Genomic DNA, 72,089 nt, shown 5'->3' with positions numbered 1-72,089 from the left:
ACATAGCATATTTATGGATGTTTATCACTAAATTTGTGGACTTTGGTGCTCTTAATCCGGTTATTTCATATTTTGTACTCAAGAGAGCACCAATAGTCAAAAGGAGCCAAAAAGGGACAAAACGGACCAAGTCGAGAAGATGACAAGGCCTAAGCCTTGCCACACGGGCTGTTCACACGCCCGTGTCGTTCAAGGGTGTCGACCAAGGCTTTTACGATTCACACGGCCTGGCGATTGACCCACACGGCAGTGTGTAATTTAACAGATCGAATACGGCCTGGCAATCACGTCACACGACCGTGGCACACGGGAGTGCCCCTTTTTCAAAGAGTTGTATTTTCACGGAAAATGATACTTAGGGAGGAAGAAAGCCAATCCAAAGCCTATATAAACACCCTAAGTATGACTTAGAAAGGGTGGCTCCCCTCTAGAACTTTTCTAGAGAACAAAACCACACGTCGGGAATTACTTGAAGGAAACCAGACGATCCATCCCAAAAGCCGAAGCTACTCCAAGACTAAAGATCTCTCTCAGAATTCTTTCAGGGTTTTAGAGTTTTCTTTATGTTTTGTTATTTTCATACTTTTGAGATGTACTCTTATTTAGTTATGAACTAAATCCCCTAAATACCTAAGGGGCATGAAACCTAAGACGAATCTTGTTATTATTTTCTGAATCGTATGATTAATATTTAACTTGTTCTTAATTATGTGTTCTTAATTCTTGTTTTGATATCCTAGGATACTGATTCAAGACATGCTCTTATTCAGAGGAGGAATAGACCCTGTCTAAGAGTACATTTGTCATAATTAAGCGGAGTTTATTACGCGCCTAGAAATAGGGTGACAAGATTTTATCGGATTAGGGTGAAACCTAATAAAATGATCCATAGATCGAGTTAATGCAACCCTAGAGTGTTAATTAGAGAAAATTCTCAGTTATTCAATCTAGGGATTAGACGTTATTAGTCTTGAATAGGGATAATAACATAACTTAGGGATCTCTACGGAACAAGTTGAATGAATAAATAGTCCGATTAGGAGCCAGAATAACAAGTAAAGTCTAGGTGGATTTTTCCTTAGGTATTGTCTCAAGTCAATCCATTTTCCCGAAAGTAATTCCCCAATCATTTTCTCTGTGCGTTCTTAGTTTAAATAATTTGTTAAATTAAAACAAACTCTTTTATTCCTAGGCTAGATAATAAAAAGATAGTTATTACTAGTACTTTTTGTTCCCTTGGGTACGATATCCCAGTCTTGCCATTACTATACTATTGTTCGATAAGTGCGCTTGCCTTTTCATCGTGATAATAGTTAGTCTAAGTCTGATCTTCATTATAAATCTTTATTACTTGTTACGAATTACGCGATCAAGTTTTTGGCGCCGTTGCTGGGGAACTAAAATATTAGGAACGCTAAATTTTTATTACTTTAGCCATTTAATTTTCTTGCAATTTAATTTTTTTATTATTATTATCTATTAATTTACTTATTCTTTCTCTTTGCAGGTTTTTATAGTTTATGACTAGAAGAAACCCGTCGGGACCATTACTTTTTGACGAAGAAATCGATCATACAGTTCGTAGAAATCAAAGAGAGATAAGGCGCGTCTTACGATACACGGAGAACGAGCAAGAAGACGATACTCAACCGCCAACCGAAGAGATGGCTGAAAACCAAGGCAATCAGCTACCTCCTGCAATTACGGCTAATCAAAATCCTGCTCCACGCACTATGTATGATTATGCTAAACCTTCTTTAACAGGAACTAAATCTAGTATAGTTAGACCTGCTGTAGCTGTAAATACTTTTGAATTAAAACCTAACACTATTCAGATGATACAGCAGTTTGTTCAGTTTGATGGTTTGCAGGATGAAGATCCCAACGCTCACTTAGCAAATTTCCTAGAATTTTGCGATACATTCAAAATCAATGGCATTTCTAATTATGCCATTCGTCTTCGGTTATTTCCCTTTTCACTGAGAAACAAAGCTAAACAGTGGGTGAACTTGTTACCACGAAGGTCTATCACTACTTGGGAACAAATAACCGAGAAATTTTTTACTAAAATATTTTTTGCCGGCTAAAACAGCTAAATTACGTAATGATATCTCTTCTTTTGTGCAGATGGATTTAGAAACACTTTAAAATGCATGGGAGAGACACAATACTTACTGAAAAGGTGCCCTCACCATGGGTTACCGCTTTGGCTTCAAGTACAAACATTCCACAATGGTCTGAATCCTTCGACTCGGCAAATGGTTGACGCAGCTTATGAAAAGGCTTATGAATTTATTGAAGAAATGTCACTGAATAACTATCAGTGGGAAGTCATAAGGATTAAGCCAACAAAAATAGCCGGCGTTTATAACGTTGACTCAGTTACTATGTTGTCAAATCAGGTAGAACTTCTCAATAAAAAGATTGATAGTTTTCTTGGTTTTACGCAGATACATCCAGTAATGAGGTGTAACTCAAGTGGAGGAGGTGTGCATACAGAATATCAATCCTTCAATCCCACAACCGAAGAGGAACAAGTCAACTATATGGGTAATAATAACTTTAGATCTCAAAATAACCCATACAGTAATACTTATAATACAGGTTGGAGGAACCACCCAAATTTCTCCTGGGGTGGTCAAGGAAATCAAAAGCCATAAAATCCTCAGGGTTTTCAACAGCCACCTTATCAACAAGAGAAGAAACCGAACCTTAAGGAGAGGCTCTTAAAATTCATATCAATGTCAGAAACCCATTTCCAAAATACCGAGATAGCACTTAAAAATCAACAAGCATCGATCCAATGACTCGAAACTCAAATAGGCCAGCTTTCCAAACTGATCTCTGAACGACCACAAGATAGTTTGCCAAGTAATACTGAACCTAACCCAAGGGAACAACTCAATGCAATTAATACTCAAGATGACGAATGAGTCATTGAGCCTGAACTAGAACCGAGGCAAGAAACTGTGGTAAGCAAAGGGAGAGATGAGGTAGGTCAAAATACAAACAAACCGGTGAATATCGAATATAAACCTTGTGTGCCATACCCTAACCGACAAGGAAAGACCGCTTAGACGAACAATTCGGTAAATTTCTCAAGCTTTTGAAAAAAATTACATATTAACTTACCGTTTATTGAGCTTTGTCGCAGATGCCAAATGCAATGAAATTTTTAAAAGAGCTTTTAGTAAATAAAAGGAAGTTGGACGAAGCATCGCATGTGGAGCTAAATACAGTCTGCTTAGCTATCCTACAGAATAAGCTACCCCACAAATTGAAAGATCCAAGGAGTTTTACAATTCCTTGCTTAATTGGTAGTTTTGATATACGTCATGCATTAGCTGATTTAGGGGCTAGTATTAATGTCATGCCTTACAAAATGTTTAAGCAACTAGGTCTTGGGAAACCTAAACAAACTAGGATGAGCATTAAATTGGCAGATAAAACTATAAGATTCCCTAGGGGTATTATTGAAGATGTACTCGTGAAAGTAGATAAGTTCATATTTCCCATTGATTTCGTTGTTCTAGACATAGAAGAGGATAATAACACCCCTTTGATTTTAGGGAGGCCCTTTTTAGCAACTGCTAAAACAATTATTGATGTTGGCACAGGTGAGCTTACACTTCGTGTGGGAGACGAAACGATCACCCTTCAAGCTCGTAATTCTGGCATCACATCAAACATTGAAGGTAATAGTCCACACCAATCTAATAAAACTGACAATATAACTTTGCAGAAAGTAAACTTCAAAGAAGTTCACGAGCCATGTTCCAAGGATGATAAAGGACACATTCATGAAGAACGAAGGCTATGGATAGAGGAGCTCGACGAATGGGGAGAACATAAACTGAGAACATATGATAAACTAAAACTATGCCTAAACAAGCCCGATACCTCTCCTAATCAACTTAAGGTTGGCGATAAAGTCTTACTAGATGCCGCAGATCCTCACATTGTCACTACCACACCGAATGAGGAAATCTCTCTTACGGTACTCAGTATTTTTCCATTCGGTACGGTGGAGGTGAGTCACCCCAAGTTTGGCACCTTTAAGGTAAACAACACCCGATTAAAACCCTATTTTGATGAGATTGATAGCAGGAATGAGGAGTATAAACTCCTCAAACCACCCTGACCATTCACTAAAAAGGTAAGTCGAGCTTAGACTATAAATAAGCGCTTCTCGGGAGGCAACCCGAGCACTAACATATTTTGATTTCTTTATTTTTTATTTTTTTACTTCTAACACTATAAATAATTGGATTTATCTTTGAATTGCAAAGTTTTTCAGCACACACGGCCAGGCACACGGGCGTGCCTAAAGCTATGGCCAAATAGGGGAAGAGACACGCCATGCGATATGGCCGTGTGAAAGCAGGACATGATTTCCCCAAAACACAGGATGCGATAAATCCCCACAGCCGTGCGACATGGCCGTGGTTGAACTTGATAGGTGAACACGGGCATGGGGATAGAAAAACACGGGTGTGTTAGGGGCAAGGCTCGATTCTGTTTCTTCGACACAAGCGTGGGAGAAGTGAACAAGGCTAGACACAGTCATGCGATATGGCCGTGTGCCACACACGCCCCAGACACACGGACGTGGGACAGTAGCTGGGCACGACCTAAATTGCAAAATTCAAAAAACACGGGCTCACCTTCAAAGTACACGGGCGTGGCCCTAGGCCGTGTGCTCCTCCCCTATATAAGCAAATTAGTGTTCATTTTCTTCTTCCTTTCAAAACCCTAGCTGAAATCTCCCCTTCCCCACTCTCTAATCCCTTTTTTGGCCACCATTCCCCAGATTCTCACTTCCCCAACCCCCAAACCACTCTCAAATCTACTCCCCCTGCATCAATCCTCACTTTCCCCTTTATTTTCCCTCCATTTTTCCTCCACACGGCTGTACACCCACGCTACACGCCCGTGCTCGCCACCAACACGCCTATGCGCTGCCCTACAGTAGTTTTTGGTTCACTTTCTCAACCTTGTTTTTTCCAATTTGTGTTGCTACATTAGTATTCTATATACCTTACAAAGATATTATTAATATTACCAATTTGTTCTAATTAAGTTAGGAATTTGCTTTAGTATTTTCTATATTAGCATATACTAGTTCTAGGATTCTTGCGTAACCGATGATGCATTTTTTATTTCAGTACATGTTTCTGAATAATCATATAAATTTCTCACCTCTCGCTTGATATCAGTAAATGTTAAAACATCTTGGAACTACTATATCAATGCTCATATATTTTCAGGTACATTATGTCATCATCGAGAGGTAAGAAGGCCGTGGTCCCATCCTCAAAAGACGTAAGGGACAGAGTTCTTCCTCGGTACGTGCTACAGCCGAATTTCGGCACCCGTTCCTTGAGTTTCAGTAAGCTTCGTAGGAGGAGCTATTTCAGATACTACGTGCACGACCCCTCACTACAGGTCGCTGCATCGACTGGGCTGCCGTAGAGCAAGTCCAGCTAGCTGATGCCATCCGTGCCCTCCTGTCCACAGACCTATGAGAACGGTTCTTCACTATTACTGAGCCCACTTATTTAGAGCTAACTTTAAAATTATGCTCTACTTTTGATTTACAGGTGGTGATGACGAATAATGACGACCCAGGCACCATTCACTTTCGATTAGGCGGTCTAGTTCGAGCGATGAGTGTCCCAGAATTTGGAGTCGCTCTGGGACATTACACCGATGAGTTTATGGAGGAGGAGGACATGAATGCACTACCACACAATATTCACATTTCGCCTTCCTCGTGCTGGAAAGCTTTGGCACCACTCTCTTCCATCTACGACCCCAGCCGCTCGAAGGCCTCAGCTCTCGCACCTTCCCTACGATATCTCCATGCCATATTGGCACACACCTTAACTGGAAGGAGAGAGAGCACCGGCGTTGTCAACACCCACGACACCTACTATTTATGGTGCATGGCGAATGCACACGTGACTGACTTGGCATACTTCATCGCTTTCGCCTTTCGCCATTCGCCATCAGACCGAGCGGCATCGGAAGGGAGTAATCTCTATCGGCCCCTACGTGACGCGCCTTGCCAAAGACTTCGGCCTCCTCAACACTGTGGCCCACTCATAAGCGCTTACACTGATAGGTCAGATGTCTCCATAGGGCATCATGACTATCTTACACATGAGGATGATTGAGCGCCGCCGTGGAACCGATCCTTCTCAGTACCATCTCACTCATGCCATTGACGAGGAGGATCTAGAGGACATTCCTGATGATGTCCCCCCACAGCACAAGGAGCTTTCTACCACGCCACCTAGGGAGCGACCAGTTCATGCGGCTGCTTCATTGGCACACCATTCCGACCGACTCGCTCACTTCGAGCAGTATTGCACTACACAGTTTGAGATGATTCACGAGCGAGATCGGCGACGTGACAGACAGATGGACGACATGCAGGCCATGATGCAGCAGCTGTGCCAGTACTTCTACATCGCCACTCCAGCGCCACCACCTGAAGGCCCCACTAACGAGGGTCATTGAATCCTCTTATCTTTTTATTTTTCTTTTTCTTTTTATTTCTATTTTTATTTCAATTTTATTATTTTCTTTTAAAAGACATATCTATATTAGTAAATTTTACTTTCTTCATTTTTCTAGTATCTCTAACAAGTAATCCCACTACACTCTCTTCCACACCAACTCTTAATAAGCTCTTCATGATTCTACAGACTTCTAAGCAAAGCTGCTAAGAATATTTTATGGAATGAGGAAACAAATGGGAAATAATACCTCATGAGTGCCATGTTTAACGACCCAATTTCTTCATCTAGCTAAGAACAGTGGCAGCTACTACTTTCCCCAGACACTCCAGCCTCAGAATCAAGCTCCACATCCATATAACAGGGAGTTTCACCTCCTTCCCTCTTATGATTTTCTTTATTTTGAATAATCTATCTTTGTACATTGAGGGCAATGTACATCTTAAGTGTAGGGGGTGAACATGAACATGATGCCTAACTTTTTGTATTATTCTCAAATCCCTAAATTTGATCTTGTGCTTAAGTGATTTTCTCATAAAATTGATCGAATGAATTCTGATTGATCTATAATTATTGTTGATATGTCATGAATTAGACCATGGGAATTATGCATGATTATTTGATTATAGGACATTAAAGAATCGAGCATGATAAATTGATATTTTGAGAACTAAAATTTTTAGATTATTTTCCTAAATTGAGGTATTATCTTGAAATCTTAAGTATATAGGATTGACATCAAAGACCCAATTTTTTGGTGAGATTTTTTAGCCTTTTGAGCATATAGCTTTCTTTCTTGCTCACTTCTTTTGTCGTTTAAGTGTGTCAACATTGAACTGTTATTCTAGAACTTGCTTCGATTATACATGTCGAGATCACACGTATGATTTGATATACTGAGATGATAAAGGCACTTAGGATTTAACCCACTTACTCAATAAAAAGCCTTCACACATAATTAAACCCTTAGTAAACCCCCTTGAGCCTACTAACCCTTTTTTATTAATTAACCCTCATCATTAACCCATTAACCCATTAACCCATTATTGTTGAAATCTTTTTACTTAATTTACCCTTTTTTTTATCGGGATTATTTTTAATATTGTTACCTCACTATGTTCACCATTTTTTGTTACTGAATCAGGAAGTATGATTTCTATACTGTATTGACTTGATTTGTTCTTAAAAAAAACTCATTATTATTATTGTAATTCTCAGCAGGCTAAAGTTGTCATGAGCTTATGTAATATAGTTTTAGATATTTGTTTGTGATTCAGTAATTAAGTTTTTAATAGAGGGGTAATATATTGAAATTATCTCGATTCTAACCTTTGTCTCTTCAGCTTGTATCCATACCCGTAACCTAAACCCCGTTACAACCATGCAAAGACCTTTTGATTTGTGTATCATATCATTTACAAGTGGTGGAGATTTGATTTTCATGCAAGCCTATGGTAATAACTTCTCATGTTAGACAATCGAGTACTTAATCTTGAACCTTAAACACTTTGAGTGATTTGAGTGAATCTTTAGTGAGGATGTCATCTCATGTATATTTAGGACTAAAGTTAATTACTTAGAGGAATGAGATTACCTATGATTTTATTGTCAAAACATGCGATTTAGATTGTTTAAGGCTTTTAATGCCCCTATAGTTAAATTCTCACTGTATGATTTTCTACAGAATAACTTGTAACATTATCAGTAATGATTATGTGATTGAGAGGAATGAATTCTAGCAGTAAATGAGAGTTTTGCTTGAGGACAAGCAAATGCTTAAGTATGGGGGTATTTGATAAACACCTAATTATACATATTTTTACCCCAAATACTTAGCATATTTATGGATGTTTATCACTAGATTTGTGGATTTTGGTGCTCTTAATCCGGTTATTTCATGTTTTGTACTCAAGAGAGCACCAAGAGTCAAAAGGAGCCAAAAAGGAGCCAAAAGGGACAAAATGGACCAAATTGAGAATATGACAATGCCTAAGCCTTGCCACACGGGTTGTTCACACGCCCGTGTCGTTCGAGGGTGTCGACCAAGGCTTTTATGATTCACACGGCCTGGCCATTGACCCACACGGCCGTGTGCAATTTAACGGATCGAACACGGCCTGGCAATCACGTCACATGGCCGTGGCACACGGGAGTGCCCCTTTTTCAAAGAGTTGTATTTTACACAGAAAAGGATACTTAGGGAGGAAGAAAGCCAATCCAAAGCCTATATAAACACCCTAAGTATGACTTAGAAAGGGTGGCTCCCCTCCAGAACTTTTCTGGAGAACAAAACCACACGTCGGGAATTACTTGAAGGAAATTAGACGATCCATCCCAAAAGCCGAAGCTACTCCAAGACTAAAGATCTCTCTCAGAATTCCTTCAGGGGTTTTAGAGTTTTCTTTATGTTTTGTTATTTTCATACTTTTGAGATGTACTCTTATTTAGTTATGAACTAAATCCCCTAAATACCTAAGGGGGATGAAACCTAAGACGAATCTTGTTATTATTTTCTGAATCGTATGATTAATATTTAACTTGTTCTTAATTATGTGTTCTTAATTCTTGTTTTGATATCCTAGGATACTGATTCAAGACATGCTCTTATTCAGAGGAGGAATAGACCCTGTCTAAGAGTACATTTGTCATAATTAAGCGGAGTTTATTGCGCGCCTAGAAATAGGGTGATAAGATTTTACCGGATTAGGGTGAAACCTAATAAAGGGATCCATAGATCGAGTTAATGCAACCCTAGAGTGTTAATTAGAGAAAATTCTCGGTTATTCAATCTAGGGATTAGACGTTATTAGTCTTGAATAGGGATAATAACATAACTTAGGGATCTCTACGGAACAAGTTGAATGAATAAATAGTTCGATTAGGAGCCAGAATAACAAGTAAAGTCTAGGTGGATTTTTTCTTAGGAATTGTCTCAAGTCAATCGATTTTCCCGAAAGCAATTCCCCAATCATTTTCTCTGTGTGTTTTTGGTAAAATGCCGTTAAAAAACAGAGCAATAGCGGCGTTTTTGCTCAAAACGCAGCAAAAAGTCATATAACCCCTAAAACCCTAAACCCCAAAAAATCATAAACACTAATCTATAACCCCTAAAATCCTTAAACCCTAAAAAACACTAAACATTAATCTATAACCCTTAAAACCCTAAACCCCAAAAAACATCATATGGATGTTGATATGTATATACATAGGTATTAATGTAAAAGCTTATGTTCATAATAAATTATGGAAGCAATACTTAATATTGATTAAATTTATTTTTGGGTTTAGGGTTTAATATTTAAGGTCTAAGGTCTAAGGTCTATGGTTTAGGGTTTTATGGTTTAAGGTTTAATGGCCATGGGTAGTATGTTAATCTCAAGTGAATCATATTCAATTAAATCCTAAACCCTATAATTAATATATATTTTGGGGCATAAGTAAGGGGTTGAAAGGGTCTTTGCCCCTCTAAAATGAAAAATTTTTCATTTCGGTTTTTTGAAATTTTTTAAAATTTTAAAGGTAAAATTGCACTTTATCCCTTTGAATAATGGAAATTTTTTTATTTAATCGTTTCAAAATTATAAAAATAAATTAAACTCTAGCCGTGTAAAGTTTAGATGATAGGGGGTAAGGGTTAGAGGTTAAGGGGTAGAAATTTAGGGTTTATGTTTTATGGTTTAGGGTTTAAGGGTTAAGGGTTAAGGGTTAGGGGTTAGGGTTTAGATTAATTAGTATTTTTTAATTTATATATTAAATATTTTATTATATAATTGTAAAAGAGATAATATTAAATTTAATATATTAAAATTATGAATATAGTTTAAATTATTTAAGAGAAAATAGATAAACTTTTATATATATAATAGATAAACTTGAGATTTGTTAAATGATAAAATTTTATACAATCAACCAACTAATGCTTTTATATTTAAAAATATTTAATCTAAACATATTTAAAATATTAGATTTAAAAAAATTGATAAACAAAAAAAGGCATTAAAATGTATTAAAATTTGTACAAACGGCACAGTATAGGAGAAAAAAATTTAGTGGCGCTTAGCCAGAAAACGCCGCAAATTCTATTTTTAGTCAACTAAAACGATGCAGTTTCAGTTTATAGTATTAAACATTTAGTTGCATTTCTAAAAAATGCCGCCAAATTGCATTACCATTTGGCTTAATGGACGACAATTAACAACAAGGGATAAAATTTGATTTGAACGGCGCCATTTCATTACAAACAAAATAAAGTTCTAACTTAAACATTTTCGTTTGTCGCCTTCGCCCCGTGCATCACAACCCATCCCCTCCATCACCTTCGCCCCGTGCATCGCAAACCATCTCCTCCATTGCCTTCACCCTGTGCATCGCAACCCATCTCCTCCATCGCCTTCGCTCTGTGCATCTGCTGCATAGCCGTCGAGTGTCCCCTCTGTTGCCCAAATATATTTGGTGAATTCAACGAGGTTGTCGATTCCTCTGAACAAGGCTGACTTCACTTTTAGGTTAGTAACTACATTCACCATGTTCATCTTATTTTACTGGAATATCATATTCTAGCTACCTCATTTTCTGCTACAACGGCTCGGTTATTTTGATAAACAATTAAATTTGCTGTGTCATTTTATATTTTTTTAATTTATCGATTTCATTTTATTTCTGTTAAATTTTCCTTTTGTATTTTATACGATAATTTAAAAATTATAAAAATCTTCAAAAAAAAATTAAAATTTAAAATTTAAAAAATTAAAAATTAAAAATTAAAAATTAAAAATTAAAATATAAAATATAAAATACTTAAATATTTAATATTTAATATTTTAATCCATATTTCAGTTAAAAAGTTTAATATTCAAAATTAAAAAAATTCCAAAAAATGGTAATCTCAGCACAAAAATTGTGAAAGAAAAAATAAAAAATATGTTAAAATGAAAAAAATTAAAATTACGCTATAGTGGCGTTTTTACTAAAAACGCCGCAAAAAATTTGAGTAATAGTGGCGTTTGTTTTGAAAACGCCGCAAAAGGCCATAATTTTACAAAAAAAAAGAGGCCATTATAGCTTATTGCTTACCAGCTCACTCCAAAAAAATCTCGCTCACTCCCAAACTCCCTCTTCTTCTCATCTATGTCGCTCGCCCTGAATCTCCCAAATAAAATTTAGCTACTATTTTTCTCTCATTACTCTTTTTCTCTCGGTCCTTCGTTTCTTTTCACTGTCTAGATATATCCGCCTCTCTTATCTTCGTAGGTGCTCTCACTTTGAATACTCCCATTTTCTTATTGATTTTGCAGATCGGTTCTCTAATCCTTTTTTTGGGTGTAACGTTTTTTATCCGTTTGGTTGTTGTTGAAGAAGTGCTACTACCATGGCTACAAAGAAGAGTGCTGGGGACTTGAAGGAAGCTGGTTTGAAGGGAAAGAAAGTGTTTGTTAGAGTTGATCTGAACGTTCCATTGGATGATAACTTCAACATAACTGATGACACAAGAATCCGTGCTGCTGTTTCCACCATCAAGTATTTGATGGGTCATGGCTCTAAAGTCATCCTCTCTAGTCATTTGGTACCTTTCTTTTATTCCTTTTCTTTAGATTTGATTTCTTTAATAAAAATTTTCTTTTGATCCCATACTGGGTTTTTGGGTTTTTGTTTGCCTTTTGATATATCTGCATGTTTTGATCTGGTGTTCATTGAGATCTTTATGGGTATTTGTGGTTTTGAGATTTATTTTTGATTGACTAAGCTAGATCTGTCTGAATCAGATGGAGGCAACATCATCTCTGTTTTTTGTTTAAATATTTTATGTTTGATCTCATTTTCTTTTTAATTCTAAAATCACCGCACAGAGATAGTATTTATTGATTTTTGATATATCTAACAAGCACGTTCTATGGCTGATATTTTCATAGTTGCTGTCTGTTTTTAGCTCGTAAATTGGTACACCTTTGTTTTCTCTTGATTCTGATTTTGAGCTTAGTTTATTATTTGCACAATTTTGGTAGCAATAGTTCATCTAAAACTATATAATTGCTTTGGCGAATGTTAAGGTAGAATGATTCTTCTCCTTATTCCATTAAATGATAGTCTAAGCTCTTAAAGAATATCTGGGGCACAGGATGAGTAGGTGTATGTTTTTGTTTTGTTTTGTTAAGATGAGTAACCAGAAGTACAAGGACCAGCAGTTTTGGTCTCAACTGAAAGAGGATCAACTATCAGTCCAATTGGTATTTCTCTGTGTGTGTGTGTGTGTGTGTTTTCTTATGATTTAAGGGTTTTTTCTTCATTGGATTTAGTTGAAAAATGGAATATATGTTCATTGCAGTACTTGGACTTAAGGTTTTAGAACTTTTATTTGCATGAAACTTTGACTTGCAGGTCTCTTTTTTTCTGTCTCTTACTTTGAAAATTGCTCCAAAATTTTACATATTAACTTGTTGATTGTAATTTGATAAGAAGTATAAAGGAAGGGTTTGTTATCTTGGCTATCAAATTTCTCCAGTTCTTCAATTCAAATATTGTCAGCCTTGTTTATTGGCATCTTCTTCAATGTGTTTGATATTCTAGGTAGCATTTATGTGGTTGATAATCCTTAATTCCCATACAAGTTATAATGACTACTGAAGGGCATCAACTCCTCAATGAATTAAAGATTTTTTTATTCTTTTTTGTCTTTCTTTTTAATCTTCTCTTTGACATGATGTTTGATAGACTAGTTCATTATTCTTCTTACTAATCTCTAAGATTTAGCCCGGTATTGAAGAATTAGTCAAGAAGCTGAAGGCAAGGAATACCGATGTTTATCTAATTTCTGAGGGCTTCCGCCAAATGATCAATGTATGCAACTATGCTACTAAATGCTTGAAAGACCATCTCTGTTTTACTTTATTCTGTTAAGGCATTCATGTGGTTTCATTTGCCCTTCTGATAAATGTAGATCTGAAATCACTTGCAATATTTTGATGAAATTGAAAATGGAAACTTGAATGTAGGAAACTGGAAAACACGAAATGGCAATCCTTACTTGACATTAGATATTACACATGCAGCAAATGGTGACTTCTAAAAAACCAATTAGATATAAAATTATGAAAGTGTGATATGGGTAATGTTGTCATCAGTAAGAGTCATTGTACAGCATGTAAGTTTGTTACTATTGAGAGAGCCATGTTATTGTATATTATTATAATCTTCCAATGGTTAACCATTGGCCAACTACTGCCAGAAAATAGTTAATTGAGAAGCATTTTTGTAGCATGTTGCATCAATCCTTGGAATTCCGCAAGAAAACATTTTTGCCAATCAGCTGCTCTTTGGAAGTTCTGGGGAGTTTTTGGGATTCGATGTTAATGAGCCCACTTGGAGGAGTGAAGGAAAAGTTACTGCTGTTCAACAAATAAGAAAGGTGAGTCTTGTGGCTTTTTTGTATTGGCCGGCTAAAAGTTCATTTTCCAAGTCTAACCAAAAAAAAATTCCAGGTTAAGGGATACAAGGCATTAGTCATGATTGGTGATGGTGCTACTGATCTTGAGGTTAGTAAATTCATCTTAACTTTCTTTAGATATAGTTAATCTTTAAGGTTACCATATAAAGTAATTTTTCCTTCAATGCATTGGGAATCAATATATTAATAGTTAATGATTGCATTTAATATAAGAATATTGGATAAAAGTATCATGGAGGCTTTTGTATTAAGAGCTAAATTGCATTTTGCCCTCTACTAAAAATGACTACTGAAGGGCATCAACTCCTCAATGAATTAACGATTTTTTATTATTGTTTGCCTTTCTTTTTAATCTTCTCTTTGATATGATGTTTGATAGCCTAGTTCATTATTCTTCTTACTGATCTCTAGGATTTCGTCCGGCATTGAAGAATTAGTCAAGAAGCTGAAGGTAAGGAATACCGATGTTTATGTAATTTCAGGGGCTTCCGCCAAATGATCAATGTATGCAACTATGCTACTAAATGCTTGAAAGACCATCTCTATTTTACTTTGTTCTGTTAAGGCATTCATGTGGTTTCATTTGCCCTTTTGATAAATGATGATATTGAAAATAGAAACTTGAATGTAGGAAACTCGAAAACACAAATTTAGAGAGAACTTGCCATTAAATTATGAACAATCTTTTTCTCATGAATTTGCAATAAGAAATTAGAGAACTTGTTTCTCAGTTTGGAGCTTGAAAGTATTAGTCAAGAAATTAACAACTCTTATTCCCAACTTCAAATTACTTGAGAGTAAAAAATCCCATTAAATAAATCTACAGGAGAGTTATACTTTCATGATTAGGAATCATGAATAGGTAAAAGATGTTGTCTATATCATATGATGTTAGTTCTAAAAAAATCAAAAGTGCTGCTGAAGCTTAATCTTGTTTAAGTTATTAGCTGATTAAGGATCGTAATATACCAGTTTATGGTGGAAAAACAGGTTAGCAATTTATTACCAGTTTATGCTAGTTTTAGTGTAAAGCAGTTTGATTTTAATTTGTTTCATTTCTTTTTTATGTGGTGTAGGGGGTATGTTGGAATTCACAGTTCGGGATTCAGAGACTTTCTGCTGAAACCAGAGCTGCTTCGATCTATTGTGGATTCTGGTTTTGAACATCCTTCCGAAGGCAAAGTTTTAAACTTATGTCTGATGTTAACATTCGTGAATTCCATGAATTAAGTCATTTCGTTTTTCTTGCTTTTAGTGACTTATAATGGGGGGCAGTATACAAGTTTGGTGCTTTATTATTTTGATTTACAGTTTTGGATGAAGCATTTGTTGTTACGGGATATGCTTTGTAGTAATCTTTGAAATACTTTGCCTTCAAATTATAATTTTTCAACTTAATTTATCTAGGCATGAAAGTCTTCAAAATTATCATAGCTTTTCTTTTCTGTTAATTCAAACTGTTCATTTAAACTCTTTTTTTTTTTTTTTTTTATATATACTTTTTTAATTTAATTTTTAATAATTCATTCATTCTAAGTTAGTTGGACTTGCCTGCAGCTGAACATATAGCTTATATATGAATATGCTTCATCTGCATTGCCTGATTCACTTGATTTGGTTTGGTTGTTCTTTGATTCTGACTTGTTCAAGCTTGTATTATTCAGGTAATATCAATATCTATATTCATCATTACGACACGATAACTGGTTTGGTATCTTTCCATTAAAGGATCAAGAAGAACATTTATAATATACTGAGGGTTCGTCTACTAGGGTTTTATTTTCTTTTCATTAGTGCAACACGAGTGCATCCCTTAAGTTATTCTGGGAATGGATGTGATTTGCCAAGAAAAATTTGAAATGGGGAAAATAGCTGTTTTTGTTCTATCAACTCTTCAGCAAATTGAACCTGTTGCTGGGCAAGCTGCTGCACTTGTTCTATGTCACACTAGAGAATTAGTGTACCAGGTGGGTTTTAGAGTCTTGAATCTATTCTTTGGTATTAGCATGCCAGTTGAGGGTGTTTCAGTTTCATTTCATCACTGAATTCATTCTTACCAAGTATTACTTCCTCTATCCTTTGACAGAGTTTCCGAGTAGTACAACTGCTGAGTCATGTTTTGGTGCTGCAATCAAGGTAAGTCATTACAAGGTTATACCTTCATAATTTGTTTGAGGTGTTGAGTGTATGTAACTTGGTTACTTGAAGAAAACTGAGGTTAAGATACTGATACATCAATCCTTATCTTAAAAAATTTGTATGTAGTTTTCATATGTAGTTTATTTGAGTGTTGGAGTTTTTGGACTGCTTTCTCAAAATTTTTATTCACTTGAAGTTTTCTAGGAAAATTTGACATGGTCCTGAAATTCAATTTATAATTTGTTGCTACATAATTTGTTGCTAATATTCTTTTATTTTTAACTGAATTAACTGACCAAATTCGGTTTTTTGGTTAACCATAAAAAATTCAGTTTCGTTAACAGAAGAGATTTTAAGAAAATTTGATATTTGAATGTTATTTTGGTTATTAGTTAAGATTAGTCCTGTTAAGTTTTTATACCTTCATTTATTTGTTTTGAACTTTTAGTATGTGTTAATTTAACATTTGATGGTGATTAATATCATCGTTGTATAGTGCTTCTAGATTTTGATTTGTTCTGATATTTTGGTTGGATATGTAGAATTATCCATTGAAAAATCTTGAAGGTTAATTTTGTTTCGTTAACAAAAAAACCAAATTAACCTAAATATTAAGTTGTTCTCTCTTTTCCTGCAATTTTGTAGTTAACGGATTTGGGTTTCACGTTACATTATTTTGTATGTTGTAGGTACATATTATGCACAGCCTTTTCAATGACTTCTGCATTAACAGACTGGAGTAGTGTGCAAAAATCCTTTAGATACTTTCAGACTATTCAAATCTATAATATTTTTCCCCTCTGTTTGTAGGTTCATCGGCATCTTGTCCTGATGAGAGTGTAGTTTATGAAGCTTTAAACTTTGCATTGTCGTCTGAGGTATTAGAATTCCTAGTTCAAAACTTAGCGATTTGTCTTTTATAAAATACCTTTGCATTTTCAGTGTTGTTTAGGTTCGCAAACAAAATGTTGTATTTGGACTTGTTGTTAGTAAAAGACTTGCTATATTTTATTTATATTTATATTTAATCTAATTTTTATTATTTATTTTAGTTTTGATTCTATATTTTTATTTTTATTTTAATTTGATAATGAATTTTAATAGAAATTTTTTATATTTATATCATGGACATTATTCTTCTCAATATTTTGATAATGAATTTTAATTTTTTTATATTTTTCATGACTTTATAATATTTTATAATATATTTTTTAAAATTTTATGACTTTTAGCGGAGTTTTTGGGAAAAGCGCTGCTAAAGAACATGGCTTTTAGTGGCGTTTGTGGGAAAAGAGCCGCTAAAGGCCATGACCTTTAGCGGTGTTTGTGGGGAAAGCGCCGCTAAAGATCATGACTTTTAGCAGCGTTTTTTTAAATAAACGCCGCAAAATTTAGCGGGATTATCTATTGCGGCGCTTGTAAAAACGCCTCTAAAAGTCAGTTTTGTTGTAGTGCCTCTAAAGTCTTTTTGCATGGGTAGGATCATTTTCAATACCAGGTCCCCTTCATGGAATTCTCTAGGGCTAACCTTTTTATCGTAAGCTCGCATCATTCGTTTTTGGTACATCTGGTCATAGTGGATAGCTTTCAACCTCTTCTCTTCAATCAAGTTCAACTAATCATATCGAGATTGGATCCATTCTGCTTCGTCTAACTTCAACTTTGACAAAACTCGAAGAGAAGGAATCTCGACTTCAATGGAAAAACCGCCTCTGTTCCATAAACCAATAAGAAAGGCATTGCCCCAATGGAGGTTCTGACAGACGTTCGATAAGCATAAAGGGTAAATGGTAACTTTTCTTGCCATTCTTTATAAGTCTCAGTATTTTCCACATGATCACCTTAATGTTCTTATTGGCTGCCTCCACTGCACCATTCATTTTTGGGCGATATGGTGACGAGTTGTGGTTTTTATCCTGAATTGACTACAGACCTCTACTATTGTGCTTTTGTTCAAATTCAGTGCATTGTCAGATATAATCCTTTCAGGCATTCCATATCGACATATTATCTCTTTCTTCAAGAGTTTACTAACTGTTGACTTTGTGACATTGGCATATGAAGCGGCCTCTACCCAATTGGTGAAATAATCGATGACCACAAATATGAATCGATGCCCATTGGAAGCTTTTGGTGAGATCGGCCCAATGACATCCATGCCCCACATAGAGAAAGGACATGGAGAAGTCATAACATGAAGAGGTGAATAAGGCACATGAATTTTGTCTCAATAAATTTGGCACTTATGACATCTCTTGGCATAACTGATACAATCTCCTTCCATGGTGGACCAATAATATCCAAACTCATGATTTACCTGGCCATTGTAAAACCATTAACATGTGTTCCGCAAACACCCTAATGGACTTCTTCCAAGATTTTCTTAGCCTTAACGACATCCACATATCTTAGTAGCACTTGATCCTTTCTTCTTTTATATAGGATCTCCCCATCTAAGACATAGTCATTAGCTAGTCTCCTTAGCGTCCTTTTACCATTTTCAATTGTCTGATCAGGGTATTTACTATTCTTGTAACACCTCAAACCCGGCCTAGACATTATGGCCATATCTGTCAATGTAACACGATAGTGTTTTTCAAACCTCGTTGTTACGATGAAAACATCCCATGTTATTATCTTTAGTAAACCTTTGTTAGAACTTAAGAAGTCGTCTTTATTCATTTAAAACATTTGTTTTCAAATATCCCTCGTTGCAGAAGCTTTAACAAAACAGTCTAAATGATCATGCATTTAGAAAATACTTTAACTTTTTGAAAATTGAATTTCCTACGACTAGCAGGTATAAATCCATAAAGTAAAATAAATAAATAAATAAAAACCCAATTTTAAAACCAAAGTCCCAGAGGGTCCTTAAATTACAACCCAAATAATCAATAATAATCAAATTATAAATCGTATATTGAAAAACATGAAGTCTAAAAATTATTGTGGTCACCGCTAAGCTCTCCGTCGCACCGATCTGTCTAAGTTTAGGGATTACCTGTGCATATTAAACAAAAAGGGTGAGTTTACGTAAATTCAATGTATAATCCCGCAGAAACAAACAAACAATCAGTATTCACAATGCACAGTTGAATAGTCTTGTGCCTAAGCCCTTTTCAGTATCAGTGACAGTTTGGGTCATAGCCCATCTCAATACAGTGTCAAAAATGCAGTAGGGCCTTAGCTCATCACAGTATCAATAGCAGTAACAGTTATGCAGTAGCAAAATCCTACCTATCCAGCCTCTACACATTATCTCCGTCCAACCCTACACTCCATGTGGAGATATAATCAACCCACCCATCCCTACACTCCAAGTAGTACCAAATGCGGCACAAAACAATAGTTTGCAGCTGAGCTGCTAGTAAATTAGGCTTAAAGTCTTTCAGTACACTTCCTCCGAATAACAACCCCCAACCCAATACAATGCAACTTAAATAGATGATATGCTATTATGCAATTTCAGTACATATATTCAGTTCAGATATTAACATGCTCAGTACAGATATCATTCAGCCAATTTCACACATTTAGAGGTCTAAGTAGCACTTACAGACCTTACAGTAGGTTCATAGTTGACTTGGGCGACCCATGCAACCTTAGAAATATTTTGGTAAAAATAGGCTCACACGCCCATGTGATCTGCCCATGTAGGCCCACACACCCATGTGGCCTACTTGGCCCAAATTGGCCTTGGCCGTGTGATCCATTTTTAATGTAACTCATGCTACCTAAATATTCATATATGTTTCACTATTTACTTATATGTTCATTCAAAGTTGTCTACTTGAGTCATTGTTACTAAATTATTTATATCTTGAGATAAAAAATTCCAAATTAAGATCCGCTTGATGTTTTTGAAACTAGACTCAAATAGCTTTCTACCATAAAATTTTCAGAATTTATAGTTTATCAAATAAGTATAGTAAAATCTTCAAATTTATCCCTATTCTACTATTTGACAGCTTCAACCTTTCCTTACTAAAAATTATTTATCTCTTAGTACCAAATTTAAATGGTGTTTCTATTTGTTTCTCTTGAAAATAGACTTATTAAGGATTTAAACATATAAATTTAAGCCGCTAATTAATTTTTTATAATTTTTGATGATTTTTCAAAGTCAGAATAGGGGAACCCAAAACCATTCTGACCTTGTCTCACAAAATTTATTATATCTGATAATTTACAATCCCATTGCTTACACTGTTTCTTCCATAAAAAAGTAGATCAATAAAATTTAATTTCATATTTCATTCAACCTCTAACTCAATTTTCACTACTTTTGATCATTTTTCAAAGTTAGACTACTGCTGCTATCCAAAACTATTTTAGTGCAAAATGTTGATTTCCAAGTTTATAACACCCTTATTTCCTTTCTCTACAATTTTTTTGCACCATTTTCTCTTATTTCTCTCATTTCTCGATAGCAAGCAATTCCAGCTTTTCACTGAATCTTGTTTTCTACGTTTTGAGTATGCACCTGGTATCATTTCTGATGTGTAAGCACTCTTAAGCCTCTAGAACCTAAAAATCGACCAACATATTTCCAGATTAATCATGTAATTCATTTTTAATCAACCAATTTCGGAAGGAACTCGACTAAAAACCTAACAAAACCCTTACCTCGCTTGAGTAACCATGACTTCGCACAATCACAGCATCGATTCAAAACGACCAACCCCTTGATTAACTCCTAAACACCAAAAAGGAATACCCCTTTTAGAGATTAACTAAGAATGATTAACAATAGAAAAAACCGTTACTTACCGAGCACGCGAACCAAAAATGAACAACCAAATCAATTGGAAAAAAAAAGAAAGAAATGGAAAGGGAAAAAAATAATGGAAATTTCAGCAGCAACTAGGGGAAAGAATCGACACAGGAGAAAAAAAGAAGAAGAAGAAAATGTCAAAAAAAGTTTGGGGAACTGGAGAGAAAACTGATACTCTATTATTATTATTATTTTGCAGCAAAAAGGTAATCAGATTATTTTCTGATAACCTCTCCCCAATTATCTCCTAAAATCACTCCATATTAATCCACTAAAACATAACTACTCAGAATTTTGCCCCAACACAACTCTTAGTCGAAATTGGAGCAAAAATACTATCTTCACGCCATCATAGAGAATTGAACACAAGACCTCCAACACTCCAACACTCCACTTAACCACCAAACCAGTAGGCTCATTCTTATATAAACTTACCAACAATTAAACTTAAACCCTTTACACAAGGTTAAGACTTTATTTATAAAAATACCAAAATTTGCCCAAGTAAGGCTTGAACTTGGGACCTCACACACACACCCAGAATACTTAACCACTGAAGCAGATACTTAATTGTGTGTCACACATACACGAAATCAAAAATTAAAATTTTTGGGTGTTACAATTCTTCACATATTACAGTATATCGTGGTACCAAGGGTGAACATCCTTTTCTTTTTCCTTGATGTTGTAACAATGAGCCGGAGCCTTATAAATATTCATCTAGATAGGTTTTACATCCTCTTGTTTGTTCACTTTGATCAAGGAAGCTAAGGTAACCAGAGCGTCAGCAATCTGATTTTCATCTCGCGGGAGGTAACAGAAGGTGATGTCATCAAACTCTTTAATTAACTCCAAGACCAGCCATCTATACTTGATCAACTTGGGATCTCTTGTCTCTCATTCACCTTTGAGTTGATAGATCACTAATGCAGAGTCCCTATATACCTCTAGTATTTTGATCTTGTATTCTATGGTTGTACGAATACCCATGACGCATGATTCGTATTCTGCCATATTGTTCGTGCAACCAAAATCCAATTTACTAGTAAAGGGATAATGATCTCTGTTTGGAGATACTAGGACTGTCTCGATTCCATTACCTATAGCTTTTGAGGCTCTATCAAAATTTAGTTTTCAATTATGTCTTTCTTGAGCATCTTATTTCGTGGTTGCAACATACATCAAATCCTCGTTTGGGAAATCGAAATTCAAAGGCTCATAATTTTATAGAGTTCTAGTAGCTAGAAAATTTGCTATTGTACTCCCTTTTACCTCTTTTTGGCTCACATAAATTATATCAAATTCAGATAGCAGAAATTGCCACCGGGTCATTCTTCCATTTAAAGCAGTCGACTCTATCATGTACTTTAGAGGGTTCATTCTTGAGATGAGCCAAGTTGTATGGTACAACATGTACTGTCTCAGTCTTTGGGTTGTCCAGATTAATGCACAACACAATTTCTTAATTGGCGAGCATATTGTCTCACAATCAGTGAATTTCTTATTGAGGTAGTATATCGCTCTTGCTTTCCTTCCTGACTCATTGTGTTGGCCAAGTACGCATCCCATAGAATTCCCACACACTGCCAAGTATAGTATCAGTGGCTTATCTGGACTAGGTGCATCAGCACTGGGATATTAGACAGGTAATGTTTGACCTTATCAAAATCATTTTGGCATTCCTCATCCCATACACCTGGATTATGTTTATTAAGGAGATGGAATATGGGGTTGCATTTCTCGATTAGTTTTGAAATGAATCGAGCAATGTAGTTTAATCTCCCTAAGAAACCCCGGACTTGTTTTTGAGTGTGTGACGGAGGCAACTTATGTATAGCCTTGACTTTATTTGAGTCGATCTCGATTCTCTTTTTGCTAACTATGAATCCTAGAAATTTTACCAACTTAGCCTCGAAGGTACATTTTGCTGGATTGAGCTTTAGTGGGAATTTTCTTAACCTCAAGAACAATTTTCTTAGGACTTGTATATGCTATTTTTCTGTTTCAGATTTTACGATCATGTCATCAACATAAACCTCGATTTTTTTGTACATCATGTCATGACACAAAGTTACCATGACTCTTTGATACGTTGCTCCCTTATTTTTCAATCTGAATAGCATTACTTTATAGAAAAATGTTCCCCACATGGTTACGAATGTAGTCTTTTCCATGTCTTCATGATGCATCTTTATCTGGTTGTATCCAGAGAAATAGTCCATGAAGGAGAACAGTGAATAACCTATTGTGTTGTCACTAAGGTATTGATATGAGGCAACGAAAAATTGTCTTTCAGGCTGGCTTTGTTTAAATCCCTTTAGTCTACACATATTCGTATTTTCCCATCTTTCTTAGGGACGAGGACTATATTGGCTACCCATTTCGAGTATTTAACGACTTGTAGGAAACCAGCATCGAATTGTTTCTTGACATTTTTTTTTATTTTCAACAGGACATCGGGCCTCATCCTTCAGAGTTTCTATTGAACTAGTTTGCATTCTTCCTTTATGGGGAGCTGATGTACTACAATATTAGTATTTATCCCAAGCATGTCTTGATATGACCATGAGAAAACATCTTTGAATTCTTGGAGTAATTCAATGATGTCTCACTTTATCTCTGCAGTGATGCAAGCCCCGATCTTCACCTCTTTCTTTTCTTGTTTGTCTCCTAATCTCACAATTTCTACTGACTCTTTGTAAGGTAGGATTTTTTTTTGATCTTGTTCTCTCATCCTTAACAGATCAGGAGATAGGTTGTAATCTCGACTATCTTCAAAATCCTGAGGTTCCATTGGGCATATATCCTGATCAAAAGGAGACTCTGAGTTAGTAGTGTCGCTCGTATCATTGATATTTGGAAACCTGTTGTAGGAATAAAGGAAAATCCAAAGAACAAATGAATCTAAGAATAATTATTTATGTAGTAGGAGTATGAATGAAAAAATAAAAGAATATTTGCCAACATAAGGCACGAAGATGCATTTTTTTGAAATAAAAATAGTGGACATATGCCTTTTTCACAAAAGGATTCTTATTGCTCTCAAGCTTAAAGCAATAAGTGTGTTTTAAACATTACTCTGAATTAGTTCTAAAAATTACAGGGATCTCTTCTGCAGTCCAATTATTCAGAACACTTCTAAGTATATAAGGGCAAATGCCTAATAGGTTTTTTTCCTCGATTCCTTCTTTGGATATGTCATTAATGATCAGATTTCTCAACATTTCTTTCGGAATTTCTTTTTTTAACGTCGTCTATTCAGGATAAATGGTTTCTCCTGACACGAACATTTTAGATATATGGGAAAAGTTTATCGGTTCTCATTTAATCTCTCCCCCACTTAGTCGCACTCGTCTTCTTTTTTATTTTTTCTCCAGATCCTTCTTCTTTTGCATCGCATCTGACTTGTATCCTAAGCCAAAGTGGTCTTGCTTATCCATTAGTATTGGTTCCTCGACCCTTCCTTGTAGGTATTTTTCGAGTCCTTTCCCAGGTAAGGCTCTTTTTCCAACCGTCAACTGCAGGCTCATCCTCGTGGTTTTGGATATTTTTTGCGCTGGGATCTTGTTTCCTTCGACAATGAAAGTTGCATTAACAAATTTCAGTAAATTGAAAGGATAATTCTATTGTCTCTTCATCCGCTCTTGTGTATGGTGCGTAACTAGTTACGAATGCAATGATATCTTCTTCAACATTTATCGTCACCAGTCGACCCTCCATTACTAGCTTTAATTTTTTTGTGTAATGACAACAATACGGCCCTAGCCAAATAAATCCAAGGACTCCCCAATAAGCAATTATAAGAGGGCTTGATATTCATCACCAAAAAGTCTACCATGTACGTGTTTAGACCAATTGAAAGAGGTATATTAATCCTTCTTATCACTCTCCTTTCTGTACCATCGAATGCTCTTATTATTTTTGGCACGTCTTTATATAAGAGCTATCCACTGGCAACCTAATCAGTGTGGATAGATCCATTGTCGATTAACACTCTTGGCAATGTATATCATTTGCAACGGGTAATGATGTGTATGGCCTTCGTATAACCTATGCCCCTTGGAGTTATTTCATCATTATTGAAAAGATGAAATTTTCGGCACTTAGATTGTTAACCAAATGGTCTAGCTTGTTTACAGAGATATCATCAGCGACATAAGTTTTATTTAACACATTCATCAACACACTACGATGTGTCTCTGAGATCAAGAGCAAAGCTAGTACTGATATGCGAGTTGGTTGTTTGTGTAGCTATCCTACAACACTATACTCGATATGCTTCAAGAATTTTTGGAATTCCTTAGCCTCGTTCTCAGTTACAGGCTCGTTAACAGGTGATTCAAGCCTAGCCGTCTTTTCTTTCTTTTTTTCAACTGCCAGGGTTTTTCTTTAATGAGCTCAGTTCTTGTACTTGCAAGGTCATAATGCCTCCCACTACACGTGAAAAAACCAATATCCTGGCCCTTTTCTGAATTACTAACCGAGTTCTCCTCTTCTAGGATCATTACGTTGCAGTTATAATTTCATGGAATCCTTTTTGCTATCCCCGTAGGTAAAACTACGGGTTTCTGAATTATGACTTTTAGCACAACTTGTGTTCCTGCCTCATTACTTATTGGTCATGAAATAATCACTACTGGTGGTTGACCTTGTACACCTTCTCCGTTGATCCTTCCTCTTAGGTGCAAACATCTCCTCTTTCTAAGCTTTTGACATATTTAAAAATTTGATTTCTTTATTATCCATCAGAATTTGCACTAGAATCCTGAACTCAACGCACTCTTGGATGTCATGACCCTCTTTAGCGTGGAACTCAAAATAGCTCCTCACTCCTTTGGGTCTCTCCTTTGAATCTTTCATGATTAATCATCTGTCTATCATTTTTTGCCAAACCCATTTTAATGGGGATTTCATCTCCGTAATATCGATTTTGGTCCTCTTTCTTCCACTTTCAATTATCGCCTTTACCCCTTGGCCTGAATGACTAGGTAATGAGTTTCCTGCCACATTAGGTCCCGATTGATCATCGAACCTTACGATCCCCATCTTGATGAACCTTTCAATCAACTTTTTAAATGCAGTGTAGTTCTTAATTGAAAGTCCCATTATTCCTGCATGGTACTCACATTGAGCATTCGCATCATACCATTTTAGGAATAGAGGTTGATGGGTTTTAAGTAAAATGGGGATACCACATACGTGTCAAACAAATTCTAATATAACTTTCTGTATGTCATCGGTATGAGTGTGAATTAGAGTTTTTTCGTGTTTGGCCTTAAGTTAAATTCTTACCTTGATGGGCCTTGATGGTTGGTTGTTACGATTCTTTCTCGGGGCTAATCTATTCGCGTTTCCCCCGCGTCTATTTTCCCACTCCTTACTGTATTTTTAATCATTTCTTCAAACATTACTATATTTGAAAAGCTCTTGGTAACACTTCCCAACATATAGTTAATGAACGAGGCTTTCAGAGTAATTATAAAAAGCATTGTTGTTTTCTTCTCCAGAAGAGGTGGCTGAACTTATGTTGCCACCTCCTACCATCTCTGAGCGTATTGCCTAAAGCTTTCAATTCGCTTCTTTTCCATGTTTTGCCGAATAATTCTATCGGGTGTTATGTCGATCACATGGTTGTATTATTTCATGAAATTCTATGCCAAGTCTTTCCATGAGTTGATTTTGGCACAGCTTAGCTGGTTGTACCACTTGGCAACTGACCCGATCAGACTATCCTAGAAGCAGTGAATTAACAATTGGTCGTTATTGACGTATCCTATCATTCTTCGGCAGAACACTATGATATGGGCTTCAGGAAAACTAGTCCCATTATCTTTTTTGAATTCTGGAGTTTTGAATTTTGGTGGGAGCACTAGATCTGGGACTAAACTCAATTCCTTATCATCGACCCTGCAAAGGTAATCAACATTCTTCATAACCCTGAATTTCTTCTCCAACCATTTACACCGATTTTCTAATTGTTTTGACAATTCTACTCTTACTTTATCCATTTTCGCTATGTCGTCCAAATTGGGAACAACTGGGTTGGTCAGATTATTCCTAAGATTGGAACTTAAACCTGTTGGGTAATTTACCGGTGCTGAGGTATCGGCTTGATATTGTTGAGGTCTTATGGTAATGGGTACCCTTCATGTATATGTATCTGGTAGGGCTTGGACATTCACCGGGGTAAAGCTTGGGGGGTACGTAGGTAGATTCATGTTGGTTTCCAGGGTAACTGTCACAATTTCGATTAATTAAGGTTTTTTTATGAAATTTAATACATAAGATGAAATCTAATGCTGATGAATGAAATGAATGCAAAAAAAGGCACTGATTCTGATTCAATTATATTAGAACAACTTTATTAAAAAAAAATCTCTTTACATAAAACGGATAAATTTTACACATACGGCCTTGCCCTAATACTTAAAGTCTTGATTTTCCTAAGAAGCCAAGCTAATTCTCGGCCCTGATCTGATTCTGATTCGTATTTTATGTTTAGCACGTTGGCTTGAACTGCTAGGGCTTGTAAATGGTCGGCTACTTCCCGTACTTGAGTCACAGCTTCGCCTATGATATAGTCTCTATCCCTAATCTGACCTTGAAAGTATTGGAGTTGCTATTTCGAGTGTTCATTGTTCGTTTCAAGAAGCTCAACTTGAAGTTCACAATTTTGTAGTGCGACCTCGAGCTCTTCTATCTTTCCCTTCAATTGTTCAATCTTATTTAGGCTTGCTTTCAACTCAATTGGAGAGTTGGACTACAATATTAACGTAATAACCTCTCCAATTCTACTACCCTAGCTCTCAACCCAAACTTTTCATTTCAGCTTTCTAACAAATCTCTTTCTAGAACATCTTCTTGACCTCGAACATATTGAAATTTCTTTTCCTACTAATCAGCTCTAATATTTTCTTCTTTGATTTCTTGCCGCCATTGTTCTAATGTTTTATCCAACCCGGCAGTCCTCATCGACAAACGCAGCTTCTTATAATCTGTTTTAAACTGTCTAAGTCTTCTCAGCATTATTTTTTTTCTTTCCTCATTTTCTCAGCTTCTAACTTCTGGACATCAATGTTTAATCCTAACCGAATCTTTTCCTCTTCCAACTATTCTATCATTTTCCCCAGCTCCGAACACCTCTTTTTAAAATATTACTTTAAGATCTCTAGCTTAGACAGAATCACTTGTAAGTATTCTTCTATTGGCTGAGTGTTTTCATGACTTGACACAGGGACATTATCTTTGACTCTTTTACCCTTCCACCAATCATATTCGGGGGTCATCATGGGATTTTTGACAAATCTCTTCATTTTGTAAGTTTGGTTCCAAACGTTCGATATTTCACGAACCTTCTTCTTGTAATTATCACTCTTGTACGCAAACTCATACTGAGCCAACCCTCATGTTGCCGGTATAAACTGCCTTTACCTATACTACCTCAATACAAGTAAAGGGGCATATCCAATAGCTCCCCATATCCCAAGTAGAGGAACCCAATCGAAGTCTTCACATCGATACAAAATCTCATCAGGGATCATCCAAAGGGCCCTCCATTCGACGTATTCGTCTTGGAGACTCTGAAGAATTACCATTCACTTTTCTTCAGAAATGTTGTCTCGCATTGGGGTAGACACAAATGCTTTTAGTAGAGAGTTGTTCTTAGAGAATAATTGATAAGTGACCTTTTCTACCTTCCAAAAGTGGCTATAAAACCATGCTAACAAGAGCTGGGCATACACGATAAATCTTTCTTCACCCGTTCTCCAGCATGCACTTAAGGATCTAAAAGTTTCAATCAAAATTGCCAAGACGGGTGTGACCCTTTTGTCAAACCGGTCTAATAGATCTGAAACTGCATCATCTATATGCCTTAGTACTTTGGGGAAGATGATCAACTCGTAAATACTTAATATGAAGGCATCGACTCTTTTCTTCGTATTCGGATGTGCCAAGATCAAATCCCGCAAACTTTTCCAATGGATGCATTTAGTATCTCCTTTTTGTTTAATTCAGGGCGCGACCTATTGCTTGCTCATCCTAGTTATACTCATTAGCCTCTTTAAGAAAGTCAGGACGTTGGCGACTCTAGAATAAGTTTTGTTGGCTTGGATTCTCGGGCAACGAAACAGAGTTGTGTACTCTTCTACGGTGGGCACCAAGTCTACCTTCTTAAAAGTAAAGCAGCTATAGGCGGGATTCCAATACTAAGCAAGAGCTTGGAATAAGTGCTTATCCATTTTAATATCAAGTAAATAAGGAAAATCACCGTAGTCTCGGTGGAATAACTGTTTGGTTTCGTCATTCTATTGGTCTCATACTTCTTTCAACTCTTGAAGATTATTCTGAGTTACACTAATGCAAGTAAAATCTCATAGTTCTGACATATATCCCTCCGTCAGGCTGTCACCCTTCTCTTGTTGTGTCTTCTCAGACCATATCCAGACAGCGGCATTATCTTCCACTTTATCAAGAAATCCCTTTTCCATGACAAGCTCTTTATTTAGCAATTGAGCGTGAATCAACATCATTTTCTATGATGAAAATGCAATGCAATCACAACCAAAACAAAATGAAACAAGTCAGTACATTTCATACAATGCTAGAATTCAAAGCAAGAAATAATAAATAGAACACCTATTCGGGTGACCACTAGGGGTTTGGTATGGTTCGACCTAGGGTAGATTCTTAAGGCTTATTATATGCGGTTCGGTTCTAAAGTAAGGGTACCTGAACCATCAGATTCCTTTATCCTCTCCCATTATAGGCTCATACGGACTAAGTTCGATTCAGGAGAATACATTTCCCTACGGCTATACAGAGATGAAGATCTCACGAAGACATAGGTATGGATGTATCCTGAAAGCGATCCACTATCCTACACGGAGGTGAAGACCTCACGAAGGAATAGTTTCTCACACCCACTTAAGAAGGGAAAAATAGAACGGTTATGTAATACAATATGTGGAAATATACCAAGAGCAACTCTCAAACCAACAAAACATATGTATTAGATTACTATGTAACCCGAGATATCAAAGACAAAACATGAAGGATGAAATGCAATAAATGGATTGTTAATTTAAACCAAATTATTAACTTTCGACAAAAAGACTAAAAAGTAATCAACTCGCGGCTTGACTTTCTTATTTTGTCTCGAGTGGAGTTGCAAAACTGTCAAAACCTCTTTTTTGGAAATCAACTTTTTATGACAAAAATGAAAATGGAGTCGCCACAAATCCTTTTTATTTAGGTGTGATTGGATCACCTTGAAACTCATTTTAATAAAATGTTAGACTTATTAAAACGATACTTTTCGATCTACAAAATCTTGGGAATGGGTTCGGGATTCAATTAAGCATGAGAAAGGATTAACACCCTCGTGGCGCCCAAAATTAGTATCTAGTAGATTACTTGATGTCTTAGTGTCGAGAACTGAAAATTTGAAGAGAATTTAAAAAATGATCACTTTTTATATTAGGACATTACTTAACTAAATTAATTTTCACGAAAAGGGCTTATTTCAAGTTAATCGAGAAGAAAAGATCATATCCCGTAAGTTAGGACACAATGCCTTAAATCCTAGAAAACAAGAATAAACGTCATTTGATCATTACTTAAATCTCTTTTTTTTAAATAGATATTAAACTGTTTCGGTTTTAGAAAGAAGTCATATTCCGTCAATTAGGAACACGACTATTCTAATTTCCAAAAACAATAAACATTGCCTTGATTTAAAAATTTTCTTTTTTTATACATCGTATAAAAACGAACGTAACATTTAAAGTGATGTGCAATTAACTTATTCGGACATAATATAAAAATGGATAAGTATATTTAAACAAGGTTTGGGGCACGGTTGTAACAAAAAAAACATAGTAACGGGTAAAAATAAAATGATGATATTAAACTGATAAATAAATAAAGGAACAAATCAATAAATCAATAAAATAAAATAAAATAAAAAATAAAAATACTATGCAAATGGGTAATAATAATACGACTGTGATGATAATGAAAAAACAATAATAATAGTGATAATCATGTCATGTTTACTATCATAACATAAATAATGAAATAATAATGATGATAAGGGTAAAAAAAAGGAAGGAAAAGGAAAAAGTAAATTCACAATAGAAATGGAATATAAACAAAACCAACTTTAACTATAAAAAGGGAATACTAAATAAATAAATAGATAATAATGGAATGATGATGATGATGATGATGATGATAATAATAATAATAATAAGGAAAAAAATCAATGTGCAATAATAGAAAATAAAAAAAAACACAAATTTTAAATATTTAAAAGAAAAGTAAAGGAATAATAAATAAGTAAATAAATAAATAATTCATAAAAGGCTGAATTAAAATAAATAAAGGACATAATCGTAACTTAAATAAAATTAAAAGGATAAATCAAAATAAAATAAATAATAAAAGATTAAAATGTGATGCGCAAAAAGAAACAGGGCCCAAATGGGTAATTAATCCTAGTCCTGGGACACGTGTCAACCTCTAAGTGGGTTCATAGTGGTAAAGGGACTAAATCACACAAAAAACAAAACAAAAAGGGCAAAAAAAATTATAACTAGTAAGAAGAAATTGAAAAGTGGCAGAAAAGCGGAAGGGATGAAGCAGCAATTAGACCCCCTTTAAGAAAACATGTGAATCTTGCTACGGTTGGGTCAGCTTCAAAACGACGTTATTTTGACATTTGAAAATCAAGCCTAAAACGACGCTGTTTTATAAGGCTATATAAGTAAAAAATCAGAAAAAAAAATCATTTGCTAACTCTTTAAAAAAAACCTTCACTCCCCTCAATTTTTCTCTGAAGGGTTCTTCAGGCCGACCAAGAGAGCTATTGTTACTCCGCCGCGGCCACAGGATGTTGGCGACAGCAATTGCCGTCCCTTGATGGTCGAAAAATTTCAAACCCCCCTTTTAATCCTTTTTTTAGGAACCCCATTTTGGGGTTAAAATTGCCAAAAAGACTACAAAAACGAACCGAAGGTTAAGAAACCGTTCGGCTTCCCTCTTCTCTGACGACTAATGCAGGTAAAAAAATCTTTTTTTATTTTATTCTTATTTATTTTGAAAAAAATAAAAATAAATAGAAGAAAATAATCACCTTTGAACTTTTTTTCTTTTTTGTTTTTTGATTGCTTTTGTCTATTTCTTTGTATTCAATTTCTATTTCAAAAAAAAAATCCCCTTTACAATCTGTTTATTTAGGCTTTTTATAGCCAATTGATTACAATATTTTTTTCCCTTTTTTTTGTTTTTGCCATTGTTTTTGCTACTGTTTTTTTTTTGCGTGTTCTTGCTTTTGTCCTTGTGTTATCTTTTTGTAGGTGGCGGTGGAGGGAGAGGCGCTCCCTTGCTATTTTGGTGAATGAGGCAGATGAGGCGTCAGACCTCAAGCAACGAAACCACTGGCGAGGTAAAGGCGGGGCGAGGTTTTTTTTTTGTTTTTTGAAAACTTAATGTTGCGGGCTTTAGGATTTGGTGTTATTGGGCCTGGGTTATTTTGTATTTGGGCTTGTTTTGGGTCTGTAAAAATGGACTTATCTGTTTTTTTTTGTTTTTATCTTATTTGGGTAGGGCTAAGTTGGGCCTCTACAAACTCCATTACCATTGGTGACAGTATTCATAGAACAATTAGACAATTGACTGAATTAATGTCTATCACAAGTCATATGATCTGTTGCACCTGAATCAACTATCCAATCACTATTACTAGTAAGGGATGTACCTGATTGAGCAGCAAATCCAGTACTTATGGCTAGATTAACCTTTTGATTGATGTTCTCCTCTTGGTTATTAGATGATGCTTAAGATGTCTTCTTGCTTTTTAGGTGCCAATCCGAATATCCATGTAATTGAAAACATGTATCCACTATGTGACCTGTTCCATTGCATTGGGTATATTTACGATCCTTTTTTGAAGAGGTCTTTTTTGTGATCATTACAACTCCTTTTCCAATTGTCCCTCCAAGCATGGCTCCTTGTTGATTAGCTTCTGCACAGACTATAGCATACACACTTTGGATATTTGGGAGTGGTTTAGTAGCAAGTACTCGACCACTTACTCCATCCAATAGAGAATCCAATCCAGTCAAAAAAATATACACACGCTTTGAATTAACCTTTGCTGTATATTTTGTGATGTCAGTTGCACACTCCATAGTACAATCATCAATATCATCAAGTTATTGCCAAATCTTTTGTAGTTTTCCAAAATAAGAAATAATGGACTCACCATTTTGCCGAATAGACATCACCTCACAATGAAGTTGGTATGCTTTTGAAGCATCCTGTTTGACATAATACGTTTGTTTTACAGCATCCCATATTTCTTTTTCCGTGCTCAAGCGAAGGAATAATGATCTGATGTCCTTTGTCATTGTATCAAGAAGCCATGATTTGACCAAGCATTTTTTTTCTTGCCAAGTTTCGTATTCATCTAAAAGTTCATCTTTCGATGGCACTTTCGTACCTGAAATAAAACCCCAACGCTTTCTTCCATGAATCTTATTCTGGGCATTTAGGGACCACTCAATATAATTGGTTCCATCAAGGTGTTCTAGGTGATTAGAGAATTCTCCTGTATTGGGAAAATAGTTGTAGGGTTGTTGTTTTCTCATGAGAACCATTGTCACCCTTTTTAGAATCAGACATAGTGACCGTGGTACAAGGAAGAAGCTTACAACGGAAGTATTAAACAGAAATAATAATTGTGTCTACTTCAATTCCAAAAGAAATTGAAAGAGGCTCTGGCACAATGTAAAAAAACACAATTATGAAAGAATTTTTGTATATTTCAACAATACAAGAGTTACAATATATATAACCTATAACACATAAAGTTTTTCGAGGAAATATTTGAAGAATCCCTATAATCAAGGATTGACTCAATCCTAAAGAAAGAAAGAAAGAAAGAAAGAAAATCTCATAGACTACAATAGTGTGCAAACTAAAAAAGACATTGTATGGATTGAAGCAATCTCCAAAGGCATGGTTTGGTAGGTTTACAAAATCAATGAAGTTGTTTGGGTACAAGTAAAGTAATGCTGATCACACATTGTTTTTGAAACATAAATAAGGAAAGGTGACTGCATTGATTATCTACGTGGATGATATGATGCTCACACAAAAATTGATTTTTTAATAACTTAATTAATTACTTATATTCTATTAAGGCTCAATTGGGAATTAATGGTTAAATTAATTATTGAATTATTTTAAAATCATTTTTTGATATATTAAGCCTAAAATTTATTTTTCCTATATTTCCTCTGGAAAATATGGGCTTTTTTTTATAAAACTAACCCAAAAATTTAATTAATTATGTAAATGACCTTTTTTTTGATAAAATATGTAAATGACTTAAAATCGACAATGCAAGTTGATGGAGTCAAAGTGTTTGACACCACCAACGTGCCACGTCAGCAACCAGAATAGAAGAATCAATTTTTTTGTGGAGTCATGTAGAATGACGCCACCTGTATAAATATCAAGGAAATACTGTAATTTCTGAAAACATGGGAGGCTTTAAATAAATTTTCCTTTTTCTAGTGGAGCCAAATAATTTGGCACCTTTTTGTCCTTTTTCTATTTTATTATTATTATTTATTTATTATTTGGTTATTATATTTTGAATTTATATTTTTTGGTAGAGCCATTCTAAACGGCACCACTAATTCATTTAAATCTTTTTTTTCCTTTTTATTAAAATTTGTTTATTATTTGTTTTTTATATAATTTTTTAGTGGAGCCATGGTTCATTTAAACACTTTTTTTTAATTTGTTTATTATTTGTTTTATAATATTTGTATTTTATATCTAATTTTTTTTATCATTTCAAGGCTTTTATTTTTAAAAAATAAATCTATTTTTTTAAAAAAATTTAAAATAATTTTTTAAAATGTGTTTTTTAATCTAAAAATTTAAAAATTAATATTTTATTTTAGAATAGTCATTTTCTATGGCTTCACCACTCGATTCTCTAACATATATAGAGATATTGAGACGTTTTTGTAAGAGTTGAACTGGACTGTTGTGTTTAGTAGGAAAATTTAAAAATTCTGCTGAAGATGAATAACGTGGTATTTTTTGTGTACGTTTTTTCATGGTGAAATTATGAAAATGATGTTGATTGTGTATTTCAAGATCTGTATTTACTTGAGAAGACATTCTAATATATGCATCATTTTAAAAAAATTACATAAATTAAATATAATTAATTATTATATTAAAATAACTACTTTAATATAATACATTTCACATAAAAAAATTATACATACTTCTTTTCTTCTCTTCTTCCTCATTTTCAACAAAAAAAAAATTGGAGGGGGAGGGATTAAAACCCCACATTCCATCATTTTTTTAAAGAGATGTTGGTCTCATTTAAATTAATATTAATTAACCTGTTGACTAATTACATTATTGATGTCACTGACGTGATTGATGCAATGCGACTAGTCATTATATTTTCTTTTAATCTTTTTATTATTATTATTATTTTTAAAAAAGTTATAGTTATTTTTTTTACAAATAAATCCTTTCTTTTCTTTTTTTTCAATCAATTCAACCCTCACTTTTTTTTCTCTTTTTTCTTTTCAAACTTTCTTTAAATTTTGGTCCTCCGTTCTTTTATTTCTATTAAAAATGTCCGTTATAATTCTTTCTTTAAAAATGTCCCTTTAATTTTCTTGATTTCACATTACATAAATTATTTACATGAAAATTATATTTCACTAAATAACTATCAATTTACATTATTCAAATAATATATTTTTTTACAAAATATAATTTTACATTTCAAACATTCTAAATAGTTTCACCTAACTTACAATATATCATTTTACAACACGAACAATTTTCTCAATACTAAAAAAAAAGTAAATGATTTTTTTCAAGCACAAAATTGTGCCTTACAAACAAAACATAATTAAACAATTTTGTTCAAAACCGACATTATTCTATCTTACGTATTGAAAAATAATTTGCTTACCACAACAAAAGCTACTTTCTCGGTGCTATTAAATTGTAGCTTGAATGTTGTCGACATTGATGATCTCACCCTTGCAGTTCGACGTGGAATTTCTTATAACCTTTAAACATCCCATTGACCTAGGGAATTCCAAATAATCCACCCATTGGTTGCATAACTAATTTGAACCAAATTGGTTGCATAACCTTCAAACATACTCGTTGGTTCGAAAATAACCATTAAATTTACATGTGTCAGAGTTTTACCGAATTATCGTTAAACAAAACATACCTTCAAATTAAAAAAAAAACACAAATAAATAAAAAAAAGGCTTCTCATCTCTTACATTTATCCTCTAACAAAGTGTAAGTAATTTTTTTTCCTTCAACGATGTGTTATTGAGACTTATATATACCAATTTGGTCATACCAAAGAAAATGCTCCACTAAATAAAATATTATTTTTTAAAATTTTAAATATAAAAAAATAATTTAAAAAAAAGATTTAAATGAACTGGTAGGTCATTTAGAATGACTTCACCAAAAAATATAAATTTAAAATATTATAAAAAAATAATAAAAAATAAATAAAAAAAAGAAAAAGAACAAAAAGGTAGTGGCAAATTATTTGGCTCTACTAGAAAAAAGAAAATTTATTTAAAGCCTCTTAAATTTTTAGAAATTACAATATTTCTCTGATATTTATATAGGTAGTGTCATTTTATGGCTCTACCAAAAAATTAATTTTTTTACTTCAGTTGCTGACGTGGTATGTTGGTAGCGCCAAACATTTTGACTCCACCAACTTGCACCATAGATTTTAGGTCATTTACCTGTTTTATAAAAAATGGGTCATTCACATAATTAATTAAATTTTTTGGGCTAATTTATAAAAAAGCCGAAAAATATGCGTAAGAACCAAACCGACGTCGCGTAACCAGTTCCCGTCTCCACTCAAATTCCAAAACTGAACCCAGAACCCGCATCCAGAAAAAACCCAATTTCCACATAGAAAATTCGACGTCGAATTGAGAACTCTGTTAAGAGAAGATGTCGACGGTGTACGTTTTAGAACCACCGACGAAGGGAAAAGTGATAATCAACACGACGTATGGCCCGCTCGACATCGAGCTTTGGCCTAAAGAAGCACCGAAAGCCGTTCGGAACTTCGTGCAGCTTTGCTTGGAAGGTTATTTTGACAACACAACCTTCCACCGCATTATCAAGGGATTCCTCGTCCAAGGCGGTGATCCCACCGGTTCTGGCACCGGTAACCCGTTTCTCTTCTTTAATTTTTTTTATTCTAGCCGTTTTCTAATTAGTTTGGGCTAGGGTTAGGGTTAGTCAAAACTTTAGTAATGAATTTGGTTCTGTTTTTTAGGTGGAGAAAGTATTTACCGGAGTGTGTTTCCGGACGAGTTCCATTCGCGTTTAAGGTTTAACCATAGAGGTATCGTTGCTTGTGCCAATGCTGGTACCCCGCATTCCAATGGGAGTCAATTCTTTATATCTTTGGATAAATGTGAATGGCTTGATCGAAAAAACACTATTTTTGGAAAGGTAACAAGTTATTGGATTCTAGATAATTTATTTTATATTGTAATCCATACTTGAATGCTTACTAGAACGGATTATTGATTTTTTAGGTTACTGGAGACTCTATTTTCAATCTTCTGAGGATAGGTGAGGTCGACACTGATCAGGATGACCGACCTTTGGATCCTCCTCCGAGAATCAAATCTGTCGAGGTTGATTTTCCTTTTTATATTTTTATTTAAGTAAATAATTAATTAGATTGCTATGGCCTGTTGTAAGAAGCTTATTGTTCATAGCTTTTATTATATTTTAAGAGAATTATATCAGCCTATCAACCAATTTCTTTATGCTTTGCGATGCTGTTTTAGGTATTGTGGAACCCTTTTGAAGATATAGTTCCAAGAGTAACTTCGAGGCCTTCAATTCAGCCTGCAGCTGAGGCTGAAAACAAAGATTCAAAGAAGAAAGCTGTTAAGTAAGCCTTCTTCCATAATCAAACACTTTTTTGAGCACGATTAAGGCATTCTTATTGCTTAACTTGTATGTTCTGCTTGGAGAATGCAGAAAGCTGAACTTGCTGTCATTTGGGGAAGAAGCTGAAGAAGAAGAGAAAGAATTAGCGGCAGTAAAGCTAAAGATTAAGAGTAGTCATGATGTATTGGATGATCCCCGTCTCCTAAAGCAAGATGTTCCAGATAAAGAACAAGTAAGATCCCAATCTATCTTTATTTGTTTTTGCCTCTCCTTTTTCAAATACTTGAATAAATATTGAAACCATGCTTAGGCCAAGTTAATTGGTGCATAGTTCTCCTATTTACAGAAATTCTTCTTCCAATCATTCCCTGACCAACCATTTGACTCAGTGCAATGTTACTATGGTTGTCTGGGGAAGAACTTCAAAATTGGTTTCCTAACCACATAGAGCTAGTTTCTCATTGCTTTTGAAAAGGGATGTGAAAAAATGCTTAAGAAAAATGCTTTCGAAAAGTTTAGTTTAAGATTTAGGCGTTTAATATTACTGTCAAAAAGTGCTTTTGAGTAATAAAATGTTTATTTTAGACATGATGTTGTGAAGTAAAAATATGCATTTAAATATTTGTTAATATTATGATGTTTTAATAAGAATATTTATTGTAATTCACTATTCATATTTTGATATATGAAATATAAAATTTAAATATAAAAATGCTTAAGAAAAATGCTTTCGAAAAGTTTAGTTTAAGATTTAGGCGTTTAATATTACTGTCAAAAAGTGCTTTTGAGTAATAAAATGTTTATTTTAGACATGATGTTGTGAAGTAAAAATATGCATTTAAATATTTGTTAATATTATGATGTTTTAATAAGAATATTTATTGTAATTCACTATTCATATTTTGATATATGAAATATAAAATTTAAATATTTGTAAGCAATTAATAGTAATTATTTGTAAAATTTAATTTGAATTTGTAATCTATATTTTAAATATTATTAACATATAATCATTATAAATATAAATATAAATATATGATGTTATATATTTGAAATAAACTTCAATAGGAAAATAATTGTCGACCCAATATAAATATTACGTAAAATACATTGGATTATAAATAAGGGCCATAAATGTCATTTGGCTCCAAAAGTGCTTTTCCCAAAAGCAAAAGCTAAAAAAAGTGCTTTTGCTTTTGGGTTCAAGAGCACTTTTGACTTCAAAAGTTATTTGTTTAGCATTGCTTATAACTCCAAAAAGCACTTTTGATAAGCAATGAGAACAAAGCCTTAATGATGAGCATAGCAAGTCATATAATTATGCTGACTTGCAGAGTATGATGAGCATTTAATTTATATTGCGACCATATTCTTAATGCAACTACTTGACACAGGATCTATCTAATGCCAAAGCTACTAAGGATTTGCAATTGTCTGTGAGGGGAGCACTAAGATCAAGAAGAGAAGGAGATAAAAATGATGCAGAAGCCGAGTTGTCTGATTCCCTTGATCATAGTGATGATGATGATGATGAGGCTAGTTTTGATGCTCGAATGCGTCGTCAAATACTAAACAGACGTAAGGAGCTTGTAAATCTCCCATCTAAGCAAAAGATGCAAAACGGTAATCACTCACTATGGAACTCTTTCATCTTTTGGATTTAAACAGAAGCTTGAAGTCTCAGAAACTACTATTTACGGTGCTTTTTCTTATAAAACTAGGCTTTTTCAGCTCAATCTTAAAAATCTCTCCTAAAGAGGAACAAAGTTATAGGAAACTAAGGCCATTCCTTGCACTACATTTCAAGGTCCTCTAATGATCATTGGAAATCTTCACAATAAGATATACTGTTATATAGTAGTTTATTTCACAGATTTTTGTGTCATTAGTGCGTGAGCACATGAAATTAGGCAATGTATCTTATGATGTAAAATGAAATTTCGAAACAATTTTAGATATCTTGAATAGACAATTGGAGAAGTGTTTAAAGCCATCACCATCATGGAAAATGTAAAAGAAATCTGGTTTTCGCACATGGTTAATTTAGTATTGCTATTGTTATAACATGTTGGAGAAGTAATGTTGGGCAAAAGGATATTCCTGCAACCATAAGAGCTTTTGACGTTATAAGATTTATTCCTTGCTTAGGTCATGGAAATGATTCGCTTATTCACTACAGTTGCTTGGGTAATTAGAATTATCTGTAACATTGTAAGGAAAGAGCATTATTAATCTAAACCTTGAAATTCCAAGTGTTGTTTGTTTAGCGATATGATGCACTTGGTTTAAGGTTTAGAAGTTAGAATTTGCCCAAGGTTTTTATCAAATTTTCAATATTAAATAGATGGAAATTGCCCTATTTTCAGAGAATAGTTTCTTTCTAGTCCACAACCTTCATTCTATCTGGTTTATTTGTTAGTTAGTGCTTGCCCTACAGTTGATCTTGACTTCTGGAATCTATGTGCAGGGATCTCTAAACCAAATGACAATAAAATTTCTGCGCTAAGGTAAACATCTGAAGGTTTTTTTTCCCACTTTCTATTGAAAGAAAAAGCAAAAACCAAATAGAACCTTAATTAATCTCTCAAAGCGTTTCTTGTAGAATACACATGTTTACTAAATATCACACGTATATTCAACATGTATTACCTGTCTAAGGTTTCTAGTACACTAAAGTTACTGAAGTCTGTCAGGTGTCAACTGAATGGCTATGCTTCCGTTAATCTTCCTTTGTTGTTTAAGTGGTTTTTTTTATTTTTCTATGTTGTGTTGGTTCTATTATGACCCTGACTTAAACTGTATTCCATCTTATTCATGTTATTTTTTTCCTAACATTATCACCTTCTCTTTCTGCTGCTTCCCCTGCTTATTCAATATACAGAGTCTATTGTTACTTTTTCTTTTTTACTTATATGAACTTCTTGGTACTATGAATCTACACCAGATCCAATGATAAGAGTACTGATGATGACCAACCAAGGGTAGAAAAGCTGTCTCTGAAGAAAAAGGGTATGGGATCAGAAGCCAAAGCTGAGCGCATGGCTAAAGCTGATGCAGATTTACAGTTGTTCAGTGAGGCTGAACGAGGAAGATTATTGCAAAAACAAAAGAAGCGTAGACTTCGAGGACGTGAAGATGATGTATGTTACGAAATTTTTGGTTCAATGTTGTTATTTGCAACTCTGACACGTTAGAATCTCCCTTTTAACTTGATCTTTAGCATAGAGCAAGTCATTATGCAATCTTCTCTTTGCTTATGAATCCTTTTATTGATATTAGAGGCAAACACAAATGGTGATAGGACTAGGTTTTAAATTTGTTTCTTTTAAATTTTAAAATCTCATTCTCCACACTGTTGGAACTAACTCCAGCTTCATATTTTATTTTTTCTGTGAACCCTAGGTTTTAGCAAAACTTGAGAAGTTCAAACAATCTATTTCCACAAAACCAGCAGCTTCAAGCAGTAAGCCTGAAGGTGGTGATAAAGAGGATTTGTCTGACTGGAAAGCAGTTCGGTTGGAGTTTGCTCCTGATACCAAGGTTGGCTTTCTGTCATTTGCATATAAACCATTTGATTTCTTGCAAGCATTTAAGAAAAAAGGCCTACTGCATGTGATTTTTGTACTTAATACTCTGAACAGCACCAAAACCTTCATCCAAAACCAAAAGGAAAGCGTAATTGAAAAGCTCTAGACAGTTGAAACTTCACGAATCCCCTTTTATCTGTCTTAGGTTTTATGGAGGTAATTAATAGTTCTGTTGAACCGTGATGCAGGATGGTATGTCTCGCAAGGATGATCCAAATGACTATGTGGTGGTTGACCCTCTTTTGGAGAAGGGGAAAGAAAAGTTCAACCGGATGCAAGCCAAGCAAAAACGAAGGGAACGCGAATGGGCTGGAAAATCTCTTACTTGATCTTCATGTGCTGATAAAATGATAAGTTGGTTCACATGACTGCCCTGTTGTTTGCATTGACAGTTAGGCTGCTGTGGGAATATGAATTATAACGTTATGCGGCCAAAGTCCCGAAAATCAAAACACAGCTTGGGACTTATTTTCTTCTAAGGAATTAGGTATCGTTCTAGACCCTAAATTGCTAATATGTTATTACATTTTTGCACATTTTGGTGTATCATAGTATAAGATCTGTAAAAAAAATTAAAATGTTCAAGTGTTGATTTCGATTTTGCAGTTATCACACTAGAATGGACTGTGTCATAAGGCAAGATTTAGTACCAGTGTTGAGATTATAAAAAGAGAGAGAGAGAGAGAGAGAGAGAGAGAGAGATGTGTGTAATTAAAGTTAGATATATGAAACTGATGGAATTAAACTAATGATACATTGATTTCTTAGATTTGCGAGGTAAAAAGCTGTAGGGTGAATCGTGGGGTCTCAAAATTTCACAATCATTTTCATACCTTTTCAATAATTTGTTTAACAAGTTGAATCGTGGGGAAGAATTTGAGTCATATTCACTGTATTTATATTGTTACATTTATATCTATCTCTATTACATTACTATGAGTTATTATGTCAAAATCTAGTGCACCGATAATCTGATATAAACCTTCATTAAACATCCTTAGCTTAGTGAATTTATTTAAAAGTCGTATGATAAAATTATTAAGAAGATGCTTTTTTTTTTCATTCCCGAATTAATGGGCGTGTCTAAATCATACTAAGCCGCCACTGACCACATGCAAACTGTTAACGATACCAATGGCTGCGTTCACACTAGCTCACGTCTTTTTTTTTTTTTTGGCTTATGTTAAAATATTCCTTTTAAAAAAAATAAATCAATTAAACCTCTCAATTAAATTCACCCTTGTAAATTAAAAATCATAGCACCTTCTAGTTTAATTATAAAAATCATAATAGATATAAAAAAAATTATAAAAGGATATCAAAAAATTTATCAAAAATATAAAAGTTATTAAACATTAAAAATAAAAATTCATAAAAAAACTATAAAAAATATCAAAAATATAAAAAATATAATAAATTAATAAAAAGTTAAAAAATTCATAAAATATTTAAAATAAAAAAACATATTAGAACTCTTAAAAAATTGTAAAAAAATATAAAAAATATTAAATAAAATTAAAAATGATATAAACTTATAAAAATTATAAATAACCATAAAAACTTGAAGTGGACTGATTAGCTCGAAATTAGTAAGGGTACTAGTTTGATGAAAGATATTAACGACTTGGGAACCGAGCGATTGAACCACTTTTTATCTTTTAACCTTTCTTTTTATCAAACTAAAATTTCGTTATTCAACTATTAATATGTTAGAATAAAATATTTTGACCAAGGTTTTCAGAACCGAAGAGGTGATCGAATTGGTAAGGCCACCAATTTGTTAGTTCGATTAATCTGTTCAGTTCAATTCAATAAAAAAATTGTTTCAACTGTCTGATTCCCAAGTCAGCAGGTCGAATGGTTTTATCTGGATTGATACCTTGTCGATTTCGGCCTAATTAGTCCAACAGACTGATCGGGTCTAGTTGAAGTTTTTATAATTTTTTAATATATTTTTTATAAGTTTATATGAATTTTAATAATTTTTATAAAAGTTTAATATATTTTTATAAAATTATAAATATGTTTTGTTAGTTTTGTAATTTTTATAATTTGTTAAAATTTATTATATTTTTTTATAATTTTTATGAATTTATATGATTTTTAATATTTTTTATTTTTATAAATATTTTATGGAAAAATATTAAATTAAACCGTCACATGTTTTCATGTCTATTTCTTTTTAATGTTTTCATAGGTTTCACATTATTAGTCTTTTCGCAAAGCTCTAATTCATGTTTGGCGCCTCATCTTAACAAGTTAGTTTTTTTAGGCCTAGGAATAAGTTTTCTTTAAAATTATCATTACTTAATATAGTGAAGGTATTTGTCTCTTTTAATTTTATCAATAATATTTTTTTAAGAAAAAAGCTTAACTATTTTGATAATAACAGTTTTGTTGGTGGTGTGTGAGTTGATATAAAAAATTATTATTATTATTATTATTATTGATTGAGTTTTAGGTCGGTACTGATTTAATTTTAATTTGATTGACATAAAAATTATTACTAAGATAAGAGGACATGAATTTAAATATGCCGATGAATAAATTTGAGAAAGATTATAAATAATTCTATATGATGAAAACCTAAGATATATTCTTTTGTTTCACTCAGACTTGGTCTAATGTTCTGGATAACCCATTTTGTCAAAAGAACAAGTTGGTCACTACTCACTACATCCACATGGGGTTTATAATTTAAAAATGGAAATAGGTTTCAATTGATTCTACGTAGAGCCCATTGTCTTTGTCTCCCTCTTTTAGTATGCGTATGAGACAAAATCATGTCTTTTCAACATCTTTGCGTTCACACTCACTTCTCCTCCGCCTTTTCACACGCTTTAACCCCCAACTAATCATCTCACTTTCCCCTATATTTTATTATTTACTTCAAATATTCCAATGTTATATATAAATCTTGTCTAATCATTTCTAATTTCTTTTTTCCATTTTACAATATCTAAGAACCAATCATTTGATGCTATTTATCAAGTCCTTCCTAATTTAAACAGTCAGAGCTCTGCTACTCAAACACCCTTTTTTTTTCTTTTTCTTTTCCGTTTATTTTCCTTGAAAATGAACGACGGCGAAGATAACTGTAAGCGGCGACGAAAAGAGAGGTTCGCCGACGAAGGTTTCAATGACATGAATGAATCATCCAACGACGAAAATTCTGTTCTGATGTCCACCCACAAGAAAAAAACTCGAACCATGCTGGGATTTTACGACTCCGTCGACAGCGCTTCCGTGAACCAGACGGAAACCCAATCACCCAACCACGATAAGCAATCTGGGTTGGGTCGATCATGGTGGGATGAGTGTAACAGACCCGATTACCCGGAAGATGAGTTCAAGAAGGTGTTTAGGATGAGCAAGTCAACGTTCGAGCTCATTAGCTTCGAGCTCAGCTCCGAAGGAGACGCCTTCACGTTACAGAACGCGATCAGCGTTAAACAAAGGGTGGCGGTCTGCGTTTGGCGGTTAGCCACGGGCGAACCGTTACGGCTCGTCTCGAAACGGTTCGGTTTAGCCATCTCGGCGTGCCGTGAATCGGTCCTGGAAGTGTGTTCGGCGATATGCAGCGTTTTGATGCCCAAGTATTTAGGATGGCCGGACGTGAAATCGTTGCGGAAAATAAAAGAAGAGTTCGAAGTCATTTCGTGGATACCAAACGTCGTCGGATCAATGTACACGACGCATGTACCGATCACAGCGCCGAAAACATGCGTGGCAGCCTATGTCAATAAAAGACAAACGGAACGGAACCGGAAAACGTCGTATTCGGTAATGTTAGAATTATTATGATCCACATGAATAATTAAAATACCTCTGCTTTAATGTTGAACACTATTTTCCAAATGCATTATTAATTTTTCATTTTTTAATAAATTAAAATTGAAAAGCTGGACTCTGGCGTGAAAGTTGAAAAGTTAAATTATAAAATATAAATTGATCATAGTTAATATAAAAACATACTACAAATCAAATAAGTTGGAGATAATAGGTAAAAATACAAATATAAGAAAAAAAAATTTGCTAAAGGACCAAAAGTGAAGTTTTGCCCTTTTATCGGCTCCTTGCCCTGTACCTTATTATTTAGCAATTGTTGAATTGTTTCACTTTCAGGTAACGGTACAAGGTGTGGTGGATCCCAGGGGAGTCTTCACCGACGTTTGCATCGGATGGCCGGGATCTATGAACAACAATCAAGTGCTGGAAAAATCAGCTTTGTATCATAGGGCAAACGGTGGGTTATTGAACGGAGTTTGGGTGGTGGGGAGCTGGGGGTATCCATTAATGGACTGGGTATTAGTCCCTTACAGGCAACATTGTTTGACATGGACACAGCATGGGTTCAACGAAAAGATTGGGGAGATTCAAAGGGTTGCTAAGGAAGCTTTTGGGAGATTGAAAGGGCGGTGGCGTTGTTTGCTGACAAGGACCGACGTCAAGTTGCCTGATTTGGCTGTCGTCGTCGGAGCATGTTGTGTTCTGCATAACATTTGTGAACTGAAGGGTGAAGGGTTCGACCCGGATTTGAGATCCGAGTTCTTTGATGATGATGATGATGATGATGATGAGATGGTCCCTGATGTTGATTTGAGATCGATGAGTTCCATGGAAGCTAGAGATGCTATTGCTCATAATCTTTTACACCATGCAATTTAGGATTGGATTAATTTCATCTCATGTCCAAATTGATTCTACATCTTAAAACCTTTTAATTAAACCTTTAAAGTATCATTTTGATTAGACTCCGAACTAAAAATAACTTTAACCTCAATCCTCGAATATTTAAAACAACCGGATTTTTTAATCCTATCCAAAACCCATTGATTTCACCCCCAAAGCAATGATAAATGGCAAATCTGTCTTCTTTCTGAAATTACTTCTAAAAGAAAAAACCTTGAATGAATACGAGAAAGCTTTCGCTGTCACAGTCAATCGTCAAACAAAATGTATGGCCTTGCAATAGAAAAAACAAATAAACTTACACATGATAAAACAACAGCTGATACGGTTGCATATCGTTTACATGGTTGAAAGGGTATAAATCCATTGTGCAAATTATGAGATGCCTTGAATTTCCTCACCTCGTTTCTCAGCATTCTTGTTTCCTTCCGTTGCACCGTTGTGAAGTCTTTTCTCTGAAACTTTGCACAAACTGGGAATTTCATGGATGAATTCAGTTCACCAAGTTGTCGTGGGTTGGCCAACAAGTTTGCAAATTGTTGTTGCAGCTGCACAAGGGCTATGCTACATGCAGGATGAATGTCTCACACCAATCATCCATGATGACGTGAAGCCTAGAAATATCTTCTTGTACTCTGAATACAATGCAAAAAGTTAAAGTTTTGGACTTGCTAAGATGCTAACTAGGCATGCAAGTTCTCGCACAATGTCAGCAGTCGTAAGGTCCTTCGATTACCTCGCCTGGTTAGTATCTTAGCAAGCTCAAAATATGCAATTTTTGTATTGAATTCAGATTTCGACCAAATATTGCTAGACTTCACGTCACAACTAATGATTGGTAAGGCACTCATGATATATGTAGCATAGCACTTGAGCAGCTAACAACAATTTGCAACCTTCTTGGCCAATCTAAGACAACATGATGAACTGAAATCGTCCCTGAGATTGAGTTTCTCTTATTCCCATGAAATGGTCTGATTCTCTATGTGCTGGCATACCAAAATCTTCGAAACTTCCCCGGAAATGCAACATAGCAACTTCACTATGTTGGAATAACAAATGTTGCTCAATATCTCAACTTTTGCCAACAACTTTTTCTCAAGCTTGTGAACGTGATCCACTTACTATTCCAAATTTTGTTCACGGTAACAGATTTGCCTAAATGGTTTATGATGATTCAATAAGCCTCCTCAGAGCCACCACTTCTGATGAGATTGATCAGTCAAATTGTCAATATGTTCGCTTTGTGAAACCCAATCTCAGGAACAATGCCAACTTCCATACACTCCACGTTTTTTTCCTCCTAGTCTCGAGTAAGGAAGAAGCTAAATAGAAGGATAACTAGGAAAACAAGGATGACTAGTGCTACAATCATGGCAAGATATTTCAGATGACAATTTCTTGGCTGATGGAGTTTCCAGTAGCTGTCTGGAAGGTATAGAATTGGATGATTTGCACATAAATTAGCATTTTCCATTAAAAAAAAAACTTTTCATATGCAAGGTTTATTTAACTGCTTGGGAAACTTTCTGACAAGTTAAATCAAACTCATGTTGCCAATTTTAGGAGGAATTTCACCAGAGAATTGGTTTGCAGGTTAGTAAAGACCAAATTGCAGCAGGGATTTCAGTAGCGCAAGCTTGTTATTGGAGACATCTAATGTATTTAAGGGTCTCCATGAGATTATTTCAGATTGTAGTTCACTGGAAAATTCATTACCGTCAAGAAGCGGAGTAGTGAGGCGGGAAAGATATGTTACCTCCTTTTGAATTTTGCCTGAGAAGAGTTTGTTGTTCGCCTGAAAGACGACCAAGATTCAATTCCAGTTGCGGTTGGGATTTCACTAGAGAACTTTTTGTCATTAATTTCCACCCTTGACATATTCCATGCAAGTTTACTTGGTACTTGCCTGAAAAGGAATTATTTGTTAACATCAATGCCGGCAAATTGAAACTCATCCATAAATCTTGAGGAATCTCACCAGAGAACTAACTTGTATTGTGAAGTCGAAAAGTGTGCAAAGTAGGACAATTTCCAAGCGACACTGCTATATTCCCACTGATATGCAACCACTCCTTGTTGGACCCCTCCACCACATAAATCTTTAGACGTTACTTTGTTAAGATCAATATGAAGACATGGCACGGGAAGCTCGAAACATTCAAGATTATGAGATTCTGAACCATGGAAGTGTATTTTTCATCATTAAGGTATGCCATGATGAATATCTATCTCATAGCAGGGCACCAAACAATCAAGCAAAACAAACTTCAACTGTTGAAAGTTCATGATAAGCAGCAAAAACAGGGAAATTCTATCAATGAGAACATTGACAGAAATTCAAAGCATATGCAGTTATAACCTTTATGATTTAACGCAAGACAACCTAATATGTCAGAAATCAAGGAAACATATATGTATATTATATATTATAAGAGAGCGCTCCTTAATACATCCATCTATGCTTTTAACTGCTTTATGTTAATCAACCCCAACATAGTCCAGTTAAGAGGCGAAGCCAAAAGGCTAGTTTAACAATGCTTTTGAAAAGTTTTTTTAAGAAGTAATTTTGATAAGTTTGATTTAAGATTTGAGTGTGTAGTATTACTGTGAAAAATTACTTTTGAAAAATAAAATGTCCATTTTAGACATGTTATTATCAAGTAATATATATGCATTTAAATAATGTTCAAATTAATTAATATTATTATATTTTAGTAAGAATATAAAAAAATTATTATAACTTGTTAATATTTTAATTTATGAAATATAAATTTTAAATATTTTTAAGCAATAAATATTTTTTTATAAAATTTAATTAGAATATATAAACTATATTTTAAATATTTAAATATAACCATTAAATATTTGTAATTAGATATTAACACATTTAAGCACCAAGAAAAAAAGAAGAAGGAAAGTACTAAAAGTTAAAAATTTTAATTTCTCCTTTTCAGAACAAAAATTTCAATCAAAAACTGCTTGTTTAGCATCACTTTTCTTCTAAAAGTGCTTTTGGAGCCAAAAATATTTTTTAAGCACTACTAAACAAGCCCGAAATAAAATTATAATTTCTACAATAGTAAAAATACAATTTCAACAATTTAATAATCTATATTTTTATAATTTTTAAATGATTAAATTAAATTATTATTATTATTATTTTTAAGGAGTTAAATGCAATTTTAATTTAAAATTTTAAAAATTTTAAAGGTGACAGGCCTGCCATCCCCTAGCTAACCACTAGTCAGTTCAAATGAAATCCATATAACTAATCCCATTACAAAGGGAAAAGAAGCCGAGTTGAAAGCAAAATGAAAAGTGAAAACAACACTGGGTTCCTAGCTACGCCCCTACTTACTCATTTATTGGCTTATTATTGCTTATCATTGCCCATTTTTGGTAGTAGGAAATGAGGGGAAGGGACAGAAGAAAGAAAATTAACTTTGGGTCTTTACTCAATTTAGGCCTAAAGGTTTCTAAGTTCTGTTTAGTTTGGCTAAATAGTGTCTGCTAATTGCAGCGATATGCGTCACCCTTTAATCACCACCTTCCCTCTACACAACTTAAAACAATGTTTACTGATTTCAACGATATGTGTCAGGTTGCAATTCCAGGAACTATGGCATCCCACTCGCCTCCTAAGCTAACAGAGCCACTTCCATGCCCTAGGTGCGACTCAACCAACACCATAACTACAACCTCTCTCAACCTCGATACTTCTGCAAGTCATATCGCAGTTACTGGACTCAAGGCGGAACTTTTTGTAACGTGTCAGTTGGTGGCAAGACCTGCAAGGCTTCCAAGCGCTCACGATGTTTTTTTGGGTCTTCTCCTTCCATTGTAGTTTCTTCTTCCTCGAGTGTGACACATGAAGCTGAGCCGACTCCTATGGTTGTTAGCCCTACCTCCGTTATGCCTGGACCCAGAATTAAACCTGAAATGGGTTTAGTTGACTCTTTTAGGTTAGTTTTTTTTATTTAAAAAATGATATTAATTATTATATGTAATTTTTTTTACCAACTGTTTTTTTTCAGTGTTTAATTTTACGACCGGACAACATAATGTTGCAGAGGTGACAGAATATGGTTACGACAACTGCAGCATTACAAATGCCATATCTACTTTGACCACTGGGCGGGCAAGGATTACCCTTAATAAGACCGACCACCGCTACTTCATTTGCGGTTTCCCCAATTATTGTCTTGCTAGCTAAAAGCTCAAGTTCGAAGTCCGAAATGGCAATCGCACCAGTACTTCTCCTACACTTGAAGATCCAAGCCCCACCACCATACTTGGGACCTGAGCGCTATAGCTCTTAGAACTCCGAGCATCGCAACATATAATATCTCATTTTTCAGTGGTGTTGAAAATGTTACTTTCAAAACCATAATTTCGATGTATAATTTCGATGTGTGAGTCCGTAAATATTATTTATTTAATATTTAAGAGGTCATTATAGTGTCATATTAAAATTTGGTCCGATAATTTTGACGTTTAGTTAGTTAATTAAATAAAAAAGACTAAATCATAAAAACTGCAAAAGCCAATTACTATTAGTTTAAAGAGACTACTTGAGTGCAAAAGCATATTTAAATAGTCTAATATGGTAATTTAGTCATAATTATTAATAGTGGATGGTTTGCCTATGCATGATTATATTATTTAGTTGTTAACTAAGGCTAGTTTTGTAATTTGATAATTGGTTTAAGAAAACCAAATGTAAAAATGCCATCACCTTTCTCCCTTGATCAAAATGGAAAGAAAGGAAGCTTTTACAATCTAATTTTGAATGCTAAGTTTCGGCTAAGTTATAATTCATGCATGATTAAGAACCAGTAGATAATTGTATAAAAGGGAAAGTTGCTAATTAGTCCCTAAATTTTACTGTCTCTGCAGTTTATTCTTGGTAAGTTCATATGGTTTAATTTAGTATAATTTGTAATACTATATTAACTTGTGATTTATGATTTATTGAATATGTGTATATATAGTTAAACTATCATAACTTGATTCAAGATGAGAAATGCAATTGAACTGTAAAGTATATGTGATTTTGTGTATTAAACTCAGATGAACATGGGATAGGATACAATTGGCATGTCAATAAGTTATTTTGAGTATTGTACGGGATTGACTTGTGATGAGATGATGATTCTTAACTTGTTATTACATATTGAATATTCCAGAGTCTAGCATTTGTTGCGGATTACCGAGTTATATTTATAGTGATTCTGGCATGTTTTTCGGGGGTGGATGTAAAGCCTACAGGCTTGGCACTTGATGCCTAGGCATGTTCTTGGTTAAACTGGTTTGGTTGAGTATTCTAGCGTGACTTTGGTGGATAATTGCGTATCTATATCTGTTTATGCCGTTCATCGAGTTAAAATTTTAATGGTTAAATGACTTAATGATGATTTGTAATTGATATTTGGTTATGATTCCTTGTGCAAGAATTGTATACATTTTCATGGTTTTCGATATTATATCGTGACTTGGTAATGGTTGATACTATGTAAATGAGGTGATTAAATGACACGTATTACGGAACTCACCTGTTGAATGGTTGTGGTTGACAGGGCTAATGTTAGCTATTAATTTTATTAATTATAAAATAGTGATTATACAGTAAGTTGAAACGTTTCGACCTATACACTTACTAAGCTTGTAAAAGCTTACTCATGTTGTTTTCTTATTTTCTTATAGATTTCGTTTTGTGAAATCGGGCGATCAAATCAAATTGAAGATCACACTATCCAACTTTACTTTGGTAGACTTTGAAACTGTTATAGTTGGTTTTATAGCTTGTAATAGTTGTGTTTAAGATATGTACATATGTGTTTGTGAAGTATATATGCTTACGCTAGTTCAAGTTATGTATGTAAGTTGAATGGATAAATGACAAAGTTGCTATTAACTAATGCATGGAGGCTTGAATGTGGATTATAAATGATATGAGAGAGTATGATAGGAAATATGCATATATGTGATTTGTGATAGAATGAATAATTAGCAATAGCTTGAATGAATGTCGTGGTAATGAATAATTAGTAATAACTTGTGATTTTGTATAACATAGTTAGGCAAGTTTGAATTAGATAGAAATTGTAACATCCCGGAATCTAAGGTTAAAAGTTTTGAGGTTTGTGGTTAAGGTCAGTAAGTGGGTTGAATGTTTGGATTTAGTTTTGTGTTTTAATGTTAGAATGGTCATACTGGTCTGGTGGTTAGTTGAGTGTTAATGTATCTTTAGGTTTCGTGTTCGAATCTCTTTGAGTGTTTTTGATATTTATTTGTTTTTACATTATTTTATTTTACTTTTAAAAAAGGAAGTTATTTTTAAAGAGAAAAATAAAGTTCACGTTCTTCATTTTTCCTTTTCTTCTTCCCCATTGCTACTCTTTTTCTATTCTTTTCAATTTCAATTTCGTTTGTTCTTTCTTCTTCTGTTTTACGCAATTTCTATTTATCGTTCCGTTAAAAGAGATTACTCTTGTGTGTTTCGTGTAATCGAATATGAGTCAAAATAGTCTTGTGAAGGCGAAACAGCTAATCCTTGTTGTTGCAAATCCGATTTAAGGTGTGTTTCCGAAACTATTTATTTTAAGTGTTAAATTTATTGATGGATTGCATGATATTTGGCATATTTCAGTAGATTTCTGGATTTCCAAGGGATGGAGACTGTTTCGGTGTCAAAGACACAAATTTTAGGCTGTTTCGGTATAGTTTTATGACCACACGGGTGGCCACACAGGCGTGTGCCGTACACGGGTGGTCTACACGACCGTGTGCAATTGGGAATTTAGGGTTTTCAATGGTTTTTGGTTCCACATGGCCTAGCCACACGCATGTGTGTACCCACACGAGTGTGTGAGATCTCTACACGGCCGTGTCGCTTCTACTCCTTATTTTTGGCATTTTTGGACAGTGAGTTACACAGGCTACTCACACAGGCGTGTGTCCCCTCCACACAGGTGTGTGTAGCCTTCACATGGGTGTGTAAGCCTCCACACGACCTAGACACTTCCACATGGCCGAGGCACACGGCCATATGGCCCTATTTTGTAGAATTTTTGTTTTGAGTCATAAACTATCTATTTTATGTTTCTGTGTAATCCGACCCTCGGTCAAGCCTTAGTAAGTGTGTTTGGGACTTGATCTAGTTTGATTCGTGTATATATATGCGTTTATGGGCTTTAATTTTATCGTTTGTTTATGTGATGAATAAGTATGAGTTTATTATTGTTTTCGTAACTGAATATTAGAATACAAATGTATCAAATCTAAATCTATTCAACTGGAAATGTTAATGTTTGTTTTTGTATATTGTTGGCGTAATGTGTGCATTGTTGCATAGTATGAAAATTTTGGGATCTGGTTATGGAAAGAAGGAAGACAGACTTAGCAGTTTTAACTGCAATACTTTTGTACAACGATTTACCGCACTATTCTATAAGTATATCAGCTCAGTTGTATATAGTTACTCAAGTGGCATAGATCCACGTTGTGGTGTGTAGGGTGGACGAATCTATTATGGTTCTATATGGTATGCATGGTGGACGAGCCTACCATAGCCCTTATGTGGTGTACTGGATGGATGAAGTGGTGTTTGGTTGGGGTGGGATTTTGACTTGTGCATCTGTTCGCATCTGAATATACGTCTATTTGTCAAAACATTTTGTTTGTTTGTGTGAACTTCTAGTTATTGACAATATAGTTAATGTCATGTAATATGATTTGATTATTGCGTATGACTGGAAAATCATTTCTGTGGTTTGATATTGTATTTGACATACTGATTGAGACTTTCGTAAGTGATATTTTTATGCACATGCTTGTCTGAAGTATTTATTTTTTCACTCCATCTTTTACCTTTTATTCATGTTTCAGACTCACACTGAGCTCGCGTAGCTCATCTCTGTAGTGTCTTTCCTTTCAGGTACTTTCTATGTTTTGGAGCTGGACTCGGTATACCAAAGGTCTCAGAAAGATATTATTTGATTCAGTTGAAGTAAAATCTCATAAGTTTTATACGGTTAATTTTAAGTTGGTTTGTAAATTGATTATATAATCTGTGGTACAGGTTTAGAAACTGTGGATTTTATTTCCAAATGTTTGACGCTTGTTTAATAATGTTTCAAACATAATGAACAAAAATGTTTTCTTGGTTTGAATTAAATTTTTTGTTTCCGCCACTTTTTGTGGCTAATGTAACCTCTAGGATTCAGTCTAAACTTCTAGGCTGAGTTTTGGGGCATTACAGAAATGACCTTGAATGTTGGATTTGATTGTTGTTTATGATAGTGCTGTATGGCATATTGGTTAGCCTTAGGTATGTGGCATGTTTTGATATGTTTTAGAGTGTGCTTAAAAAAGTTTAGTGAATGGATATTTGCATGCTAGTTGCATAATAGAATTAGGTTAAAGGCTTATATTTAATTGGAGACGTGTATGTATGTATCTTTAAAAGTAGCAGGTGACTTGAGCATGAATTGAACTTTTAAACTTATGAGTTTTGACCATTTTAAAGAAAGTATTAACAAAAAGGATCAAGGTATCAATACTAGATCAAATGAATAGTTTTAAAATTTGACAGGATGCCAATTGGGTATAGGTACTTTTCATTCAGTATTGATAAATCTTTAAAAATAGATACCTCCAAAAAGGTATCGATAAAATGTTTTGAATCAAAATTTCAAGATTTGGCAAAATGTCAAAATGGTATTGATACCGAATAAAAAAAATATCAATATTTATTACAAAAATATCGATACTTTGTTCAAGATTTGAAAAGTTTATAATTTGGTCATTTTTCGTTCTCAAGTCCAACCCCTTTGTATCTTAAAGCTCATTATAATTTGGTCATTTTTCATTCTCAAGTCCAACCCCTTTGTATCTTAAAGCTCATTTTAAGCTTTGTTTTAGTATGAATATCATGTTTAACTAATACTTGTTTATTAATGATTGTTTTTAGTTGTATTTTAAATTGAAAGAGCAAATGTTTGTCCTGTTGTTTACCGTAGCATTCTGTAATCCTGATCTGGTGATGGAGGTAGGCAAGGGGTGTTACATTTAGTTGTATCAGTGCTATAGTTTAGTCAATTCTCAAATTGAACGTAGTGTGTTTGGAGTTTAGAAATTACATGCCATATAAACCTACGATAGTGTGATGATTCAATCTAACTCTTGTTTTTCTTATGAATTTAAAGAATGTCAGCAAAATCTAATCGTGTTGAGACTGATAAAGCGAATAGTAATGTCCTGACTTCTACATAGAAAGTAAGTCATAACCTATCGGGTTTGCAAATGTTCGATAGTGAAGTTAAAAATGTATTTTTTGACCTAATGTGTAACACCCCTATACCCAGTTCGACCTAAGGAACTTGATATAGGGATATTACATTTGGTGCTTGTACAGGCCAATTTTAGCTACTATTACAGAGAACCCATTTACAATTTTATAATCCCTCAACCCAATTTCAAACCCCATTAAATCACTAACCCATTAAACCCCAAAACCCAACTAACCTACCCTACCCTAAACAGCCCAATACCCATTAAGCCCAACTAATACATCAGCCAACCCAAAATTCAAACCCCATTTACAACCAAAACCCAATAATACAATACCCAAACCCAATTTACAAACCCTAACAACCCAAGCCCACTATCTAAAAAATTTCAACAGCAAACCCTAGCCACCAAAGTCTTCAGCCGCTCTCCCCTCTTTAGCCTCCTCCACTCCTCTGACACCAGCACCATCCTTGGTCACCCCATACCTAGCCATCGCCCATGCTTCTGCCAACACCATCACACACTCCCACCAACTCCTCCATACCCTGCAAAATGAAACAAACGCCAAGGCAGAAGCAGCCAGCACAAGTAGTAGCAGAGAATAAAACAAACAATACTTTAATATGGGAATCGGCTATAAAGCCGAAATGGAAAATCTGTAAATGGGGGGATTTTTTCTATGAAAACAAAGATTTTCTTTCAATATTAACAGATTGAATACAAGAACCATTCGAAAATACATATACAATCAGGGGCTCTAACACCAAATCGGAGAATCAAATCTAAAACCTAAGGTGACTTTTTTTTTCATTTTTTCTTTACTGTTTTGAGTTTGTTTTTTACACAAAAATACTAAAAAATATCAAAACACATAAAAACATATGTATTATTAAGCAAAAAAAAAGAAATTTTACCTTTTCCGGCCATCGTGCACGGTGGCCGGCGCCGGCGTCGACGAGTCTCCGGTGACCGTCCGGCGACCGGACCCCTGGCCGGAGTCCCACCGGAAATCGCCCTCTCCCTCTCCCTCTCCCTTTTTTTTTCTTTTTTTTCCTTTCCCCATCCCCAAATGAATTTTTTTAAAAATTTTTTAACTTATATAGGGGACTGAAACGCACCGTTTTGGTCCCCCTTTAATAAATAAAACGACGTCGTTTTGGACGCGGGTCGGGTCGACCCGACCCGCACCAGGGCATGATCCGCGTGTTTCTTAGCGGAAGGGCAATTTGCGTGCTCAGCCCTTCCGCTTTTCTGAGATTTCACAATTACATTTTTTATGTTTTGTAATTCGGCCCTAGAATTTTTCATCGTTTTCAATCTGGTCTCCGTGCTGCGCAGCGTTTAGATAGTTGGGATTATTTGCGATTTTGGTCCCTCCAGGTTGCGCGCGCCTCACATTTTGATCCCTCCTCTTTGTTTCCTTTTTAAATTGACCCCACAACTTTGTTTTTAATTTAATTTTAGTCATTTTTCGTTACTTTTATTTCCTTATTAAATACTCTTATTATTTTTATATTATTAATTTTATTATTATTAATATTATTATGTAGTAGTTTATGTTTTATTATACAATTATATATGTATAATATGTATACACGATTAATATATTTGTATATACTTATATAATATTAGTACTAAAAGTTTTATTTTAATATGTATATATTACCTAAATGTTTAAAATTATATATGTACGTATATTCTTCATTATGTTCTTAATACTATACTTTACATATATCGTACATTTTTGTTTCAAGTTTGCTTTCATGTATTGTTTAGTCAAAATTGTTTTATTACTCATTTTAAAATTGTTTCACATACTTTGCTTTAAACATTATATCTCTTTCATATTATGCACATCATTTTTAACTCTATATTGTATATCACAATCTCATATATTATGTACGTACTTCTCATATTATTAGTTATGTATATATTCTTTACATTATCTTATGTACATATATTTTTCATATTATATTATATACCTATCCTTTTGATACCATGTTGTATATATTTTCAATACTATATTACAAAAATTTTTACCACATTATGTATGTTATGTATATACGTTTTAATGTTTTTGTACTATCTTATATGTATATTTTAATAACTATATGAGGTATGTATTTTTAACACCGTATTATGTATGTAACTTTCAACATCATTGTATGCACACTTTTTAATACTATGTTATTTATACATTTTTATAGGTATCGTGTACATGCTCTAAATACCATCATGTATATAGTTTTTTATTGTTACTATTATGTATACATATATGTAGTATCATTAATAGTTCTAATATCATGCTCCCATCACTTTGCTAACTATTATTATATGTTTGTATATATTAATCCTTATTTCGCGTTTAATACTATTGTTAACATATTTAATATCGCATATATGGCCATTGTTTTAATATTCTCATCGTATTTATCATTTATTTCAACATATTTCTAGCCCTTCCATTTGTTCACTTTTATTTCATATCAATTTTGCTTGGCATGTCTTCGAAAATCTTATTGTTTTGCTAATTAATTTCAATAATCAAGGCAATGTACCGATTTAACATTAAGTCATTGAGTTCATCGCTATGTTGGGTGAACGTCAATTGACTCGTGTTAAAGCGATATACCCTCCTAAAAAAAACGGAATAAACTAAAATTTCTCGTCTTTTCAATCGGATCACGACTAAATTTTACATTGGACTCGTATTTTTGAAAATCAAGACAACACGTGTTTATGAGATATCAATTTTGGGCGTCGCGAGGGTGCTAATACCTTCCTCGCGCGTAACCGACTCCCGAACCCTATTTTTCTCTGGATTTTAACGTGGACTTAAATTCATTTCTTTTCATTTCAAAAATAAATTTATAAGGTGTCCGATCACACCTATAAAAAGGATCGGTGGAGACTCCCCTTTTATTTCAAAATCGAACTTCAGTTTCCAAACTTTTTCACTAGATCGCCACAATTAGCGACCCCGAAACCGATTTTTACGTCACTACAGTGCCAAAGTGATTTTGGCTAATCACTAATAGACTTGAACATTAAAAAAAAATAAAGTTTTCATAACTTATTTTTAGTCCCTACTACTTGGAACACACTTGATCTTCCTATGTACATGCCATTCTATTCAAAATTTTGAAACATACCCTCTTGGCACTTGGAGATGTGATGATATGGATGCTTACAACCTCAATTACAACTATTCAAAATCATTGTACCTAATCTGCGCACGGAAAACAAAACCGCACGTTTAGTAAAAACTCAGTGGTATTCTTATAATTCGAATATATAAAGACAAGATAATATAATAGGCACAATTAAATTATAAGGACATATTAATGTCTAGTATCATAACTATCATTTTTCATTTATTAAACAATATCCTAATTCACACAATTGCTATATAAATGTTTATTCACATATCAAATCATATTTATTCATACAATGGCATCAGTTATGCAATACTCAATTCGTGAATACATCATTTCATGCCATACTCAATTAATTAGTATATAACTAGATCTGTTTATGGGTTGGGCCATACGGCCCGGCCCGAAGGCCCATTCGAAATATGGGAGGGTTTGGACAAAAATATAGGCCTAAAAAATGTGCTTTGAGAAAAAAATAAGGCCCGTTTAAAAAATAGGCCAGGCTTTGGGTAAGGCATTTTTGGCCTATGCCCGGCCCAGCCCGAATTCACTAAAGGACAAATTTTTTTTTGTTTTTTAATATTATTTTCTTATTGCTTTCTCCCTATTTTGCTACAAATTTACTATTATGTTGCTACTATTTTGTTGTTATCATTTGGATATTGTATAAAACTTATTTTATTGTTAATTTTGTTATTATTTTAAAGATATTTGTTAATTTTGTTATTATTTTAAAGATATTTGTTAATTTTGTTATTATTTTAGATGCATTTGCTTGTTAAGTTATATCTATCTTAGTGTTATTTAAGTATACATATTTTTTAAAATTTATTTTTAATTTGTTGGGAAATATTTATTTTGATGTATTGTATATATTTTAAAATTATATAAAAATAAAGTAAAAATTAATATAGGCGGGCCGGGTTGAGCTCGGGCCTAGCAAATAGGCCTAAATTTTTAGTTGGGCCCGGCCCAGCCCATGCAGACCTCTATATATAACTCATATATTCCATGTATTGCCAACATATTTCACAGTCTATTTTCAATTCACTATATCACTTCCATTTCTTATACCATGCCATTTCAATATCAATTATAGAACTTTATTATTTATTTACCCCTATTAACACGATCGGGCTCGGACAGATACACGGATCCAAACCAACACACCAGCTTGGCACCCAATGCCTCATCGGATAATTTAAAGTAGTAAATTAACACCCAGTCTTATCGAATAAATCCGAAGTAGTAAATTGACACCTAGTGCCTCATCAGTTAAATCAAAGTAAATTGGCACTCAGTGCCTCATCGACTATAAGTCGAAGAAATCCCTAAACTCTTCCAATCCTATGGTATGCCATCTATATTCGACTCAGTTCGATACAGTTAATAAGGTTTCAATTCACTTTCCAAATGCAACAAATATCCAATATTCAAATAATCAATATATTCATAATATATATATATAAATTCAATCCATTCAATTAGCTTTTAATTCAATTCAATGTCAATGTGCCAAATACTCACCTCAACACTTACCGTATGTATTAAATAAAAAAATATAACAATTAATAACTAGTTTCGGATTATAGAAATACAAACCAAAAATTCCGTGCTATTCGATGTCGACTTTATCTTTCCCCTTTTTAGTCGAGAATTCCAGTACGAAGTTAGCTACGAAATTAAAACAATTAAAATTCATCAATATAACACAATTCAATTTCATATTGAATATTTCAAATTTTGACTCAATATTTGCCTAATTTTCAATTTAGTCCCTAAATCGAGACTAACTTTATTTCTTTACAATTAATCCTATATTTTTATACAAATTTCACTTTAAACTAAATTTAACTCTTTATTTTCACTTAAATCCCTAAAATTTGAAATTTTTACAATTTAGTCCCTATTACTCAAAATTTACAATTTATTCTACAATTTAATTCTTTTTCATTCGTAACTTAAAAATCTATCAATTTAGTCATTAATGCTAAAATTATTCAACATTAACAACATTTAAAAACTCAATAATTGCTAAAATTTCGACATAGATCGGGTAGCATTTAACACCGAGATTCCAAAAACATAAAAATTGCAAGAAAAAGGAATTAAATTGACTAACCAATTGAACTTGGAAACTTTGAAACCCTAGCCTTGTCTTTCTCCTTTCTTTCTTTCCTTTTTTTTTACTGTTTTTTCTTTGCTTTCTATTTCATTTTGTTTGTTTCTTTCTTTATTCGTTTACTTATTTGCTTTGTTTTATTATATTTACTTAATTATTAAGTAACATATTATAATATATATTTTAACTTAAAATTTTATAATAATTTCACCCTTATGCCACCTCATTTATAAACTATGGCAAAATTACCTCTTTAGTCATTTTATTTTTTTCTTTAATTTATAGTTCAACTTTCACCCTTTATGCAATTTAATTTTTATACCTATTTACTCTTAATTCATGCAAATTCAGTTAACCAAAACCTAATTAACTACACAACTAACTTCATAAATATTTATTAAAAATATTTACGAGTTTGAATTACGATAATGAAGTCTCAGAAATGCACTTTCCGGCACCCGTGACTATCGGGTCATTACATAATGGGTCAGTGGTTTACAGAATTTATGCAAGCCAATCTTGCGGCTTAATAACCTCCATCCCTTATTGTATCTCTTGTGGCACCCCGTGTCCTCAAACGAATGAAACAAGACGACGACATCCTATCGATAAAATCAGGAATTTGTACAATCTAGCAAACAGTCTTTGGCTAATCTACGCCAAACTCATCAAGAAGCTGTGAGCCAAATCGAGGATCTCAAATCTTGCGTCTCAACTTGGAAGGCCAAGTATAAATATTTAGAATTCTGGTCGAGTATATAGAGGAGGACAACAAGTGGGAGGAGAAACTCAAATCCCAAGAACAGTGTCACTTATTAGAGTTGGAATGTCTATGCCAATCCAACGAATTAGAGTTGGAATGTCTATGCCAATCCAACGAATAAACTTTGAGAAAATACCAAGAGGACACAAAGAATAATATGACAGAGGCTTTGCCTATACTAAGGTCCAATTTGATCCTCCATGGCCAAGTTGCTACGGACCCTCTCAACTTGAATTAGGTGAACTTCAACTGTTTACAGAAGGTCACCCCAAATTCCCTGAACCTCAACATTTACAACCTCGAGGGCAGAGATTGGGAGAAGTTCCATGTAACATCCTAAATTTTGGGGTTAAAAGTTTTTAGTTTTGGTGGTTAAGGTCTAAGTGTAGGGTGTGCTATTATGGTTAGTTACGTGTTTAAATGTTAGAATGGGCCTGCTGGTCTGATTGTTAAGTGAGTGTTAGTATACCTTAAGGTTCAGGGTTTGAGTCTTTGTGTGGGCGTTTTGGAGAAATATTTTATTTTGTTTCGTTTTAAGTTAATATTTATAACTATTTATTTATTTTACTTTTATCTTTGAATTATTTATGTTTTTCTGATGCTCCGTTTTCTTCTTCTCTCGGTTTCTTTTCTTTTTTCTTCCTCCTTTATTCTTCTTTATTTTCTTTTTTTTTAGAATTGGTATTGCTTGTGGATTTTGGAGAGTCGCTTCCTTGTCGTCAAGTCGGTGTTTGAACGTCTTTGATCGTGAATCAGGTGTGGGATTTGAACCTCTTTTAATTTATTTATGAATTGTTGATTTGTTGTGGTTCAGCGATCTTTTTGTGTGTTAGGGTAATTAAACGATTGAAGCTCGTTTGTTTATAACTTCTTGAAATTGGAGCATTATGGTTGGTTTAAGTAATGTTATGTTTGGAGGTCAATTTAGTAACCAGAAAACTCAATTTTTAGGTTGTTTGTGGGTGTTTTTGTGATCACACGGGTGTGTGTCAGTTTACATGGCTGTGTGCTTTTGGGAATTAGGGTTTTTTGGTAAATTTAGGTGCCACACGGCCTAGCCATACGACAGTGTGGTCAATTTGAGGATTTGTGTCGTTTTTCACATGGCCATGTCCCCTCGGTACACGTGCATGTATGATTGGGAATTAGGGATTTAATGATTTTGTGCCATACAGCCGTGTGGCTAGTTTGGGGATTTAGGGATCTCACACGGACGTGTGTTTCGGACACACGGTCGTGGTGTGAGACCCTCACACGACCGTGTCTGTCTTGTACTCCACTTTAGCACAATTGGACAGTGAGTTACACAGTCTGTTTGCTAGACTGTGTCCTTGGTTTAGAAGGGCATGTGCCTCTGCTACACAGCCGTGTGCCTTCCTCCACACGGGCGTTTTAAGCCCCACACAGCCTAGGTTTTTCCACACAGTCGGTGCACACGGCCGTATGGTCCTAAGATATCAAATTCTAGTTTGTATGTATTTTTTATATAAAAACGTGTCTGTGCATTTCGACCCTTGGCTAAGCTTTAGTGAGGGTGTTTAAGTATTGATATTTGTGACCATGTACTCTACTTATGTGTTGTTTGTGACTGTTTGTGAGATGTTGATTCTGAATCCAGTCTATTGGGTGTGTGTGCATATCTGCTTCTGTCTGATTATCTGTTGACGTGTTCATTATTTTTGTAGGATTGAATGCATACATGCACTTGCATAAAGTATTTTGGTTTGGGTTGTGAAGAGAAGGAAGACTGTTTCTGTTCTGATCTAGTCGTTTAACTGTAAGCTTATTTGTACAGCAGTTTATCGCACTGTACCGTACGTACATCAGCTTTGTTGCGTACCACTATCTGATCTGGCAGTTCAAACTACGACATGTCTGTACAGTGGACTACCACATTACATTGTACTGCATATACGCTACCTCTGCTGCGTATTACTATCTGAGTGGCTTAGTCTACATTCATGGTATGTAGGTTTGGATGAGCTCTAAAGGCTCTTATGGGGTGTGATCGGGAAACGGAGAGGTGTGTTGGCTAGATGGGTGGGTTTTAATACTTAACTGCATTCATGTGCATCTGTTTGGGTGTAAGATTATCTGATCGTATTCTGTTTGTCTGAACAACACCTGTGTTGAATATTTTGTGTGTACTTGGTGTGCATTGACTGTTACATATGTTGAGGTGTTGGTTCCGTGTTGGTATCTGTTTCTGTATTTATCTATAAATTTATTCTGCTACTGATTGCCATCTGGAGTTCCCTTCTGTAAGTATGTTGTTACTCGTTTAAACTCACACTGAACTTGTGTAGCTCACCCCCATAGTGTTTCCCCTTTCAGGTACTTTTCTAAATTCTGATGCTGGACTCGGTATGCGGAGATCTCGAACAGTCATAGTTAAAAATAAATTAATAGTTCTTCTATTTAGTTTCTATTTTGTTATTGGATTTTGAGCCGTGGGGTTTTATAAAGACTGTGGTACAAGTTTTGTTTGAAAATTTCCGCTCGTACATTTTATATCGTTTATATATATTAAGTTTAACTGTAATTATTTTGTTTGAAAGTCGACGTTAAATTGTTTCGGTTTGTCAAACTTAAAATGTGGTAGTGGGAATTGAGATAATATATTTTATAAAATTTTTCTACAATCACTTCGGTGATCAATGTAACCCCTGGGATTTGGTCTAAACTTCTAGGTCGGGTTTAGGGTATTACATTCTAGAAATAATGAAAGCAATGTGTCGGCTTCTTCATTTTCATTTTTCCAGAAATAGAGGAGGACTTAAAGATTCAATTGATCTGGAAGAAGTCCCTAGAGAACACCTCCAACCAGAGGAAGCCCTCACCAAACCAATTGACCATCTAGTTGAGGCGGTAAACTAAAAATTTTCTTCTTTTCTTATATGTACTTTTTTTATTTTGTTCTTTTCATCCTTCTTGTTCTTTTATCAATGAAATTATCCTTTTTCCTTCTAACTGTCTTATTTACCTTAATATTGACAATGTACCAAATTATCCGCCATGCAAAATTATTTAACTTACTTCAGGGACTAAGCCAAGTCTAATGTATTATGCATACAAGGCTAACTCTAACTTAACTACCAAAAGATTGGCTAAACCGAAAGCTCTAATATCAATAAAATTGTAACACCTTATACCCGACCCAATTTATTGGATCCGAATATAGGATGCCACTAGACCTAAACACTTAGCAAAAAAAAATTAAAATGGGTTAAGACTTTACTAATCATTATTATTCTAAGTAATAGATTTTGAAGATAAACGTTTATTAGATATAACTAAATTTTAGTGATAATATAAGACAATACCACATAAAACTTTATTAAAAATAGATCCAATCATGGCGTATAATATTATTTTCTATTTAAAAACATATTCCTAGAAATATCCCTCTGTATTCATAATATTTCTCTACGATCAACTACTTTGGCATGTTCTTAGTTTGGTCCCTCTTGGCGAACTGGCTCAAACCTAACAACTTGCATTGCAAATAAACACCCATAAATTTAATGGTACTTAACGAGTCTCAACCAGTATTAACTTTTAACTGTTAGAGTATGCCCAAAGACCAATCATAAGATGATTGTAATCACATACTCATTTTACCTTGTTATTAATATAAGGCATTGCCATTATTATTTCAATTTCTTTTTTTGTGTACATAAATAAATTGAATTGTAATAAAGTCCAAAGAAAATATGATTATTCTTAAAAAGGTCCTTAGTCAAGTATTATTGTGGGATTGGACAACAACAATGCATTGAGACTAATGTATAGTTGATTGATGACAAAGAATTGTCATTGACATAGGGATGTCAAAATCAATACATGAGTATGTGTTAGAGAACAACATATTAGACTGACCTGCTATGAGTATGTTTCTTGGATTATTATGTAATAATCACAATATTATTCATAATGATAACTACGTATGATCCTCAAACTTGAGATCATCATTGTATCAACATGATGAGTCGTATATTTTGATATAATAAAACGTCTACCGTAACAGGTTGTACTATAAAGACTGTTGTTGGGTATACCACAATCTATGTAGTGGGATATGGTTGATTAAGATAAGATTTGTCCCTCTTACATAATGGGAGACATATCTTAGGCCTCTTGATGGAGTGAGACTAGAAATGCATGACATGCTCGAATAAGTTTATATGAGATATCACACTTATTTATTTATTATAGTCTACTCAGAAAATTAAGAAATATGAGATTAGGCTATACAATTGTGACTATTCCATGACTTGTGTCTAATCTATATATTAATGATAAAATGATATAATACATGAAAAGATTATCACAAAAAGGTTATGTCGAATCACGACTTCTTCTAACTTGGGTGGCAATGATGCATTGCTAGATGCCACTCATCGCCTGTAATGTTAGATACATTCTAGTATTACTACCAACATTACAAGAGTCTACAGGGTCACATCCTATAGTTGAAATGAATAGAAGCGAAATATATTTGGTATTGTATTTAGTTGTCTCATGTAGTTAAATATTAAACACATTTTATGTGCAAACTTCTTGTACACAAATATAGAATATAAATATAATTAATATATGAATTTGATTCATACAAAATTTTAATTGTATATATTTTACTGAATTAATATTAACAGATATATTAATTAATTTAGATCAAAATATAAAAGACATAGAAGTTAATATTCTTTTGGAAAGAATACAATTCATTTTTCTAACTTTCCATTTGCCTTCTCTATTAATAAAAGAATAATCCTGATTTTCCTTTTTAATATGTGATATCAAAGAGGATGAAAGGATGATAATTCATTTGTTTGTTAAGGTTAACAACTTAATGATTTAAAAGGTCTAGCAACCATTTTTAATTATATCTGAAAAGTTCAAGAGAAAGTGGTTGTTTGATTTTTACGAAGTAGACTATATAGAGGCCGGGACATTTTCATTGTGGCTTGGAATCAACATTGAATTACTAGCATCCTTTTAACGTTTTTAGTAAAGAAGGTATATTTTCAACCCTACTTCAACCCGATTCGTTGCCGTACATGGATCCTTGGCTGTGGATCACCAAAATATTTTTTTGCTGAGCCATGGGGCATACAAACGATCCTAATAGTGGTATTAGAGCCACTTGTACTATATAGATTCGGGATTAAATTTATTGGTTGATGTGATTATATGAGATACATGTTGTATACTATGTTTGATATGCACGGTGTTTGGAAATGCATGGTTATAACCCGATAACCCATTTAATTTGTTATTTGCAAAGGTTGTAATTTTATAAATATGGTCGGCCTGGCGTGCCTTTCTATATTTCTCTTGTACTTCTCTTCTGATCTTACTCCTTCGTATGTAAACCAAGTTTCTATAATTGTAAATTGTATGAGTTGATACAGGCAAGAGGAAAAGAAGCTTGAGAAGCGGCATAAACCCTTAGGATTCCCTATGGTTTTCCCATTGGCTTGGATGAACCACCTTAGTTTTATGGGCTATAACCATTGCATTTATTTAAAGGTGATGTAAGTTGCCCACCATACCTAAGAATTTTCATGTTCTGTATGGAAGTCATTTGGGATTCTATTGTAAGAATTAAAATACTATATTCTTCTAAGTAAGTCTGTTGTTCGGGTTGATTCGAAGTTATAAAGTAACTGGTGTTCTGACAATTGCTGGAGTTTGTAAGAGAATCCACCAGGAGTAGAATCTGATGAATATCATTTTGAGGTGTGTATCCAACTACTATCTTTCAAAGGGATTATGAAGAAGTATTTAAAATATGGTGTGAAGTCTGAAATTCCTCCATTCGAGTGAAATGTCTATAAGGTGGTTAAGGGTAGAATTGACGTATGATTATCCACCAACCAAGAACCAGAAAAGTATTCGCCAAAGTCTGAAAGGAAGTTTAGAATCTTAAAGTCAAGGATTTCAACAATGACGTTACTGTCGGGATTGCTGGGACGCCCTACGGCACAGCAGAAAAAAATATTCTGGCAATTCATAACCAATGATCCATGTACAAGGAATGAATCGAGTTGAAAATATATTTTCTTTATTGAAAATGTTGAAATGATACTATTAATTCGATGTCAATTTCAGATGACATAGAGGTTTAATTTATTAACACATGATATGTTTATTGAATTGAAACATGGCAATTATGTTATTTATCTCTATTTTGTTTGTTATTTTTAAAATAGAATAAAAATTTAAAATTTTAATACATTGTTCCAATATCAATAATTTATAAATTTAAATATTTAAAATACTTAAATTACACATTCTACTATGCACGTATTTTATAAAATTGATAAAATGTTAACAATTAAAAACATCATATTAATGGATCAAAAATTAATTTTACAAAAGTATTAAATATTTAAAATTTTTTAAATAATATTATTTCAAAGATATAAATTATTTATAAATTTAAAATAATTAGTTTCATTATTAATTAATATTATGTAGGTGAAGATATCAATAACAAATTTTTGTTAAAATTAAAACCAAATTTTAAATAAAAATAATTAAAATCAAATCTTAGTTAGTTATATTGTCATCATTACACGATTATTTTCTTAAATTAATGGTTATATATAAATTGTTTACTTTAATCACAAGCATTATCTTCACTTATTTAAATGACTAATCTTGCTTTTAATTTTTTTTATCAAATTAAAATAATAATTTTTAAAATAAATAGATAAGAAAAAATATTGATTCATTCAATTAGAATAATCAATGGTTGAAAAAAGCCCTCAAACTTAAAAAAAAAATTAAGCCCATTTTTTTTGCACTCAATTAGATACTTAAACTTTTAAAATTTATCAAAAATACCCTCAAACCTTTTCAGAAAAAGCCATTAAAACCTTACTATTTTTTTTACTCAATTGTGTATTTAAAATTTTAAAATGCATAAAAAATGCCTTCAAACTTAAAAAAAAAGCCATTAAACCCCTTGTTTTTCTTGAACTTTCAAAATACATAAAAGAGGCTCTCAAACTTTTTCAAAAAAAGAAATTAAGCCCCTACTTTTTTTTTACACTCAATTGGATACTTAAACTGTTAAAATGCATAAAAAAAACCCTTTGACCTGCCTCTAATTTTTTCAGTTAAGGCCACTCCGTGTCACAACCACCGCGTGATATGTGACAAAAAAATTATAAAAAATAAAAATCAATAAAATTTATAAAAATAATAAATTTTAATAAAAATATAAAAATATTAAAAATAAAAAAAAATTAAAAATCATAAAAAAATAAAAAATTGTAAACTTTATAAAAATCATTAAAAATTATAAAATGCATAAAAAATATCATTTAACTATTAACTTTAACTGTTGATTGTTAAAGTTAACGACACCAATTTTTTTCCAGTTGAAGCTAACATGTGTCGCAACACAATGTGACATGGTAAAAAATGATAAAAATAAAAATCGATAAAATTTATAGAAAAATTATAAAATACTTCTTTTGGTAGATAATTTTCATAATTTTTTACGAATTTTATATTTCTTTATAATTTTGTTACGACTTTATAAAATTTTATATTTTTTTATATTTCTATATATTTACCATTTTTTACGATTTTTTAAAATTTTAAAATTTTTTATTTTTATTAAAATTTAATAATTTTTATTTTTTATAAATTTGTTGTCATATGTCATGTTGTCATATGTCATGTTGTGGTTGTGACACGTGATGGTTTTAAGTAAAAAAAAAAGGTCAGTTAACTTTAATAGTCAACTATTAAAATTAATAGTCAAATGGCCTTTTTGATTTATTTTGACAAGTACCTAATTGAGTAAAAAAAACAGAAATTTAATTGCTTTTTTGAAAATATTTGAAGACCTTTTCATACATTTTAAAAGTTCAAGTGACTAATTAAATGCACAAAATAAAAAAGTTAAGACATTAATTAATTTTTGAAAAAAATTGAGGAGTTTTCACACTTTCAAATCAATAATCAATGGTATGTAAAATTTATAGCTTTTGTGAATGGTAAATCCCTTTTTAACCCATCCATGTTCTCTTAAATTATTTTAATGTGCTTAACATTTCTAAATCATAATTTAAGTCTTTATTGTTTCCAACCTTTAAAAATCAAGAAATTCATTTATTAAAATTTCAAAAATTAGACTATTATTTTCTATTTGTTCTTAAAAAATCACCTTTCAGTCAAAAATTAAATAAATTATTTAAGTAATTATAAATTTTATTTTGTTAAAAATAATTATCAAAGAAAAACAATTTATTAATGTTATGTTCCGAAGTTCGATTTTATAAATAAATATAATCACAAAAAATATATTTTTAATTTTTTATGACAATATTAGCAAAAAAATTTATATATATTACAAGTTTAAGAAAAACTAAACAATACGTACGATAAACTCGTGCATCACAAGAAAAAAGAACTAGTTTTATATATATAAAAAAAAACTATTTAAAAAAACTTATATATCTAAACCTATTTCTAATATTTTTCAAACAACTATTAACATTTATTTTTAAAAAAACTATTAAGATGAAAAAGAATTTTACCTTGATTTTTTGCTTGAGAGTTGAGGATGAAAATGAAAGATCAAAGAGTAGAGTAAAAGAGGAGTGGGAGGTGAGGGCTGGTGAGAGTGAAAGTGAGAGGGAAAGGGTAGTTGAAATTTACTCTCGCTCTTTTTTTTTTTTACCATAATCAATGAAATTTTTACTGCAAAAAGCAGTTGATGGGACGGGCCTAGAAATCAGTTCAGTTATCATCAAATTTAGTAAATTAATCAAAAATATGTTATGATTTCTATCAAATTTCAAATGATTTTTAACTTTGGGTTATTCAAAATTTTGATTTTAAATAGTTTAATAATTAAATAAAAAAATTTAAAAGTTTAATCATCAAAGTAAAACATAGGCAATCATTTATTGACAACTTTTGTACTTCACCCTAAAATGTTTTTTTTTTGTTTTATTTTATTAATAAATAAATAAACCGGTCCGCAACACAGTATCTTAACTGCGTTGGGCTTTTTCGGCATTGCCTCGGCTTCACCAACTACTTATAACTCACAAGCTGTTTATACAAAGACAAAATCATTTTGTCTCGTCTACTTTTCCGAGAAAATACAAAGTATATATATAAGAAATTTAGACGATCCCAATAAAATCCCAACTAAACCAATTTCAGCTTCCCTTTTTCAATTTTCAATCGCCTTCAAAGGGTTTATTTATTCTTGACTTTTTGTTTTTTGTCAAAAAGCTGAGCTACTGAAATCGATCAAGTTTTTGGTTTTACTGTTTGATCTGCAGGAAAAAGGACTCAGATTTCAAGTAAGTAGCTTTTGATTTACTTTGATTAATTTCTTTCTGGGTTTTAAATGATTTGTATTGTAATAATTCATTTTTTAAAACAATTTTTCTTCCTTTGTGTGGTGCATGATTTTAATGATTCAAGTGGGTTGTTGAAGATATCTCTAGGAACTGAATTTCTTTTAAGGGTATCTGAATGGATAAGAATAGTGGAGTTGCTGATTCTAATGATGGCGAGTTATTGCGTGACATTGAGGAAATAAGTAAAGCCCTTTACTTGCAGAAACCTTCATCAACTGCTTTAATAACCACATCCAATGTTAGGTCTAAATCTGCTGGCAAAGCCCATCTTTCAGAATCAAAATCAAAGCAGAATTCAAGAAACCTTTATAATGGTTTGATGCATAAGGAAAATAAATCATCTTCATCATCATTATGGAATTGGAAGAAGCCTTTTAAAGCATTAACTCATATCAGGCATCAAAGGTTTGATGTTTGTTTCTTTCTCCATGTGCATTCTATTGATGGCTTGCCCGCCTTCTTAAATGACTTGAGCTTATGTGTGCATTGGAAGATGAAGGATGAAGTATTGTCTACTCGTGCAGTGAGGGTTGTGGATGGAATTGCTGAATTTGAAGAGACATTAATGTGTAAATGTTGTGTGTATGGTAGTAAAATTGGGCCTCGTAATTTAGCAAAATACGGGGCCAGGCTTTTCGTGATCTATGCATCCATTGTTGGCGCTTTGGGGAATAATATAGGCGAGCATTGGATTGATCTCACAAGGCTGTTACCACTTACTTTGGAGGATTTAGTTGGGGAGAAGAGGTCAGGTAAATGGACTACCAGCTTTAAACTTTCTGGCAAGGCTAAAAGTGCGACTCTAAATGTCAGCTTCAGTTTCTTGGCAACTGGGGATAATTTAGTTGAATCAAGTGGCAAAACAAATGCATCGAGTTTTTTAAATCTAACAGAGAAGGGGTCAAGTGCAATGGGACACAGTGGGATTCTTAATCCAGACAAGGGGAATGGGATACTTCAATATTTGGGGAACGTTCCGAGTAATGTAAACCACATGTCTTACCTGTCACCTCTATCTGTTGATTTACAGTTTGGTACTGAATTGTTGCCAAGTGTGGGACTGAAACTTTCCAAATCATTAGGTTTTTTATATCAGAAACTTAATGAAGGGAACTTGCACAGGGTGTCAAGCTTAGATAAATTGTCTGAGCATGTGGAGCCACCCAAACATTATTCCGATTTTGATAAAGTTATAGATG

At 33.6% G+C, this 72,089-nt stretch overlaps 5 protein-coding genes across 19 annotated transcripts in view; all 5 read left to right on the top strand.

The window, feature by feature from the left end:
- The first annotated feature begins 11,585 nt into the window (after window positions 1-11,585).
- LOC107962834 (phosphoserine phosphatase, chloroplastic) lies at window positions 11,586-18,702 on the top strand. Of its 14 annotated transcripts, none has more exons than XM_041115153.1 (12): window positions 11,592-11,767; window positions 11,880-12,084; window positions 12,674-12,745; window positions 13,269-13,355; window positions 13,774-13,923; window positions 13,997-14,050; window positions 15,039-15,139; window positions 15,627-15,929; window positions 16,049-16,098; window positions 16,912-16,979; window positions 17,582-17,884; window positions 18,166-18,702. In XM_041115153.1, exons 2-7 carry the CDS (start codon window positions 11,890-11,892, stop codon window positions 15,123-15,125), a joined length of 645 nt encoding a protein of 214 aa, XP_040971087.1. In that variant the 5' UTR covers window positions 11,592-11,767; window positions 11,880-11,889; the 3' UTR covers window positions 15,126-15,139; window positions 15,627-15,929; window positions 16,049-16,098; window positions 16,912-16,979; window positions 17,582-17,884; window positions 18,166-18,702. The 14 variants fall into 14 exon arrangements, with proteins under 14 accessions (XP_016754858.2, XP_040971087.1, XP_040971084.1 ...); XM_041115150.1 differs by having other exon boundaries at window positions 17,582-17,891; XM_041115154.1 differs by having other exon boundaries at window positions 17,679-18,702.
- Window positions 18,703-36,797: 18,095 nt separating this feature from the next.
- On the top strand, window positions 36,798-42,218 carry LOC107962836 (peptidyl-prolyl cis-trans isomerase CYP57). 2 transcript variants are annotated; one of them, XR_001701791.2, is made up of 11 exons: window positions 36,798-37,142; window positions 37,254-37,432; window positions 37,519-37,620; window positions 37,777-37,883; window positions 37,973-38,114; window positions 39,277-39,505; window positions 40,350-40,389; window positions 40,827-41,022; window positions 41,285-41,422; window positions 41,658-41,956; window positions 42,076-42,218. XR_001701791.2 is itself a non-coding variant. In XM_016899379.2 (10 exons), exons 1-10 carry the CDS (start codon window positions 36,923-36,925, stop codon window positions 41,796-41,798), a joined length of 1,494 nt encoding a protein of 497 aa, XP_016754868.1. In that variant the 5' UTR covers window positions 36,798-36,922; the 3' UTR covers window positions 41,799-42,061. The 2 variants fall into 2 exon arrangements, 1 of the variants encoding a protein (XP_016754868.1); XM_016899379.2 differs by lacking the exon at window positions 42,076-42,218 and having other exon boundaries at window positions 41,658-42,061.
- Window positions 42,219-44,320: 2,102 nt separating this feature from the next.
- LOC107962837 (protein ALP1-like) lies at window positions 44,321-46,221 on the top strand. The gene is made up of 2 exons (XM_016899380.2): window positions 44,321-45,252; window positions 45,595-46,221. Exons 1-2 carry the CDS (start codon window positions 44,545-44,547, stop codon window positions 46,135-46,137), a joined length of 1,251 nt encoding a protein of 416 aa, XP_016754869.2. The 5' UTR covers window positions 44,321-44,544; the 3' UTR covers window positions 46,138-46,221.
- Window positions 46,222-48,299: 2,078 nt separating this feature from the next.
- On the top strand, window positions 48,300-50,377 carry LOC107963312 (uncharacterized). Its single transcript, XM_016899865.1, has 4 exons — window positions 48,300-48,371; window positions 49,766-49,934; window positions 50,009-50,107; window positions 50,199-50,377. Exons 1-4 carry the CDS (start codon window positions 48,300-48,302, stop codon window positions 50,375-50,377), a joined length of 519 nt encoding a protein of 172 aa, XP_016755354.1.
- A 20,217-nt stretch (window positions 50,378-70,594) lies between these two features.
- The window catches only part of LOC107962838 (protein PLASTID MOVEMENT IMPAIRED 1-RELATED 2), a 4,088-nt gene continuing 2,593 nt past the window's right edge, over window positions 70,595-72,089 (top strand). The window contains exons 1-2 of the mRNA XM_016899381.2: window positions 70,595-70,830; window positions 70,955-72,089. The exon at window positions 70,955-72,089 is cut by the window's right edge and continues 1,174 nt beyond it. Of these exons, the coding sequence (XP_016754870.2) occupies window positions 71,006-72,089 (1,084 nt within the window). The 5' untranslated portion in view covers window positions 70,595-70,830; window positions 70,955-71,005. The remainder of the gene's footprint in view (window positions 70,831-70,954) is intronic.

The sequence above is a fragment of the Gossypium hirsutum genome, chromosome A06 (genome assembly GCF_007990345.1).
Source record: "Gossypium hirsutum isolate 1008001.06 chromosome A06, Gossypium_hirsutum_v2.1, whole genome shotgun sequence".
Lineage (NCBI taxonomy): Eukaryota > Viridiplantae > Streptophyta > Magnoliopsida > Malvales > Malvaceae > Gossypium > Gossypium hirsutum.
The sequence above is the reverse complement of the archived record's forward strand: the minus strand, read 5'-3'. Positions and strand labels throughout refer to the sequence as shown.

Coding starts and splice junctions, on each gene's coding strand:
- LOC107962836 (XM_016899379.2), top strand. CDS start 36,923: ATGTCGACGGTGTACGTTTTAGAACCACCGACGAAGGGAAAAGTGATA. Junction 37,884..37,972: donor TCAAAGAAGAAAGCTGTTAA/GTAAGCCTTCTT, acceptor TGGAGAATGCAG/AAAGCTGAACTTGCTGTCAT. Junction 41,423..41,657: donor AGTTTGCTCCTGATACCAAG/GTTGGCTTTCTG, acceptor ACCGTGATGCAG/GATGGTATGTCTCGCAAGGA.
- LOC107963312 (XM_016899865.1), top strand. CDS start 48,300: ATGGCACGGGAAGCTCGAAACATTCAAGATTATGAGATTCTGAACCAT. Junction 48,372..49,765: donor GTGTATTTTTCATCATTAAG/GTATGCCATGAT, acceptor GATATGTGTCAG/GTTGCAATTCCAGGAACTAT. Junction 49,935..50,008: donor GGCGGAACTTTTTGTAACGT/GTCAGTTGGTGG, acceptor CTTCCATTGTAG/TTTCTTCTTCCTCGAGTGTG.
- LOC107962834 (XM_041115154.1), top strand. CDS start 11,890: ATGGCTACAAAGAAGAGTGCTGGGGACTTGAAGGAAGCTGGTTTGAAG. Junction 12,085..12,673: donor TCATCCTCTCTAGTCATTTG/GTACCTTTCTTT, acceptor TGTTTTGTTAAG/ATGAGTAACCAGAAGTACAA. Junction 14,051..15,038: donor ATGGTGCTACTGATCTTGAG/GTTAGTAAATTC, acceptor TATGTGGTGTAG/GGGGTATGTTGGAATTCACA.
- LOC107962837 (XM_016899380.2), top strand. CDS start 44,545: ATGAACGACGGCGAAGATAACTGTAAGCGGCGACGAAAAGAGAGGTTC. Junction 45,253..45,594: donor ACCGGAAAACGTCGTATTCG/GTAATGTTAGAA, acceptor TTTCACTTTCAG/GTAACGGTACAAGGTGTGGT.